The 72,089-nt window shown below is 39.4% G+C and overlaps 1 protein-coding gene, 1 long non-coding RNA gene and 1 pseudogene across 3 annotated transcripts; 2 read left to right on the forward strand and 1 right to left on the reverse strand.

The window, feature by feature from the left end:
• Positions 1-34,718: 34,718 nt before the first annotated feature.
• Positions 34,719-42,244, forward strand: LOC147543956 (uncharacterized). The gene is made up of 9 exons (XM_086634823.1): positions 34,719-37,397; positions 38,479-38,571; positions 38,946-39,050; positions 39,160-39,297; positions 39,390-39,488; positions 40,238-40,366; positions 40,934-41,113; positions 41,241-41,357; positions 41,853-42,244. Exons 1-9 carry the CDS (start codon positions 37,077-37,079, stop codon positions 42,033-42,035), a joined length of 1,365 nt encoding a protein of 454 aa, XP_086490949.1. The 5' UTR covers positions 34,719-37,076; the 3' UTR covers positions 42,036-42,244.
• Positions 34,898-36,754, forward strand: LOC147543957 (pentatricopeptide repeat-containing protein At4g21065 pseudogene; annotated as a pseudogene). The gene has a single exon (XR_015223419.1). The product of XR_015223419.1 is annotated as a pentatricopeptide repeat-containing protein At4g21065 pseudogene (transcript).
• LOC147543958 (uncharacterized) lies at positions 42,207-43,764 on the reverse strand. The gene is made up of 2 exons (XR_015223420.1): positions 43,633-43,764; positions 42,207-42,375 (listed from the first exon to the last, which is right to left on the reverse strand). It is a non-coding gene; the product is annotated as an uncharacterized LOC147543958 (long non-coding RNA).
• Between the last annotated feature and the right edge of the window lie 28,325 nt (positions 43,765-72,089).

The following is a 72,089-nucleotide window of genomic DNA, read 5'->3' on the forward strand; positions in this document are numbered from 1 at the left end:
CAAACTAGAACTCCATTCTTGGCAGGCTAAATCAGCAAGTTGTTTGTCAAATCTGTGGGAGTCCGGCACACACAGCCTACTATTGTAATCACCGGGATGATCATTCATACCAACCAAATGATGTCCCTCAATATTTCACTGCGTACCAACCAAGTGAGATCTCGGTTAATCCAAATTACTATGCCGACTCGGGAACCTCTAACCACATGACGGACGATGCTTCGACTATGATTAATCGAGGTCCATATCATGGCCATGATCAAGTCTCAATTGGTAACGATACCCTTCTTCCAGTAACAAACATTAGTGATGTAAAACTTGGGTCTTCCTCTTCACCAATTATGTTAAAGAATGTGCTTCATGTGCCTTCTATATCTAAAAATTTATTGTCTGTTTCTCAATTAACTAATGATCTTGATTGCTATGTTCTATTTGACCGGGCTCATTTCTTTGTGCAGGACCCGACGAACGGGGAAGCTGGTCCTTCAAGGTCTTAAAAAGAGGGGACTCTATCAGTGTTCGGGGAAGGCATTTCGTGATTTCAATAAAACTATTAGGTCTTTAAATTCTTGCTACTTTGGTACCAAAACAAAAAGCAATTTTTGGCATATGCGCCTAGGGCATCCTCATGCTCGTTGTTTCAATCAAATTATGTCTAATAAAATTATTTCCATTCCAGATGAATCGGTTTCAAAGAACATATATGAAAGTTGTGTGTTATCTAAGCACCACCGTCTTCTCTATTTAAGTTCAAAGTTATTCAACAGTTCTTCCTCTTTCTATCATTCATTCGAATCTATGGGGGCCCTCTCCGCTTTCATCTTTACTTGGTTATCGCTACTTTTTGCTCTTTGTCGATGAAAAAACTCGTTTCTCTTGGCTTTATTTCCTAAAAGAAAAATCTGAAGTATTTCAATGTTCTAACCTTTTTAAGTCCTTTGTTCAACGAAAAATTTAAATATTTCAAAGTGATGGTGGGGGTGAATATTCGCCTTATTCTTTTAGTACTTTTGTTTCCGAAAGTGGACTTTCACATCAGTTTTCATGTCCCCACACCCCACAACAAAACGGGATGGCTGAAAGAAAAATTCGACATACTGTCAAAACTGGTTTGGCTTTATTGCATCAAAGTCACCTTCCGAAATTATTTTGGGCTGATGCATTTCATACTGCAACATACTTGACAAATAGATTAATGTCTCCAATTTTGAAAAATCAGACGCCATTTTCTTTATTATATGACCAACAACCTAACTATGAATTTTTGAAAGTATTCGGTTGCCGCTGTTACCCACTTTTGACTCCATATTGGAAAAATAAGTTGGAATATAAAGTTATCCTTGTGTTTTCGATGGATACAGTGATATCCATAAAGGCTACAAGTGTTTTGATCCGAAAACAGTCGTACTTTTATTTCAAGAGATGTGCTTTTTGACGAAAGTTTAGTTTCATATGCTTTACCCTCGACGCATGATGTCTCTAAAGAAACCAAGGTTGATGATGCACGCAAATGCATCTTCCTAGATTTTAATCCCCCAACCCAACAATAGCCTAATAAAATATCAATGCCCTCATCCTTATAATTGCCTTCTTCTTCTCCAACGTCTTCTTCTTCCGATACTTCGTCTTCGGCTTAGGATAGTGTCATTCCCGACACTGCTGGACCTCCTGAAAACCAGACCGTGGCAGAGATGTCCTCCCTCGTCGGTTCGACCAACACATCACATGACGACCCGGTCAAAGAAAGGTATATCTAAACCTATGGTTATTACTTCTTTTCTTGCATCTAACCACAATATTTCTGCTGCTTTTTTCGATTGTTCCTCCATCGCCAATTCAACCAAGCTCTTTTGCGGAGGTCAGCAAAGTCCTAAGTGGTGTGCAGCAATGAAAGATGAGTTTAATGCTCTCTTGAGAAAAAAGACATGGTCTTTAGTTCCTATGAAGAATGGAATGAATTTGATCGGCAACAATTAGGTATATAGAGTTAAAACAAAGAGTGATCGGAGTGTAGATCGTTTTAAAGCACGTTTGGTGACGACAGGTTATTCTCAGAAATATGGGCTGGATTATGACGAAACCTTCTCTCCGATTGTCAAACCAGTCACAACCCGCCTCATTTTGAGTATTGCAATTACATCTGGGTGGCAAATTAAACAACTAGACGTCAAAAATGCGTTCTTGCATGGTTTTCTTGTTATCGAAGTTTATATGCAGCAACCAGTTGGTTTTGTAGATAAAAAATTTCCGATTCATGTTTGTCGTTTACATAAAGAAATTTATGGTCTTAAACAAGCTCCTCGTTCCTGGTTTACACGATTTACAACATACCTCCAAGAATTGGGTTTTATTTGTTCCAAATCGGATGCATCCCTATTTATCTATCAAACTCCCAATTCGATCATGATCATGTTATTATATGTGGACGATATACTTATTACTGGCTCAGATTCCACCATTTTATCTTCTATAATCTCATGGTTGAATATAGAGTTCGCAATGACAAATTTGGGCGATGTACACAATTTTCTTGGTATGGAATTAAAGAGGACAAAATCTGGCCTTTTTATTACTCAATCAAGGTATACCTTGGACTTGTTAAATAAAATTGATTAATTGTTATCCAAACCAGTATTGACACCAAGTTCATGTGGAAAGAAAATGTCCCAAAATGATGGAGAACCATTTACTGACGTTACACTCTACCGGTCTTTTGTTGGAGCATTGCAATGTTTGTCTCTCACACAGACTGATATCACCTATTCGGTAAATTAGGTTTGCCAATTTATGCAATCTCCGACCGACATACATTTTAGTGCAGTCAAACGAATCTTACGATACTTGAAAGGAATTCTTGGAAGAGGCTTATTTTATTCGTCAAACTCTGGCTTTCAGTTGAATGGTTCGGAAACTCATATTAATGGTTATTCAGATGTTGATTGGGTCGTTGATCTGGACACTAGAAGATCGATTTCAGGTAGTTGTGTTTTCTTAGGAAATCATATGATTTCATGGACTTCTAAAAAGCAGCCAACAGTTTCAAGAAGCAGCACCGAAGCCGAGTATAAGGTAACGGCATTTGCTACTGCTGAAATTGTATGGATTCAGCATTTGCTTAAAGATAATGGAGTTTTTCTAAAATTTCCGCCGATGATTTATTGTGACAATATTAGTGCCACATACATGGCTCATAATCCAATACTTCACTCCCGCACAAAACACATTGATCTAGATTATCATTTTATACGAGAGCGAGTAAATCGTGGGTCTTTACGTGTGGAATTTGTTTCAACTAAAGACCAAATTTCGGATATTTCCACCAAGGGACTGGTTAAGGCATGACATCAATTCCTATGCTCCAAGCTTTTACTTAAAGATTTGGTCGTTTAGCTGGAGGGGGGTTGTTAGAGATATCTGGTCCTACAAGTTAGGAATTAGTTAAACTAATCCAACGATTGTTATTTTTGAATTTTGAATTGTTGTTTTGTTTATGTAATCTGTACAATTGACTAGGTCTTGTAACTACCCTAAGTTTAATCAATATAAATCACTCTGAATCCGTCAAGAAAGGATACAGAGAATCAAACTTTTACAAATATACCAAAATCATAGTAAGAAACTTACTTTAAGATACAAAAATTTCAAGAAAATAAATAAACATTAAAAGTTTGTCTAACTTTTAATGATAAGTACCTCTGGTCAGAAAACTAAGTCGTTCTACCCTGGGAGACAATTAACCATAACTTTGGTACAATTCTTAAGAAAAGAAACCACGCGTCTCGTCTAACCATTTTTTTGACCTTACATTTTATTTTCTTTTCGTATCTGACTCATAAATTCAAGATGTCTTTTATGTTAGGTTTTCTTTGATTTGTTTCAAAAAAGGTTTGTTGAGTGACTATTTGGTTAGCTTTGACCAAGTCAAGATGTCCAAGAAATGGCTTGAGCGACAAGTGCCAATTTCGTCTGAATGGCAACAAATAACCTTGTAATAGAGTTAGCAGAGAGGTGGACATGAAGCTTTGTCACCTGAACTATGCTCTAACTAGAGATATTATAGAGAGGTAGACACGAGTCACCTCGACACTTTGAGCTCTCTTACAACATAGAGGCAAGTGAAAAGGTGGATTCCGATAATCTTTCCCCCTAATCCCTCCTCCGACTAGAGAAACAAAGTGAAGAGGTATTTAAAAGTAAGTTCGACACCTTAAGCTCTGCTCTGTTCGAGAGAATGACGGTTACGTGGGAGCCCTATAATGCCAAAAATCTGCTTTCGTAATTGGTGTCGTTATTGACAAAAGATATAATCACGATTACTGATTTTCTTCCTTACACAACCATGCCACATGGCTATTCACTGACAATTGGCGAACGTCACCTTAAAAATGTATAATATCACACAGGTTTTCCCCTGAAAAGGGATCGAGATCCGACCTTTATAATCATATTGATTTCTCTATAAACTGAACTAACTAAAGCATCAGAGAGGAAATCCCCTTTTCTTTCCCATGTAAAATCAGATGACCAAATAGAAAGGGAACTACTCATTGCAGGAGATATCCTTCCGTCTGAAGGAGATTTCCTTCCGAAGGAGTGTCCTTCAACCAAGATGACAATGCGCTCAATTTGTCAGATAGGACAATGATAATTTCATCCAGAAGATCATCTAGTCCGATCGAGTTACGGATCGTAATGCTTAGCTAGAAGCCAACTATGATCGTCGGATCACTTTAGTAATCTGCGACTAATTTCGACCGGATATCTTCAACGGGTTACACCAAAGAGTGACGATTTGGTCAGAGGGATAAAATTAGAGGGAACGGGGTTAAAAAGTGGATTGGATCCAATCTAATAGGCAAAAAAGAGTTCTGATAATAGTCGAAAGAGATAAAAGCAACCAAACCCGAAAGAGAGGCCTGAATCAACGAGATGGGTCGACCATGGTTATGGGGCGGCCAGGCCCAACCCACTAACGGGGCTGCCATGGCCGGCTATTTAAAGTAGTCTCAACGGCACAAAATTCCCATATGGAAATCCCGCTCTGAAAAGATTTCTGGTCTTATCTTTTTTGGAGTTCTTATGGAATCCTAATTCGAATGAGATTCTAATTTTTAGGTTCTCTATATACGGACTAATAGCAGAATAGAAAATGTGTGAAATTTTCTCAAGAGAAAATTTATCTCTACAACATCAAGTAGAGAAAACGATTTTGGAGAAAAAGCTTTTATTCTATCTATCTGGTTAAAGAAGAAGGTTATTCGTCTCAACCTCGCGATAAGGTCCTACCTGACTCTAAAGGCGGGAGATCAAGTCGATTTGGAGCTCTCATCTTCGGGATAAAGGCATCGGATTTAGTTCGAGGGAAAGCGATTCAGGTATAATCTCTATCCCGTTTTAGTTCAACTTTAATTCTTGCATCTGATCATGGTAGCTAGTATTAGACGTCTGAGGTTCCGCTTAGAACACTAGGTGACACCAAAACACGCATGCCCTTATTTCATTACATCAGTCGAGTAGATAAAATTGCTCCTTTGACGTTCTAATTTCTTTCTGCTATCAACACCATGTTGGGTTTTGGACACACCTAGTGTTCTAAGCGGAATCTCAAACATCTAACATCTTTAGAACTAGCTACCAGGATCACATGCAAAGACTAAAGATGAACTAGAAGTAGAAAAACATTACCTTAATCGCTTTCTTATCGAAGTCAATTCGATGGCTTTATCCCGGAGATGGGAGCTTCAGTTGTAGCTCCTCTACTTGAGACACCCGAGCAAGTTGACTTGATCTCCTTCCTTTAATGTCAGGCAGTACCTTATTGAAGGTTGAGAAGAAGAACTAATCTTTTTTTTTACTTGATAAATAGGTTGGTAGCTTTTTCTCTAAAATCTATCTCTCCATTTGATGTTGTAGATATTGATTTTTTCTAGAGTAAATTCCACACCTTTCTATTCTATAATGGTCCTTATATAGAAAACCCTGAGTTAGAATCATATTTAAACTAGGATTTAATTCAGACTACAAAAAAGATAAGACTCAGAAATCCTGTCTGAGTAGGATTCCTAGATGAAAGAGGTTTCTGATGATGCATAAGATGTCCAGACATTGACTAACGTCTGAAGAGTCAAGATCAGACCTGAAATCCATCGGGTCAACCCGGCTTAAGGCAACAGGTCAGCTGAACCCTTGACAATCCGTCACAAAATTAGGAAGGCAAAATCGCACCAGCAACCTACCGACTTAATCCCAAAATCTCCACAGAGATCTCAGTCGGTTACAGATCTCTAAGTGTTTAAGCAAGTTTGGACTTCACGAGTCCAAGGGAGGAAACTTCTCCCAAAAGATCTATCATTTCGGCATGATATCTACGAAAGATCCTTGAACTCAGGAACTTTCATCTATCCTGGATACGAGATAAACACGAAGGGAAAACTTCCCTCTGTTGATGTCAAAAAATGGCTTTCCGTTAGATCAGCATGAAATAGGGAGTTGATGCATGACAACCTCCGTTATGTATGAATCCTCCGTTACGTTGGGGATTGATTAGCTGAGTGTTCCTGCTTTCTGCTCTGCTTCCTGCTCTGCTTCCTGCTCTGCTTCCTGTTTGCTTCTCTTTGTTTCAGCTTCTGGCTCCTGTTCCTCGCTCCTTGCTCTTGCTCCTTGCTCCATCTCCTTGCTCCTGTTCGTCTGTTCCCAAGGGGGGGAAAACCTGCAAAGGGTTCGAAAACCGCTCCGACGCTCAAGCCAGTCAGGGTGCTCTTTCCAGTAAGAGAATGAATATTGATTGATCCTTTTGGGGGGCGAGTTATGAGAACTCTGAGTTTCTTGTGACCTTTTTAGGGTGAAGAGATCTTGTCTTGTGAAGGACGGTATGAGGGGCCGTTTATAGGCGATGTTAGGCTGACTGTGATTAGTGGCGGTGGTGAGGCGGTTGCCGTCAAACCGAAGGGAAAGTTCCCTCTTTTGAGTATCTAGGGTTTCTCTCAGAGTCTATCCCGGATCTTTGATAAGTGGAAGTTCCTAAGTTCAAGGATTCTTTGTAGATATCTTGTCGGTGTGATAGACTCTAAAGGAGAAGTTTCCTCCTTCGGATACTTGGAGTCCAGACTGGCTTAAACACTTTGAGATGTATGACCGATTGAGATCTTTGTAGAAGTTTCGGGATTAAGTCCGTTGGTCGCTTGGCGTTGTTGCCTCCCCAGTTCTGGGCGTAAGACACTGGCCGAACTTGTGTGGACCCCCCTCACTCCTTTGAAGACCCCAAGGCTGATCTGTCCATGCCAAGGGCATCTTGCAGGGCTAGTTTCTTCTGGCCGACCTCCCAGTTAGGGGAACATTCGGTGGCCCATCAGAAGGTCAGCGGTCCTGCTGCCTTAAGCCGGCCTGATTTTGTTGACTTCAGGTCTGATCTTGACTCTTCAGACGTTAATCAACGTCTGGACATTTTATGCATCATCATGAGTCCCGCCACTCCTAAGTCGAAAGTAATGAGACTGAGGAGTGGAAGTAACTTGTGTGTTTTAAACATTGAAGACCTTGAAGTCAAGGATTTTACCTGGACCAGAGCTGTTTCGTGAAGCTCGGTCTTTCTTTTGGTTTCCCAAGCTGCGTATTTCTGAGCTGATTTACACCGAGCTGATGGATACTGCTGACGGTAAAACCTCTTTTCTCTGAGGCTGTTCTTGCCATAACTGACTTGGGTTTTGTATTGAAGGACGCGTGGTTTGTTCTCCCGAGACACGTTTCGACTTCTACTCAAGCAATTAATTTCCCTTTCATGCGCGATTCTGTGACGTCATAGATCCGATATTCTAAGCACGCGCTTTCGGCGACACACCTTTAGGTAACTGCGTACGGCAGTTTCGTCATCATGCGTGGGTACGTGGCGTTTCCTCAGTGGGGGAGTTGACATGTTTCCTCGAAACCTGCTGATATCCCCTCGAATCTCATCTGTCTCGAGCTGTGCATATCCTTTAGTCATTATTCCCTTGAGCGTTGATGCACCCGAAAAGGTTGCACACCCAAGTGGAGGTATCAAGTAGTAATCCGGCAAAGCCGGGATCGATCCAAGGATAGGGAGGTAGTTTGGATATCGAAGGGTCTTATCCCTCGGTCTAAATATTAAAAGCTAACTTAGACAAAAACGAAAAAAGAACAAGCATAAATGGGGGTTTGATCGAATAAGAAACGAAGAAAGATAACAAGTTAAGCTACTAAATAATATAAGTAAACGGGCGAGAGAGCGAGTTGAGAATAAGATTGACTAAGAGAGTTGGGTGAGAGAGGTGTTGAGGGTCTAAGAATCCGTAAAAGGCGATCTTACGACTATGTACGGTCCGATCGAATGTGTCGATACAAAACCTAAGCTCGACTCCTAAGATAGATGTCTATAAGCACTACGTATATCCATTGATCATACTTAGTCAAACAAACGTCCTAATCGGTTAAACCCGAGTCATCGAAGGTGTTGTCTAGTCGCCTAACTATGTGAAGTGCATGACAAGACACATGAAATTTTGACTTAGACTACTATCGATATCGAATACTTCGCTTCATCTATTAACTATGTGAGGTGCATGACAAAACACATGAAAATACGATGGAAACGATAATCGAAATAAAAAGAGCATCGATTTATTATCAAACATTCAAACATACATACATCATCGCTTAATCGAAATACATCATCTTTTAGCCTCGACAACAAATAATTAGCTAACCATGCATGGAGTTATTTCACATTAAAGCAAATGAAAGAAGAGAATTAAATAGCTAGAGTTTGAGAATCCCCCTTTCGATTTGATCGCAAAAGCTATGGTCGATGGAAAGATAAACCATGTAGTTGCAGCCGATCTCCCTATAGCAGAAATATGGGTCCCCTTAGCAGTAAAATATTAGCTCCCCTAGCTGAAATCTTGTTTGCCCCATATCCACTTCATCTTCTTCCCCAAAATAGTGTAACTCCATGAAAGCTTAAATGAAGCTTTCTCTCTCTAAGAATTAGAATCAAAACCAAGTGAAATCAACCCAAAACTATTAGATTCAATCCTTTCTCATTCTCGAAACCTAGATCTAAAAGAAAACAGGAAGATTCAAGAAGAAATGGTGGTGGAAAGATGAAGAAAAGATGAAGAAAAGTTGAAGAAAACAAAGGAATAGAAGGGTAGAAGAAAGGGGTTGAAGGGGGTTGCTTTGGCCGGACCAAGCTTGCTTGTTTCCGGCCAAGCTGCTGGCCGGAAAGCTGCTGTCCGGCCAACAGTAGCTCTGGCCGAACAGCAGCTCGGCGAAGCTATAGCTTGGTCGGCCAAGCTCCTCTCTCACTCCTTTCTTCTTCTCCTTTCTTCCTTCCTTCTCTTCTTCCCTTCCTCTTCTTGCCTCTCTCTCTAACTCCCACCAAGAACACCCTCCAAAACCCTAGAAACTTGATTGAGAAGATGATAGAATGGCTGGCCTCTTTTGTTTCTCTATCCAAAAAGTTACTTTACCAAAATGCCCTTGGGCTTAATTAAAGAGGGTGCCTTCAAGATCATCTTCATTTCTCTTATCTTCTCTTCTTTCTTATTTCTTCTTTGTCATGGGCTTGGGCTTTGGTTGTCATTTAGAAACCAAGAGGTGCCTCCATATTATGTCTCTAATTTCTAATTTTCTGAAAAGGACCAAAATGCCCTTTGGCTTCTTTCTTCGATAACTTGTCCGTCCTAACTCGGAATTGACTTCCGTTTTCACCGTCGGACTCGTCCTTGACTCCACTTGTCATTTGATTTGCTTGAAATTCTTTTCTCTTCTTTTGGACACATGAAATGATGTTTTATTCTAAATAACATGCTAAACTCCAAAATGGGTACCTAACATGGAAAACACATAAAATATTATTTATAACACTCAAAACGAACTAACTAGGCTTAGTTAAGCTCTCCAAATGTGACATTTTCGTGTCACATCAAGCGTTCCAGAGAATTGTCCGGTCTTTGCTTTAATGACCCCTCGTCTGTTTTCGAGAAGCCCTTTGGCTATTCCTTCCAAATATAAATGACCTACTTTGGCTCTTTAACACCTTATCATCAAAAACCAGAGAAGGTCCTTCCTTCGCAAATACTTTTAAACTTCGTTCTTTACCTTATCTCTTCATTGAAGATCCGAGATGTGGCCTCTGCTTGGGGGAGGTTTTTCCATAAAGACCGTGGTAAAGAGTGGACTTCTCCATGATGGTCGTGGTAACCCCATGTCCCATTTGGGTAGATTCCACAAGGAAGTAGGGTTACCAGTGCTGCCTCCAACTGGGGTGCTCAGGGCAAGGTGATGATGACATAAGGGTTATTTTTTTCTCGGTTGTCTTCTTGCCTTGGCAGCTCTTCTGGAAAGGGGTACCTGGTAACTTCTCAGCTTTTCTCCAACCGAATTGCGTGACTACTCTTCTAGCCGTTCACGTTCTTTGGTTTTTTCCTTGCCCTCGACTTCCTTTTGAGGGTTATATATATATCTTTTTGCAATTTCTTCTATAATAGACCTGAATGTCTGTTCTAGCTTCGGTGTCCTTGTCTGCAATTTCTTCTGTAATAGATCCTACTTTGAGAATTAATGGAATTAATCTTCGCTTTTATGTTGTTTCTCGTTATATTTCCTTTTCGCGCGTCAATCTGTTGGTCTTACATTTACTTATGTCCGTCGTGACTCTTCGGTGGTCGTGCCCCTTCATAACTGCCCTTCGTGCTATAAATATGCCTTAAAGTTCAGTATGAGTGTATTGCAATTCTTGCCATGAGTCTCCTAATGATCAATGGAATTCTTCCCAGTGGCGACGCGAGGGTTTCTTTCTACATGGTTCTGAATGACAATGATTCCTCTGTTGAAAACTTGTGCATGGAGGTGGCAGGTGAAGGCTTCATTGAGATCCTTCGTCCTCGAGACCTTCTGGATGATGATAATCTTTCTGCGTTGGCCATAGCCCATCCTCTCTATCCCCTGGTTTATTCATAAATCGGCGTAACAAGTGCCTCTGAACCTGCTCTTTTTTCAACCGTCGGGTTTTTGGTTTGCCGTCGTGGAGGTGGTCGGTCACTTGCCATGATTATCAAAGCCTCAGTGGTCGTTGGCGGTCCTCCTGCTACTCCTTCCTCTTCTTCCAATGCGTAGTCGTTTGTGAATTGCGTCTCCCTGTTTTATATATATATATGTATATATATATATATATATATATACATATATATATATATATATATATATATATATAGGTATACACAAAATAGGCAGTGCATGTAATTAATCCTACACTTACTAATGCATTTTCCATAAACTTACTACGCATGCTCCGAATGATCGCTCATGCAAAAATAATTTCTTAGATTTATTCTAGTATGACCTAGGCTTACTAATTCTTCCTGCAAAATAAAACCGAAATTAGCGTAACTGCACATCTTTGAATGTTTTTTGGGGTCTGGAGTTTGCCCCTGATCATGGATGCTGCTCCCAGGGGTGTTTTTCGTTAGCTTTAACACAACTAGTTTAGCTAGGACTTCTCCTTGAACACCTGGTCGTGGCTTTCGCTATCAGGGCTGGCTTCGTTAGCTTCAGCGCAACTAGTTGAGCTAGGATTTCTCCTTGAACCCCTGGTCGTGACTTTTGCTATCAGGGCTGGTTTCGTTGGCTTGAGCACAACTAGTTTAACTAGGACTTCTCCTTGGACCCCTGGTCAAGGCTTTCGCTACCAGGGCTGGTTTCGTCGGCTTGAGCGCAACTAGTTTTCGCTGGGACTCCTCTAGCACCCCCGGTCGTTGCTCTCGCTTCCAGGGCTATTTTGTCTGCCTAAGCATGACTAGTTTCGCAAGGACTTCTCCGTAGTTGCCAACATAATGCCGGTCACTTATTGATGAGACATGAAAATGTCCCATCTGAATCTCTTAACTTGGGTTAGTTAGTCCAGTTCGAGCGGTTACTCTGATGATTTGTTTGATTTTCTTTCTCAGGTCTCATTTACGGAGCTCGATGCGGAAACATCATGATAAAGACATACTTGAGGGGCATTTTGGTCATTTTAATGACAAGGGTATTCTGGTCAATATTAGTGGTCATGTGAAAGTAGAGTCCAATACGAACCCGACGGTGTAAACGGGAGTCCAATCGGAGTTCGGATGAGAAACTTATAAGCTAGTCAAAGGCAATTGACCAACATTTATTAGACGACACGTGGCGGGGTCGTTGAACATTAGATGGACGGTAAGATATGCGAGTGGTACACCTTCGGGCAGTAAGGAAGGTGCTCTGGATTTTCATGGGAACATGATTTTCTACTCAACCATACAAGGTAATCTTCATGTTGATCTGACGGTTGTCCTTACAACGTTGCAACTTAACCCGGTAGGCTCTGCTACATAAAATCGTGCCTTTAATACCAACAGTACTCACGTGAAGGTGCCATCACCTCCCAAATTAATTTATGGATTTCCCTCCTTTAGATTTAGATAGATTTAATTCAAAATCTATTCCCCTCCCATAATTTTTGGAAACAACCTTAAATCCCAACAGAAAGAGAAAGAAATCATTCTCTTTTAAAATGGAAACAAAAGAGATTTCTCCCTTACTCGTATATATAAACAGAGAAAGAAATTGAAGAATATTTGGATAGAAGATTTTGAAGATAAAAGTAGACAGAGAAGGATATTTGATCTCTTGGTTGTTTGATACAGTGGAGAGAGTTGAAGATTAATAGAAAATCTTATATGAAGTTTTATGGAAAGAGTGAGCAATTCAGAGAATGATAAAGAGCTGGAGATTTTTGTGAAGAAAGAGAGAGAAGAAATCAATACAAATCAGAAGGAACTTGATTGGAAATTTTACAGAGAAGATAACATGGAGTTTTAATCAAAGATTCGACTGATTTTATTCTTATTACTCTTTCTATATAACTACAGAGAGAGAAAAGGACTGGGCGGGATTTATCAATTAAAGAAAATAAAGAAGATTTCTTAGAGAGAGAAAGGACTTGTTTGGTTTATTCTTCCTATTATGTCTATATAAACAGAGGAGGCAGGGGATCATAATCATCTCGACTGGGGGGTCTTCCTCTGGTAGCTCAACCAAAACCGAATATATTAAAGGGAGAGAGAGAGAGCATCCATTATCACAGCTTAAAACAGAAAAGTCAGAAACAAGTCAGAGCCATTTTTATTCATCATCATCACCTCTGATTTCCATTATTTTCTTCTGTAATTTATCTTCTTTTTGTCAGAGAAAGGAGTGATTGTTGAGAGAGGTTAACAGAGGAATATAATATAATCAGAGAACTTCATTTTATTTTTCTTCTTCTTTTTTCTGATTTTCGCACCTTTAGTGAGAGAAGAAGAAAAACAGAAAGAGTGAGAAGAGAAAGAGAAGACAGTAAAGTTAGAGAGAGAAAAAGAGTTCGGGAAGATGAGAAAATCTGTGGGAAAATAACTTTCCCACAGAGAAATCGTTTCCGAGAAGACGAGAAAATCTTTTTCCCTAAGGGTCTGTTTGTCTGTTAAACCGTAAAAACAAAAGGAAAATACTTCCCTTAGGGGTGCGTTTGGCTGCAGACAGGAAATCAGTTCCAGCGAAAGTTTAGTTTTCTTCCCTCTTTATCTTTTACTTTATTTTCATTTATTGATTTAATCTTGATCATGAATAACTAACCATCTTATCTAGGGTTTTAGATGAAGTCCATAATAACTAATCTTCAGATGTGATTTATATATGAGTCGATTAATTCTTAGACTGAATTCTCGTATACTGTTAAGTTATTATTGTTTCTAACGAAAATATCTTCCGGATTTTAGACCATTCATGTTATAAAACCCGAGTAATATAACGAATTAGTTGACTAGTCACGTACATCATCTTTAGGATTGTTACATGGACGGATTCGACAACCTTAGGTTTCTCCCCCATTTCCTGAATTCCTTGTATCAATTGTATTTATTTTCATTTCCGTAAATTTATTTTTAATATTTTATTCATTTTAAAACCAAAACCAAATCATTTTAAAATCTTATTACTTCCTAATTTTAGAATAGGTTTAACTAGTCTCTGAGGAACGAACCGGTCTTACCGGAATTTATTACAACTTGACACTCGTGCACTTGCGGGTGTAGACCTATTTAGGGTAACCCATCACTTGTTTTGACCTTGACCGGATAACTTTGGCATGCTCTTCCTCGACTGTTAAGGTAGCAGTTACCACTGGGATTGGGGTGTCTAATACGCTATCTTTGTTTGAAGATTTGAGAATACTGTAGTGGCAAAAAATCGTCTTAGGCCCACTTTGGCTAAACGCCGCCTAAGCCCAGTATTCTTTGCACTTGGGACCAACTTGCCTACTAGTTGGACACTCTCCAACGTGTTACTCGACCCACTAGAGGTCCAACTGGCTCTGAGCCCTTGCGAACTTCCATCTAGACGAACAATAACCCATCAAAAGTTACAATGCTCCAAGCACCCCTTGGTCGCCCTCAACCGAGTCTGCCGGATACCGAGTCAACCTCAACTCCGGAGACCTCGCCACGTACCCATTTGACGAAGTCCCTCTAGAACCCCACGTCGCCTTAAGTACCGTTAGGCGATCTCAGACTACGAAGTGCCTAAAGTTGAGGCGGCGTAATCGTACGATCGAGTTACTCCAGGTGACAGATCGACGGCCAAGAACGAGTCTCCCTTAGGGTTTGAGGTCACCCTCGACCCCAATTATCTCGGATCTAACAGACTCCACGAGTCCATCAGTCGCCGATAAATAGAAGGAGACTCAGACTCCAAAGACATCGAATACCAGCTAGAAAACGAGTTAACACTCTTCTCTCTCTCTCATCTTTAGTATCTTCAGTGCTCTAGACGACGATAATCGACCTTCGAATTCCAGAAGACTTGAAGGGTAATCTTCTAGGGGATCACTCTAGACGACGATATTACATCTTCAAACTCCATCACCCTCGAAGTCCTTCGGAAGTCCTTTCGAGATGACCTCTCGACCTGCTCCAGGAGATCAATCTGATCAACTATCCCGTAGAGTCGAAGCTCCGGCCACTCTACGAGTCTAGCCACCCTCCGACGATACAACACGGTGACACCCTCAGCATTCAATCGTTTAAACACTTATCTTTTATAGTTTGCTGACTTGACCGTCGGAGTGCCCTTGGCAAGACACCATCCCGGTGTCCCCAAGACTTCACGGTTTTATTTGTTTTTGTCTGTCTACAGGTCCAACCGGAACTTCGTCCATCTCGAGGTCTAAAGCCCAAGTTGTCGGTGGCCCACCAATCGACGATCTATTAATTGTGTGATTTTCTACTATCCACAGTTTGGCGCCCACCGTGGGGCCCCTTCAACTAACATCTCAGACGACCTCATCAATGGAAGAAGGAATGGTAGCCTCACCAAACGATGTCTCGACCCAGATCGCCGAACTCACTGCTCAGATGAAAGAAAATGCCCAAAAATTTAAGGCCTTGGAGGAGGAGAATGCTCTGGTTCGAGCAGAAAATCAACTACTTCAAGAAAAGGTTACTGAACTCGCCATGGTGTATCCAACAGGACCTAGGTTTCGAACTCCAGCCAACCCGATGCAATCCTTGGTGACCCCTGAAGCAGGAAACTCCTCTAGCCAACCAACCGTCCAGTCTGGCACCATTGGCGTCTCGATTTCGAATCCAGTGAATAATACTACGACTCCGACAACGACGTTATTACCACCTTTCCAAAGCTCAGCTCAAACCAATCAACAATCGCAGTCGATGATTGCCCCTCTTTTTTCATCCTCCCTTACTCTTCCTACTTTACTACCTACTAGTGTACCCTTTAGTTTGTTGACTAACGGTCTGAACTCTGGCTCTGCAGGAACCCCCTTGGAGCAGGCGATGGCTAAAAAATTGGCAGAGATGGAGGCTCTGATCACTCGCATTCCAGGAGTCCCAACCCCCCTTAGAAAGAGTCTACCACAGAGTTATGCAGACTCCCCTTTCGTCGACGCCATCGCCTTAGTGGAGATGCCGAAGAAATTTTCATTCCCAAGTATGAGAATGTATGATGGCACCTCAGATCCAGACGACCATATTGCATCCTACAAGCAAAGGATGTTCACTGCAGCCATACCCAGGGACCTTAGAGAGGCTTGCATGTGCAAAAGCTTCGGGTCGAGCCTCATTGGTCCAGCTCTCCAGTGGTACACCAACCTGCCGAACAACTCCATTGCCTCATTTGCCCAGCTGACAGACACGTTCATTGAACAGTTCGCGAGTAGTAAGAAGTTAGAGAAGCTCTCTGGAGACCTTTATCGACTTAGCCAGAGGCGAGGTGAACCACTTAGAGATTATGTAGGGAGGTTCAACAGAGAGAAAGTCTCGATCCCCTATTGCAACCAAGAGACGACAGTGGATGCGTTTCGAAAAGGATTACTTCCAGACAGTGAACTCTACAAAGAACTCGCCAAGTTCAACTGCACCACCATGGAGGATGTCCTTGCTCGAGCTTGGGTAGAGATTCGTTGGGAAGAAGACGAGTACCATAGAAGCAGACACTACCTTAGCGATGAGCGATCCCGAGAACGTCGCTTGAGACGAACAGATCGTAGATCAGATGGTAGATACTCAGAGCCTTACACTACCTCAAGGAGACCTCAACCTCGAGACAACAGAAAACCACTTGATCCACCAGGTCTAACTGCCGAACAGACCAGTTCGCATCAGAGTTCCAGACTACAACATGAACATCGAACCATCTGAGTAGTAGGGCAAGGTGGACAAACTACAAGTCGAAGATGGACTCAACATTAATAAGAGTTGGAATGTAACACATCTAAAGTTGTACCATTTCTAAACTCTAAACTGTTTTTATTACATTTCATCTTGAATAAACTTACTGACTTAAGCATCGGGGAGTCGGTGGCTACGCCACCGACCAACCCTCTAGCTCGATTTTTTGCAGGTTAGAGCATCTTACCCAGACAACAAACGTCTCGCCAGAGGGTCGATGGTTCCACCATCAACCTCCCCTCTTACCCAATCGCAGACCGACTAAACACGACCGGGGGACAAACATGGCTGGAAAACAACACCTCCATCATCCACCAACTTTAGTCGACTCTAGAGACAACAGTCTGGAAAAGTTGATTCAACTTATAGGCTAAAGGGCACGAAACATTCTACACCTACAATCTGGGGCAAAAAACATCAAATAACCCCTTGGGAGCACGACCTAGCTGGAACCAGACCTGAATCTTGCACTATCCTGGACTCCACACAAGGTTAATCGATATTCATCTCGACTCCCATACTGATACCAGGAAGTATTGAATGTCTTCACCCATTATTTCTATCATTCTTTGTTGATAGAAAATTACTAATTTGTGCGCCGGAGGGCTGGTGGTGTTGCCGTCGACCTTCGCTTTTGTGTGTGCAGCTCGGTCAAAGCTCGTGGACAAACAGGAGAAACACAACCTTCACCCATCCACCGAAGCTAGCCAACAAATAATCAACCTAAGTCCAGAAAATAATGTTCTGCACTTAGGCTGGGGGGACAAATGGTGCCTAAAATGCGAGCTCGAATTCCCTCAAAGCTAAATGGAGACTAGAGCTATCAACCTTAAAACTTCAGACGAAGAACATAAGACTTCAACGAAAAACAAAAAATTTCTAGAAGCTTACTGTCGCTTTGACGAAGCAGCAAGGTTCACGCTCGAGCTCCAACTGGCCTAACAGGGGACAAATAATACCATGAAATGCAAGCTTAAACTTCCAACATAGCCACACAGAAGACTAGAGCTATCGACCTCATACTTCAGATGAAGAACATAAGACTTCGACGAAAAAACAAAAATTCTAAGAAGATTACTGTCGCTTCAAACGAAGCAACGAGGTTCACGCTCGAACTTCAACCGGCTTTAAAGGGAGCACTACAATACTACATACCTTTTTGTACCCCCCACATGATCCACACAAGGCGCCATTAATCTCCCTTCCTCTAATTCTCTTTCTACACATTGTAGCGGGTCGAGACGTCTCCGAGACTCCACCCGGCCTAAGGAAGGTTCGAGATAGATACATCCTGGGGAATATAAATACCTCGGGTGTTACCGAAAGAGAAGGAAAGCTCGAGACCTCAAAGTCATCAAAATAACACAACGGCTTCGAGATCTCACTCTCTTCTTGAAAGAATTCACCCTCGAGCTCTACATGGCAGAATGACGCCTTAAGGCTCTCGACTCTGACTCTAACTACAAAGTCTCAAAAGTCTACAATTCTAGATGAACGCATTCGAAAATGCTAGCCCTTGGTCCAACTCAGTAGACGACAGAACAACCCCGAAGGTCAAGCTCGAGAAGAGCTTCCTCAAAATTCTCGCCACTAAGCTCGAGATAACAAACCTCAAGTCTGAATTACTTTGTAATACTTCTTACTCAACTCATTCTTGCTTGTTTGCAATATTCCTTATAAGTACTTTTTTTTATTGTGTAACTTAACTTATAAAATTCATTGAAGAGATCATCGCCCTTGCAAATATCCTGATGTTCAATACTACAGTTCTACTGATAAAAACCAAGTAAAGGAAAGTTAGAACAACAACAAGACATCGCATAAAAGCCCCATGGGCGTCTAAAGTCGCATACGCCTCAAAGGCGTTCAATACATGTCTAGAAGATGAAACAACACGGGCCATTTTCCACACTCTCTAAAGTGTTCACTCTCCTGCTACATCTCATTATGTACGAAGTCCTTTCTCATTCTCCATCGTCTTGTCTCGAACACACGATCTAGCAGAGTTCCCCATCTCAACGAGGTCTACCTCACATGTGTTATGCTCTGCCTTGAGCCCTTCATAAGCGACCTTCAACTCGTCGAGTAGCTCGCCATCGACTGAATGATTTACTCATAATAGTCAGAGGGGACCTTCTTAGCATGGAATTTTTTAGATACAATCCACACCAAACAAAGAGGTATGTCGATCACCCGGCTAAATATGTTTAATAGGTATTTGCGAAGTCTAAAGCTTGATAAGTATTTCCATTTCACTCAAATAGGTCAAGCCGACACTAAGTCCATCTAGAGTATGTTTTACCTTTTTAGGGAAACTAAAATCCCGCTAACATAAAGCGTGTGGTCGGCTCGAGTCCAACATATAGTTGAACATCTAAAGCTACCAAAACTTTCCCATTTGACTGAGTCCATCATTAAACCATCTGGACTGCTCTAGGCAACTCCAAGGCCAAAATTTCATGAACTTCAAAACACATTGATTTTTATAAATATATTACCCACAAAAATATATATATATATATATATACACACATATGTATGTTTATATATATGTACACCTTTATATGTATACAATACATAATAAAAAAAAATTAAACAGAAACAATGTCCCGACCCCTCCTCTAGACTGCTCTTAGGCGGTCTGGAGGAACTCATCTCCAAACCTGCCTAAGGCAGTTTGGAGGAATTGCCTCCAAACCGCCCATATGGCAGTTTGGAGGGAATTGCCTCCAAACTGCTAATGGGCAGTTTGGAGAAATTCTCTCTAAACCGCTCTTAAGCAGTTTGGAGGGAATTTCCCTCCAAACTGCCGATGGGTAGTTTACATAAAAAAAAAAAAAAAAAAAAAATCTATTGTCAACCTCTAAACTGCCATGAAGAAGTCTAGAGGAGTCCCCCAGGCTACCCACGGTAGTTTGGAGAGAAACCCTCCAGACTGCCGAAAGACAGTCTGGAGGAATCCCTCCAAACTACCTCATGGTAGCTTGGAGGGAACCTTCCCCCAAACTACCTTAAGTAGTTTGGAGGAAACCTCCACCACCCACTAACCGTGGGCAATTTTGGAGGTTCCCCCAAACTACCTTTCGGTAGTTTGGGCAAGATCCGTCCGACTAATTTCGCGTACTTTTTTTAATGGATCTGTGAATGTTGGCGTATTTTTAATTTCTATAAGATCAAAGACCAATTTCGACACTAAGTCCTATTTCACTCGAAGTGGTCAGACAATCAATATGTTCGACGAGGGAACATATTTCGGACACGTCATACAATTTTCAAGAATACCGGAACTTCCCCGATCGAACGCTAAACACCGACACCTCCTCGGAAATACGAAATCTACTCTCTAAGCGAGCAAATCACTAACTTAGAGAGTGGGGGACAAACTGTAGTGGCCAAAAATCGTCTTAGGCCCACTTTGGCTAAACGCCGCCTAGGCCCAGTATTCTTTGCACTTGGGACCAATTTGCCTACTAGTTGGACACTCTCCAACGTGTTACTCGACCCACTAGAGGTCCAACTGGCTCTGAGCCCTTGCGAACTTCCATCTAGACGAACAATAACCCATCAAAAGTTACAATGCTCCAAGCACCCCTTGGTCGCCCTCAATCGAGTCTGCCGGATACCGAGTCAACCTCAACTCCGGAGACCTCGCCACGTACCCATTTGACGAAGTCCCTCTAGAACCCCACGTCGCCTTAAGTACCGTTAGGCGATCTCAGACTACGAAGTGCCTAAAGTTGAGGCGGCGTAATCGTACGATCGAGTTACTCCAGGTGACAGATCGACGGCCAAGAACGAGTTTCCCTTAGGGTTTGAGGTCACCCTCGACCCCAATTATCTCGGATCTAACAGACTCCACGAGTCCATCAGTTGCCTATAAATAGAAGGAGACTCAGACTCCAAAGACATCGAATACCAGCTAGAAAACGAGTTAACACTCTTCTCTCTCTCATCTTTAGTATCTTCAGTGCTCTAGACGACGATAATCGACCTTCGAATTCCAGAAGACTTGAAGGGTAATCTTCTAGGGGATCACTCTAGACGACGATATTACATCTTCAAACTCCATCACCCTCGAAGTCCTTCGGAAGTCCTTTCGAGACGACCTCTCGACCTGCTCCAGGAGATCAATCTGATCAACTATCCCGTAGAGTCGAAGCTCCGGCCACTCTACGAGTCTAGCCACCCTCCGACGATACAACACGGTGACACCCTCAGCATTCAATTGTTTAAACACTTATCTTTTATAGTTTGCTGACTTGACCGTCGGAGTGCCCTTGGCAAGACACCATCCCGGTGTCCCCAAGACTTCGCGGTTTTATTTGTTTTTGTCTGTCTACAGGTCCAACCGAAACTTCGTCCATCTCGAGGTCTAAAGCCCAAGTTGTCGGTGGCCCACCAATCGACGATCTATTAATTGTGTGATTTTCTACCGTCCACAAATACTTCTCAAATTCTTCTCCCAATCTTGAAAGTTGTTTAGATTCAGCCTTTCCTTCTCAAGGAACGAATCTAGTTTTGAACTAAAATTATATGCCATTTACACTAAATAAAACAAAAAAAGGATTTTGCTAAATACTACATTCAATATTTACAAAAGCTATTTTTGCCATATTATTCAATGAAAACGGTCCCTCTTTGAATAATACGATTCCAAGATCCAATTTCTCCGGAGTTAAGCGTATTAGGGTACTACCCTTAACCCCGTCGTCCTGGGTGAGTAAACTCTTTACTGATCATACTCTATGACTCATCGAGGATAAAAATTTAGACGCGTATACCTCTGCCATAATCTACCCATATTGTCTCGAGGTAAAAGATCGCACCCTGCGGAGGGAGACCCACCATCGATGAACAAGGGCGCAACAGGTGTCTTAATCTGGATAGACTTTACTCAAAATTCTTTTTAGGGACTTATACATTTTTATCATGCATGCGTTATTGTGAACTCTAACATAACCATCCACGACATAAAACGTAAATAAATAAGTAAATGCGCGCGAGAAAGTAAATCAAGCACATTGAGGATCCTAGTATGGCCCCTAACCTAAAAGATCTAATCTTCTAAGGTTACTTCTTGTTTCGCCTTAGTTCGCCTGGATCTTCATCCTCGAACCTCCATTGATTTCTCCTACTTGAACCATGATCGCATCCTCCGGTTCTTCGATGGACTCTATAGACCCTAAACTCTAATTACAAGACTCAACGATACGTAGATCGTATAACATTTGAAATTAAAATTAATTACATCGTGCACACGTTTGTGCTTAAAACAAGAATAAAAAGAAAAACTTCTATGGCCATGCTAGTCACCACATTCACATTCATACATACACAATAATATGACATTCATACTATAATAAAGTATGTGTATGATTCGTTTCTAAGGTCGAATCTAGGTTTGCTATAGTCTAAATAGCTGTTTTCGAGAAACTATTAACATCTATATGTCATTTTTGCCCTAAGTCTATTTTCGTAAAATTCTAACTAATGGCGCGTATCGCTTTTATCCTTAATGATTTTGAAAATCTATTTTGGAAAAAACTGCGTTTGGGCCTTCAGATGGCCCGAATGGATTTCGGAATAAATATGTGTGGAACCGGAAGAAAAATCGGTGAAAAGACAGAAAAACTCCCACTCGGGTCAAGTCCCGAAAAAATCTCAGTCCGTGGCCCGCGACATTCTCGGAATAACCCGGGTCAAGCCTTGGTCAAAGTTCGAGCCACTCTCGGTCAAGGTTCTTGGGCTAGTCTCGGGCATGGCCAAGACATGCCATGGCATGGCCCGGTCATAGTTGGCTTAGGGGCAGTGATGGGCCAAGAAAGTTTCCTAAATAGGTCTACACCCGCAAGTGCACGAGTGTCAAGTTGTAATTTTTCCGGTAAGACCGATTCGTTCCTCAGAGACTAGTTAAACTTATTCTTAAACTAGGAAGTAATAAGATTTTAGAATAAAATGATTTGGTTTTGGTTTTAAAATAAAAATGAATAAAATATTAAAATAAAATTACGGAAATGAAAATGAACTCAAATGGGGGGTTGATCTAAGGGAGGGAGACTAAGGTTTCTGAATTCACCACATAAAATTACTTTTAAGAACAAATACTTAGACAAATTAAAGCACTCTTTTTTTTATAACTCGGAATTCAAGATAATGAACTACCCGAATTCCGGAAAATGTTTTCGTTAAAACCCCGATTAAAATTTTGAATGTGGTTTCATCCTAACCCTAGATTGATGGGTTAGTTAATCTTAATATGAGATTAAAATAAATACGAAGAATAAGAGAGAAAATGGAAAAAGAATTAAACTTTCCTTAGCTGGAAATGATTTCCTTCTGATTTTCCCGTCTATCCGCCAAACGCGCCTTAAGGGAAAACGATTTTCTCCCCTTCTCAGAAATATTTTCTCAGTGGGAAAATTATTTTCCACGCTCTTTTCTCGTCTTCTCCAACTCTTTTTCTCTCTCTAACTTCCTATTTCTTCCTCATTCTACTGTATTTTCTCTCTCTCTTCCCACTCTCTCTGTTTCTCTTTCTCACTAATAGGAACATTAAAGCAAGAACAAGATAAATAACAAAAAAATTCGGATTTCTTCTTGTCTTTTTAGTAATTTCTCTCTCTCTGTAATCTCTACAATCTCTCTCTCTGTAATCTCTCTCTCTCTCTCTCTCTGTAATCTCTCTCTCTCTCACAAACAAAAAGAAAACAAGAAAATAGAAAAAGAAAAAAACAAGAGATGATGATGATTTTGGCTGAGCTCTCTCTCTCTCTAATCTTGTTGTCCTATTGAGCTCGAGAGGATCCTCCCCAAAGATGAGATGCCCTTGCTCTCTGTTTTTCACTGCTATATATAGAGAGAATTCAAAATTCAAAATCCTCAACCAATCTCAATATCCCACTCAGTCGAATCCGAGCTCTTTCTATCTCGGTTCTCACAAATCTTTGGTCTTTAATCTCCTCTCTCGGTTTACAAATATATCTCGAAATTCGAATCCTAGAAGATAATATATCCCCTCTTATTTTCTCTTTCCTTTCCCTCAATACTGATTAGAGATTATCCCTTCTATCTTTGAAAATATCTTTTTGATTTCTTTCCATCTCCATCCTTTTCTTTCCAACTTTCTTTCTCTATTCTTCTTCTCTCTCTCTCTAACCGGGTAAAGGCAGATAAAGAGAGAAAATTCCCACAAATTTGGGTTCCAATCTTCGTGAGGATTGCTGGCAATGTAGGTGTTTGATGTGGTACTTCGCGGCTAGAAGAAGAAAAGTTGTCGCATAGCCTGAGATGGTAGCACGTCTCTGTGAAAATGATTGGCCACAAGATCTTCACGGACTATTCTATTAACTAGTACCGAGTTACATGGAGTAAATAGCTAATAAATCTACCGACGATATCCCGCTCTTTCACAACAGTGTACCGAAAATATCAACGTCGTCGTTGGATTGTCGGCCACGTGGCGCTGAAGGCTTCATGTTGACCTTTAGTTAATTGATTTTGACTTCAACTTTCACCTTGTATAATTTCCGCACACGGACTCCGATTTGACTTATGTTTTCGCCTCTGAGTTTGTCATGAACTCTTCTTTTCAGTCTAATACTAAAATTTCCAGAATACCCTAACCTCCAATATGCCCTCAGGAGTGTCTTTCTCTTGATTTTATCCGATTTTGCTCTCAACTTCGTAAAAGACACCTGAAAAAGAGAAATACACAATTCATCAGAGTAACTGCTCGAAATGGACTAACTAACCCAAGTTAAGAGATTCAGATGAGACATTTTCATGACTCATCAGGCAGCACGTTCAGAACGTGTTCTGCCCCTTAGCACAGACGCGTCCCAGCCTTAGGCTGGGACGCTACCTACTGTCCCAAACGCGTTTGGCCAAGGACGAGTCCAAGGAAGCGACCGAGAGTCCTGGACGCGCACGTCTCAGACTCCTAGTCCGAGATGGACTGGGACCTGTTCTAGCCAAACAGAACTGCTGCTAACTATTTTTTTTGTTCCACCTCCTGGATTTTAAAGATTCATAATCCTAAAATCAATTTTGAAAACTTTTTCCAAAATGTGTTTGAACATTCAGCTGCCTTTTCGAAAACTATTTTAAAAAAACCAAAAGTCTGAAGTTTTAACCTACTGAAACTCTTTCAATCTCTATTTGATTAAGCCTAAATCTTATTCAAACTAATCAAATTCAGGTCCGAAAATCTGAACATACTTATCTATCTAGCGCTATCTAATTCGTCTAGCTAAAGTTAGTTCGTGCGAGAGGCTCTGACTGAAGGGAATTAAACCCTTATACTAGTGTTTATAGCGGATAACGACATCTAATGTCTAACACTAGTATCCCCAAGATCATCATGCAAAACTAGTAATTAATTAATAGGAAGATAGTAGATTACCTTAATCGCTATTTCCCTCGAGTTAGTTGAATAGATTAAAGAAGACCAAGAGCTTCAAACGTAGCTCCTTTACTTTGGACGCCGAAAGGTGTATTTAATCTCCCTCCTTGAAAGCTCGCTAGCACTCCAATGGTGGTTTGATAATAAGAAGACCTTCTTCTTGCTTGACTAGAAGATAGCTTGGGAATTAGCTCACTTTCTCCTCTCTACTTGATGTGGTAGAGTAAGAAAGCTTAGAGAGAAATTCCACACCTTATTCTCTGTCCTAAGAGTGTTTATATAGAACCCTAATGAGAATACACCTCCTCAAAGGTTTCCTAAAACACCCTTTAGAATAAGATTTAGGGAAATATTCGAAAATAACAATTAATGATATTTTCTCAATTCCCTAAGGAGGAGGTGTCCAAATACCACGAAATTTTGCGTGCATACAACAGAGTATGTCAGAAACTCACCCTCCAAAATTCAGCCCAATTCGAGCCCCGGATGTACCCGAACCGGCCTAGGCCCAAAACCCTTATTTCGGACCTTTTTGCTATCTTTTGCCCAAATTCTATTAAGGCCTGTGAGATATGTTTATGGGACATTCCCAATGTTATATGACACTCTCACTAGTCATATCATCCGATTAAATACCCATTCTTATGTGTAACCCGATGTAGGATCCGATCGAAGTTAGCCGCGAATTACTTCGTAATTCGACGATCGTAGTTGGTTTCTAGCTAAACACTACGACCCCTAAATCAATCAGACTTGATGATCTTCTTCATCAATTGTCCTAGCCGACATATTGCTCGTATTGCCATCTTGGTCGAAGGACATCTTCTTCAACTCCTTCACTGACGCCACTGTTGGGTTTTGGAGTCACCTAGTGTTCTAAGCGGAATCTCAAACATCTAACATGTTTAACACTAGTTACCAGGATCACATGCAAGAACTAAAGATGAACTACAAGTAGAAAAATATTACCTTAATCGCTTTCCAATTGAAGTAAATTCGATGCCTTTATCCCGAAGATGAGAGCTTCAGTTGTAGCTCATTTACTTGAGACACCCTAGAAAGTTGACTAGGTCTGCCTCCTTTAATGTCAGCTAGGAACTTATTGAAGGTTGAGAAGAAAAACTATTCTTCTTTTGATTAGATAGATAGGTTAGGGGGTTTTTCTCTAAAATCTCTCTCCACTTGATGTTGTAGAGATTGATTTTCTCTAGAGAAGATGAGGCGGCTGGTGGTAATGGTTTGAAAAGGGAAGACCACTCACATAAAAAGCCATTATGAAATGTACTATTTGAAGTTCTATTAGGAATTTCAACAAAAAAAAAGTTCTATTAGGGAACCCATACTCCAACTACTGTTGTTTGTTCTTGATATTGGTTTTTTCGATTTAAGCAAAATTCTTCTATGAACTTTACCACACCCACCAAACCTAAGTAGAATAATATCCTTGAACCCCTTTGTTGCCCATATCATGATGACACCCTAGCCTATGGCTTAAGTTCGATCCAGAAAGAAAATGACTATTGTACTAGATTTGCAACAATGGTTTAAAGAAGCGGAAGATGACGATGAAGATGATGAACATATAGGTTTTCTATTGTATTTGTTAATGGCCCTCAAATTAAGTAGTGGTAATATTCAAGTCCTTATAAAGTTATCCCCTTATTTAATTAAAGTCAACTAAGTCAAATATAATTGACTCGCAGCGGGCTCGAAAATAGTTGTCCATATAAAAAAATTGGTTGTCCACGTATTGACCACCGATTTTTTGGAGAAGACAAAGATGATGTAAGAGAGAAAAAAAGTAGTGATGAAATAATCAACATTAATGTTGAGGGTGAAAATAGAAAATAAAAATTAACCCTAATGTTGTAAATTTGTCGGTCTATTTGCTTCAATGTGTATTGATATTTGCATGCAACTTAATGGAATTTAGAGATGGGGAAGAGATATAGGTAATGAGCTATACTAAACTGAAAGAGATAAACTTGAACCAAACTTTATTAGATGAATTCTTTCCTAACCTTTTCCATCTCTTACCAACTCATCTTTTACAAAACTCATACAAACAATACACCAAGTACACTTATTTATAGGGTGGGAGAAGTAATAGGAAGTTGACACATACCCTATGAGTTGTCACTTGCATGGTGTGTTGTCACCACCAAGATGACACTTTGCATATGGAGTTGTAAACACATAACCTCATGTGTTGTCACTTGCATGATGTGTTGTCACTACCAAGATGACACATTGCATATGGAGCTCCCATGCAATGACACTTCTCATATGGAACTACCACAAGATGACACCACATCAAGGTGCCATTATAGGAATTGTGGGTTGCAATAGATATGAGTTTGGCAAGAGGAAGATAATCTTAAAGGCACCCAAAACATATACTAAACCAATAATCTTATGGGCATCCACATCCCTTTGCATAGCCAATGATTATATGGGCAACCACATACCATATAACCCTCCCCCTTGGATGACCATCACTTGGAATAATTGCCTCATTAAAACCTTGTCAAAAAAACCCAGTGGGACAAAATATGATGAAGGAAAAGAGTACAAATAATAGATTTCGAGTGACGCTGGATACGCTAAATACTGCCTCGTTTAAACCTTGCCAGAAAAACCCATTGGGACAAAAACTGGACGAAGGAAAAAGAGTACAAAGCGTAGATAGCGATACATGAACTTGCACATGATAATAGACTCCCCCTGATGAATATCATATCTTGGAACGATGTAATCTTACATCATCAGGCTATTCAAGCGTCACATTCCGATGCCATCTACCAATATTCTGAACGTTGTAGTAGGTAGAGACTTAGTAAACAAGTCAGCATAATTCTCACATGATTGTATCTTCTGGATATCAATCTCATTATTCTTCTAGAGGTGATGTGAGTAAAACAATTTAGGGGATATGTGCTTAGTTCTATCGCCTTTGATGTATCCTTCTCTGATCTGAGCGATGCATGCTGAATTATCTTCGTGAATGATTGTGGGAGAATTTGTGATTGAATCAAGACCACTTGAGCTTCTAATGTGTTCAATAATGGATCTAAGCCATACACATTCTTTTGTTGCTTCATGGAGAGCAATAATCTCTGCATGGTTGGATGAGGTAGCGGGCATACTTTGTTTACTAGATCGCCATGAGAAAGTTGTACCTCCACTTGTGAATACATAGCCTGTCTGTGAAATCCCTTTGTGCGGATCAGAAATATAACAGGCATCTGTGTATCCTTTTACTTGAGAATCACCGGATAAGTTCTTTGAATAAAACAATCCCATGTCAGTTGTTCCTCTCAGATATCTTAGAATTTGCTTTACTCCAACCCAATGCCTCTAAGTTGGTGCAGAGCTATATCTGGCTAATAGATTTACTGCAAAAGCAATGTCTGGTCTAGTGCATTGAGCTAAGTATGATAATGCACCAATAACACTCATATATGGTACTTCTGGACCAAGGAGTGTTTCGTCTTCTTCTTTAGGTCGGAATGGATCTTTCAGAGCATCGAGAGACCTAACAACCATGGGAGTACTAAGCGGATAAGAATTCTCCATGTTAAAGCGCTTCAGGACTTTTTCTGTGTATAATGTTTGATGTACAAATATGCCACTTATGTTTCTCTCAATTTGTAAGCCAAGACAAAATTTTGTTTTCCCAAGATCTTTCATCTCGAATTCTTTCTTCAAATATTCTGCTGCTTTAGAGAGCTCTTCTAGAGTTCCTATAAGGTTGATATCATCAACATATACTGCGAGAATAGCGAATCCAACATTTCCTCTCTTGATAAATAAACATGGGCAAACGAGATCATTAACATAACCTTCTTTGATCAGATATTCACTAAGACGATTGTACCACATTCGTCCTGCTTGTTTCAATCCATATAAAGCCCGATTAAGCTTTAGTGAATACATGGTACGTGGGTTGCCTCCAGGCAATTTAAATCCTTCAGGGACTTTCATATAAATGTCGGTGTCTAACTTTCCATATAGATACGCAGTGACCACGTCCATTAAGTTCATTTCGAGTTCTTCCAGAACTGCTAAACTGATCAAATATCGAAAGGTTATTCCATCCATAACTGGAGAATATGTTTCTTCATAATCGATCCCTGGTTTCTGCAGGAAACCTTGTGCCACAAGTCTTGCTTTATAGCGAATGACTTCATTATTCTCATTCCGTTTTCTAACGAATACCCATTTGAAACCTAAAGGGTTTACATCATTGGGTGTCAGGACTACAGGTCCAAAAACGTTACGTTTTCACAGTGAATTCAGCTCTGTCTGGATTGCTTCTTTCCATTTTACCCAATCAGTCCTTTTCCGACATTCCTCAATAGAATGTGGTTCATAATCATGATTTTCAGTGATAATATTAGTGGCTACCGAAAGCGCAAATATATCATCGATGATTATGTTATCTCGATTCAACACTTTACCATTACAAGCATAATTTATAGATATCTCTTCATTTGGAGATAACTCATGCTCTTCAAGAGCTTCTGCCTCTTCTGGGGCTTTACCCACTTCTAGGGGTGTATTTGTCGTTTCTTCTGAAACATTACTTGCTTGTGGTTGGTTTTTCCTCTTTCAGGGCACTATATCTTTAGAACCGATTGGTCGTCCACGTTTCAGACGTGCTTTGGACGATTCATTTGCTGCAATATTTTTATCGTGTCCTTCAGGGACATCTATCCTTGCCGGAACATTTGCAGCAGGTATATGTGATTTTGTCACTCTCGCTGCGTCATTAAATGCGTCAGACATTTTATTAGCAATCTCTTGTAGATGTATTATCCTTTGTACTTCAACTTCAGATTGATTAGTACGAGGATCAAAATGAGACAAATTTGGTGTAACTCAAGAAAGTTCCTTTTTGGTAACATTTGCTTCAGGCAAATTTACTCCCCCTAATGGCGGGAAAACTGTCTCATCAAAGTGACAATCGACGAAGCGTGCAGTGAAAGTTTCACCCTTCAGGGGTTCAAGATATCGAATAATAGATGGTGTATTAAAACCAATATATATTTCTAGTCGGTGCTGAGGCCCAAACTTTGTGCGTTGTGGGGCTGTAATAGGAACATATACAGCACATCCAAAAATACGCAAATGAGATATGTTTGGCTGCTGGCGTTGAAGATATTGCAAAGGTGAGAATTGATTATTTGAAGTAGGACGTAACCTTATCAAAGTTGCAGCATGAAGGATTGCAGGTCCCCATGCAGTAACCGGTAATTTAGTCCTCATCAACATTGGGCTCGCAATCAGTTGGATATGTTTTATGAATGATTCAGCTAGACCATTCTGAGTATGAACATGAGCTACAGGATGTTCAACATTAATTCCAACTGAGAGACAATAGGAATCAAAAGTACTCGATGTAAATTCTCCTACTCCATCTAGACGAATCGACGTAATCGGATAATCAGGAAAGTGAGCTCGTAAACGAATTATCTGAGCTAATAACTTTGCAAACGCCTGATTCCGCGTCGAGAGCAGATTTACATGAGACCATCTAGTTGATGCATCTATTAATACCATAAAATATTTAAATGGTCCACACTGCGGGTGTATAGGTCCATATATATCACCTTGAATCCTTTCCAAAAATTTGGGAGATTCGGTACGTACTTTCGTCAGGGATGGGCGAGTAATAAACTTCCCCAGTGAGCAACCAGTGCAAGTAAAATCCCTATCTATCTGAAACTTCTGGTTCTGGAGAGGGTGTCCCTGAGAGTTTTGTATTATTCTACTCATCATGGTAGATCCTGGGTGTTTTAGTCGATCATGCCAAATTTTATAAGTATTTGGATCGTGCAACTTCGGGTTGACAACGACATATGATTCAACTGTTTTAATCTCTGAAAGATATAACCCAGAAGAAAGAGCTTCAAGTCTTTCCAAAACACGCTTCTGACATGATATACTCGAGGTGATATATAAATATTCTTTATCATTTTCAGACCCAGTCTCGACGTGATACCCATTCAGACGAATGTCTTTGAAACTCAATAGATTCTTTAGGGATCTAGTCGAGTACAAAGCATCCTTAATAATTATTTTCGTACCACGGGGCAATATTATAGTAGCTCTTCCGGAGCCTTCTATAAGGCTTGATGAGCCAGCGATAGTAATCGCATTTGCCTCACATAATTTTAAGGTCGAGAAATATTTTGTATTTCGAAGTATCGAATTTGTGGTCCCACTGTCTGCTAGACAGCTATCTTCATCACCTTTGGATATGTTTCTTCTGGAATCCATACCTTTCATAATATAATATAAGATTCAAACCACAACTATTTATATTTATAACATAAACAAAACTATTACAGGTACATATAATATACTATCTAATATCTAACAGATAAAAGTTATTTTACATTATAATATAGAAGTATAATAGTTAGAAGAGTTATACACTAAATATTAAGCATATCATCAGTTTGATTTTCTCCTTCAGAGAGATAAGCTCCAACACATAATAGTGGATCAAGTTCCATGTGGTTCATCTCTGGTGCAGCTTTAGATTTCAGAGATGTTTGGTATAGGTCCACCAAATGTCTTCCCGTACGACAGGTACGGGACCAATGACCTTCCATACCACAGCGGTAGCAAGCTTCTTCACGAGCTTTGGGAGGGGTATTAGTTTTACCCTTTACTTTATCAGGCTTTCTCGCTGCATAATTCTTTGAATTTTCTCCCTTTTCCCACTTCCGGTGGTAAGGGGTTTGCCTGTTTCTCTCCCATTTGTTCGTGCGAGATCCACGTTGGTGGTTTCTTCCGGAACCACGTTTCCCTTTGTAATTTTGTTTCCTACCATGATCATTTGACAATATCGCATGTGCTCCAGGCACAGGTGCAGACCCTGTGGGTCGAGATTCATGGTTATATAATAACAATTGGTTATTCTGTTCATTGACCAAAAGACAAGTCAGTAACTGGGAGAATTTTGAGAAACGTCGCTCTCGGTATTGTGACTGCAGGACAATATCCGAGGCATGGAACGTACTCAAAGTTTTATCTATCATCTGTTCATCAGTGATAATATCTCCTCCCACTTTTAGTCTGGAAACAATTTTACAAAGGCTGGAATTATAAGCAGAAATGGAAGAAAAATCTTGTAGTGGAAGATTTATAAAATCATTTCGAGCTTTTGGAAGTATGACCATCTTCAGGTGATCATATCTATCTTTTAAGATATTCCATAAAGCTAAGGGATCTTCCACATACAAATACTCTGACTTCAGGTCATCATGTATGTGACGTCTCAAAAAGCTTAAAGCATGAGCCCGTAACATTTCCTCCTCATTATTCCCTTCAACAATAGTGTTCAGGAGATTTTTGTATTTTAGAGTCAGTCTAGCTTCGACTGCCCATTCCATGTAATTCTTACCTGTTATATCTAGTGCTGCAAATTCAAGTCTAGCAAGGTTAGACATTATAAAATATGAATGAAAATATTATACCTTTCACCAGACGGAGTAGCGGCTTAGTTTGTTCGATATTTCACCGATGTTGACTTCGGCAAATGAGCAAAGTAACGACTTCTTCCAGCTGACTAGAGACTCGTGCTGATAACGTGTTGTAAATTTGTCGGTCTATTTGCTTCAATGTGTATCGATATTTGCATGCAACTTAATGGAATTAAGAGATGGGGAAGAGATATAGGTAATGAGCTATACTAAAATAAAAGAGATAAACTTGAACCAAACTTTATTAGATGAATTCTTTCCAAACCTTTTCCATCTCTTACCAACTCATCTTTTACAAAACTCATACAAACAATACACCAAGTACATCTATTTATAGGGTGGGAGAAGTAATAGGAAGTTGACACATACCCTATGAGTTGTCACTTGCATGGTGTGTTGTCACCACCAAGATGACACTTCGCATATGGAGTTGTAAACACATAACCTCATGTGTTGTCACTTGCATGATGTGTTGTCACTACCAAGATGACACATTGCATATGGAGCTCCCATGCAATGACACTTCTCATATGGAACTACCACAAGATGACACCACATCAAGGTGCCATTATAGGAATGGTGGGCTGCAATAGATATGAGTTTGGCAAGAGGAAGATAATCTTAAAGGCACCCAAAACATATACTAAACCAATAATCTTATGGGCATCCACATCCCTTTGCATAGCCAATGATTATATGGGCAACCACATACCATATAACCCTCCCCCTTGGATGACTATCACTTGGAATAATTGCCTCATTAAAACCTTGTGATTTTTGAAGGTGGACAAAAGAAAAAATTTAGGAGAAAGAGTGAAAAGATGGTGATGAAGAAAAATAATCGACGCTAAATACATAAAAGGTTTCGTACTTATCAATTATTTAAGTTTTTGTTTTTTAGTTATGATTATATTGGTCATCGGTATAACAGGAGTCGATAAAAATGTTTTTTTAGAATTTAACAAGTTTGTACGAAAAAATAAATTTCAAATTTGAGCTTACATTTTTGTACATACTTTACATCCACTTAGAAATAATTTTCACTTGTGAAGTGAAAAAGCAAAACACCTAAAACTACCCGCTAACACTTGATAAAAACCAACACTTTTTTTTTAGGTGGTTGGGCCATTGGTCCAAAAAGGGGGCCAAAATGAAAATTTCATCCAAAGTTGCCTAAAAATGAAAGGGAGGTCCAATGTGTCAGTTTGGGGGTCAAAATTACGTAAAGGTCCCTTAGAAAATAAAGTATTTACCGTTCATGCAATCGAAAATTACAAAATTGCCATCGAAAATTCTCGGGAAACAATTTTTTTTCTGAAAAATAATCTGACAACCCGTCCATCAGAATCTGTACTGTTCAGAAAATTACGGAACAGCCACCGAAAAATTCCCGGGAAACGAAATTTTTTTCAGGAAATTATTTTATTTACTGGAAATTTTTTTCTGTACTAGACATTTTTGCTGGGCGGGAATATGAAATTTCGTAAAAAAATTTGAAAATTTGGGCGGGAATTTGAAATTTCGTTTGAAAATTTCAAAACTTCGAAAAAAAAAATTTGTGACCGGGAAATTATTTTATTTACTGGAAATTTTTTTCTGTACTAGACACTTTTACTGGCGGGAATTTACAATTTTCAAAAAAATTTCAAAATTTGCCCGGGAATTTGAAATTTCGTTTGAAAATTTTGAAAATTTCGAAAAAAAGATTTCGTTTGAAAATTTCAAAAAAATTTGAAAATTGGAATTTTTTGTCTACGGGAAATTATTTTATTTACCGGGAAAAGATGGTTTGTTGGGCGGGAATTTGAAATTTCGTTTGAAAATTTCAAATTTTCAAAAAATTTTAAAACTTTGAATTTTTCGTGTACTAGTAAATTATTTTATTTACCAGACATTTTTTTTTTTCAGGAAAACGTCAGCATGTCCCGTCCAAGGGCAAGAGGGGAATAAAAAAAAAAACTGACATTTGGACCTGCAACTAATTTTTGGGCAAGAGTGGATTTTTTTTGGATTTACCCTCCAGATTTTGGACTGTTGACTCAAAAATCCTTTTTTTTTTTTTTTGAAAGATAAAAACCTACACTTTAATAAAAGAAAAATCAGTTGAATAAGGGCAAAAATCAAACACCCTCTTGCTCTGCCTTTCCAATTTGAATATTTTGTGCACCTATTCTTTTCCCCGCCTCTTCAAAAATTGAAAATAGCGGGAGGAAGTACTCTCTGCCAATTGATTTTCATCCCCACAAATGCAGTTTCTTTGCCATAAAAACAAAATCATCCATTTCTTCAACAATAGTATTCTCTTTCAATCCAATACCACATTACATTACTCTCATTACTCACTGGTCAATAATAGTAGAGAAGCAGAACAGAATTGCTTATCCCTTCTTCAAACCTGCAATTCTCTCTCTAAACTAACTCAAATTCATGCCCATCTCCTTAAATCTGGTCTCCGTAATAACCCATTTGTTCTAACCAAATTCTCTTCCGTTTCTTCAGATATTAAGGCCATTGATTATGCTTCGTCCATGATATTCTCAGAAGATGCAGATACCCATCTATATGATACATTCCTTTTCAATGCTATAATTCGAGCTTATGCTCAAACTAATCACACCAAACATAATGCCATTACTTCTTATAAGCTTATGCTTTGGTACTCAATCAAACCCAATAAATTTACTTACCCATTTTTGCTCAAAGCTTCTGCAGGTCTTTCAGGGTTGAATTTGGGTAAACAGATTCATGGGTCTGTTATAAAATTTGGATTTGATACTGACCTATATGTCCAAAATACTACAATTCATAATTATTGTTGTTGTGATGGTGGAATTGAGTTTGCTCGACAACTGTTCGATGAAATGCCGAAATCAAGTCCTGTTTCTTGGAGTGCAATGATTGGTGGGTACGTCCGGGTAGGTCGGTATACTGAAGCTGTTGGGCTGTTTAGGGATATGCAGTTACAAAGAGTTAGACCAGACGAGATTACGATGGTTTCTGTTCTTTCTGCATGTGCTGATTCCGGTGCACTCGAGCTTGGGAAATGGGTTCAATTTTTTGTAGAGAAGGAAGGTATTCCTATGACGAATGAACTTTGTAATGCACTTATAGACATGTTTTCTAAGTGTGGTGATGTTGACGAAGCTGTGAGAGTTTTTCGGAAGATGAATGACAAAACAATAGTTTCTTGGACTTCTATCATTGCGGGTCTGGCAAAGCACGGTCGAGGAGAGGAGGCAGTTAATTTCTTTGATGAGATGAGGAGAGATGGAATGAAGCCCGACGATGTTGCCTTCATTGGATTGTTGTCCGCATGTAGCCACTCTGGATTGGTTGAAGAAGGTTGTCGTTATTTTGATTCCATGGTGAATGAATTTGATATTCAGCCTAAGATGGAGCACTATGGGTGCATGGTTGATATGTTTAGCAGAGCTGGGCTAGTAAAAAGGGCATTAGAGTTTGTTCAGGAGATGCCTATTGACCCAAATCCTGTGATTTGGCGATCTTTAATTAATGGTTGTAAAGCACATGGCGAGCTTGAGCTTGGAGAGAGCATCAGCAAAAGGCTAATTGGTGATGAGCCAATGCATGGGTCGAACTATGTTTTGTTATCGAATGTTTATGCAAAGATGTTCAGATGGGAGAAGAAATCTAAGATTAGAAAAGTTATGGAGAAGAAGGGAATTAGAAAAGTTCCAGGATGCAGCATGATTGAGCTGAATAATGAGATTTATGAGTTTGTTGCAGGAGATAGAACACATGATAGGTATGAAGAGATCTATAAGATGTTGGATGAGATGGGTAGGGAGATTAAAAAAGCTGGATATGTTCCTACAACCACCGATGTATTACTTGATATTGACGAAGAAGATAAGGAAGATACATTGAATAGGCATAGTGAGAAGATAGCTATTGCTTTCGCTCTCTTGAATTCACCACCAAGAACACCAATTCGTATTGTGAAGAACTTGCGTGTTTGTGGTGATTGTCACTCCGCATTCAAGTTCATTTCCAAGGTTTATTATCGAGAAATTGTGGTGAGGGATCGAAATAGGTTTCACCTTTTCAGAGATGGCGTCTGTTCGTGCAAAGATTTTTGGTGACCTTCTAACGCACTGATCAGATACTATGTCCATTCTTGATTTTTGCCAGTCCGACGGTATTTCATCTAAGTCTGGAATCTGGATCAAACGGTTTGACCACCTGGGCGCCAATAGCAATTCACCAAATTCTGCGGCGCTAATAGTCCAATTCTGGGGCGCCAATAAAATTGGCCCATATATTTAACTACCATTCAAACCGTTAACTACCATTCTTGTTCTCCAGCAAGAGCAAAAGATAGTTACAAGAAAACGCCCCATGGAACCTCTCTCTCTACTTCTCTAATTTTGATCTCTCTCTCTCTCTCTACTTGTGGGACATTCCATGGAAGCTACCCTGAAGAAGAAGCCCTTTTCTTTAACTCTTCTGAAAGGAAAAATTAAGCTGCCAGTGAGAGGTTTAGCTAATAAACTCGGTAACTTGGGTACGAACTACGAAGAGAATGAAAAACAGTGTAGATTTGAAAATCTGATGTTCGAGATGGAAGAAGATATATGGACATTTCATTCAACTGGATTCGAAACAGATGCTGACATTGATGAAGTAGAATCAGTTCCTGTGACAATCCATAAGGGATTTATTAAAGAGATGTATTCTAGTGAAAATATTGCTGCCGATGATAAAAGATCGGATTTGGAGTTTGAGGTTAGATTTGATTCGATTTGTTTCATGACCTGTTAACATTCAGAATGTTTTTCTTATGAATTTTGATTAATATGCTTATCATTTTCATTTTCAAAGAAAAATATGAATTTTATATATAACAAATATAAAGATAATTACAAGCTTATGGAGGCTATGAGCTTCACAAGGTTTCAAATAGCCTCCAAAATTAAAATAAAATCCCTAAAGGAAAATCTAGTTGCCAAATTTTTCTCTAGGCCCAAAAGAACATAAGTTATAGAAAGTTTGATGAAAAATGTTTGAAGTACACCCCCATGTACACTTTTGTGCACCGCCTGTCCTACGTGGCTAATAGGACGAGATATTTCCGTCCATTTAAACTCTTTGAAAGGGTGGGAGAAAACGAAATTATCCCTTATCCTATTCAAGGCAGTGCACACCTACACAAGGGTGCACAATGTACTTGTATCATTATTGAAGTTTGATATTATCGAAGTTGACTCTTCCTCCTCCGAAAGTTGGCATTTTTTTCAGCTTCCCCATTGGCTTATTATATATTTCATGAGATACTAAAAACCAAGATTCTTTCGAATCTTTGGCTATTGTATTACTCCATGACCACATTAAGGGACTAACCAATCGTGGAGACGTCCACTTGGTCCTTGTCTCATTAAAGAAAAGTTCCATAATGCCTTTGTCCTCACAATGTAGAAGTAAATGGTCAACCGATTTTTCCTCCTTTTCGTATAAAACGAATTTAATGACCCCCTACATTTAAGTTGTCTCTTCAAACAAGCTGTCCAAACAAAAAAAATCACCTTTAAGTTACTTCTACTTTCGAAATTCGTTTGACTGGAATTACAGACAAAGAGATGTCAATCCTTGAAAGAGCCTCATAGCGTGATTTGGCTGATAACCCTTCTTCCATAGCCGAAATTTTAAAATGCTTGATAGTGAGACATTCTTTTTGAATTTGATCTTAGCCTTTTTAGTAAATCTGTTGCTTGGTCGAAAAAATTTTAGAAGTTACTCTTACTTGCTTGTTTGGGAATATTAATGTTCTGATCATTTTCAAATTATCTTGTTGTTTTTATATTATTAGCTTTCTCAGAAGGTTATGAATATAGACAAGTTGCAAGATATAGCTAATTCTGGTCTTCCAAGTGGAGGAGGTTTACGTGCTACAACATGGAAGGTTAGATATCAGTCCTGTGTACACTTACAATAATTTAAGGTCAAATATTTGATTTCAGATTGAAGCGTCATTTTCAGTTTGGCAAAACGTGAAAGATGATTTAGATTAGCTACATTACTAGTTATGTTTAGTGTTTACACCCTTTCCTGATATTATATTCAATGTGATAAACATGTTAGCAGATAACAACGATTTCATTATTGAGAAAGCTTTTGAAACTAGCATCTACTGCATTAAAATGTGAGTTTGGAGGTTTTCATTGGAAGAGGGTCAAATTTAATACTTGCACTTGCACTTACCACAAAGCATGAGAAAACAATAACTTAAGCATAAAGATGTTTTGTTTAATATGCTGATGCTTGAAAGCAAAGCAGCTGCTACTGGGATACTTGTCTCCTTCAAGAGATTTATGGGAAAGAGAATTGGCTGATAATCGATTAAAATATGCTACACTGAAAAAGGAGCTGCTCTTGAATCCTGTAAGATATTAATTTAACTGTATGCCTTTGTTTTAGTTTCTCTGATGCTACACGTTATGTTCATTTTATGTTTATTGTTTCACATGCACTAAATAAAAGTTCTATTTAGACAGAAGAAATTTCAGAAAGAAAGAACGAACCTTCGCTTTCTAAAGAGCCTGATATACTGCTAAGTAGGCACGAGGTATCTCCTACAGATCATCCTTTGAGCATCGGTAAGGCTAGCATTTGGCACCAATATTTTAAGGTATGAAGTGATCTCTCTCTCCTTAACCATCTATGGAGATTTTCCAGAGATATTGCCAGCTTCACCATATGTTATATACATATGTACTCTAGGACTCCGAGATAGCAGAGCAGATCGATCGAGATTTGCAGCGAACACATCCAGATATTAAGTTTTTCTCCGGAGACTCGTCACTTAGCCGTAAACATAGGGTATGATGTTCTCAATTCGTCGTGTTCTCTTTTTTACTTGATCTCATTAAGGATGTTATATCAACCATTAGATGATGAATGTTTGCAAAACGAAAGGATAAGGGAGAATACTAGTGACGAGAGACAGATGAGTTCATGGCTACCGCTTTCTTTGGATTGTCTTCAGATCGAAGTCTTAATGTAGCTGCTGATATGGAGATGGTAAAAGGAGGTCGACGGGTTGGTGGTGGCAGATGGAGGAAGAGAAAGGTGAACTTTTGGGAGGGGTGGAAGTGTTGTGGATGGTTCGGTTGGCTGATTTCCGTTAGCCTTTTTCTCATCGTAACACTTATAGACGTGGATTCTGAGCAAGGAATTAAATTCAAAATATTTCGGTCGAAGTGACCGAAATATTTCTATCTCCATGCCTGCCTAAATTTCCATCGAAACCGAATTTTAACTAAGTTTCTCTTAGCAGTGCCTTGTCAAGGAAAGAAAATTTCAAAATATTTCAGTCGAGATGACCTAAATATTTCCACTTTCATGCCTACCAATTCCACCGAGACGGAAACTTCATTCCTTGAAGTTACCACAATAGGTTATTATGCAAGATTCAATATCAAATGGCTACTTTCTTTTGCAAATTTTGATCATCCAACGGTTGATATAAATGTTCTAATAGTTATTGTCAATCTCTGTCTGTTTACGTACTCCGTTACTTGCAGGGAAAAAGAATTTTATGTTTGTCTGCATTTGTGTTTGAATTACAGCAAGCAATGAGGAACATTCTTCTCTTATTCGCAAAACTAAATCCTGCAATCGGTTACGTGCAAGGGATGAATGAGGTTTTAGCACCTCTATACTTCGTCTTTACCACTGATTCAGATGAACAAAATGCTGTAAGAAACTAAATAATGTTCTAAAATCTTACACCCCGAGGTTCAAATTACAATAAACTCTTAACGTACTTCTTTGTGATTTCATTTGAATTATTTGGGAAACTGGTATGCAGAATTTTTCTTTTGTAGATTTCAGCCATTAGAATCACCTTAAGTTGGTTGATGAGTTGATTATGTCAAACGGAATCCAAGGTACTTAGGTTCGCATTGCGTAGAAATATCTTCCAGACCTGGGTTATGACATAATACCTTGTCTTTCATATCAGCTAGGCCTTTTGGGTGGATTTGGTATCTAGGTTGTACTATGTGAAACTAAGCCAGTTGCCCTTGCTGGTACCTAAATTGAGACGGGTGTTCCATCAGCTGAGCATAGATCGCCAAGATATCACTCTCAATAGTTCAAGTATTTCTCAACTCCTCCGTATAATGAACATTTCTTGTGCAGAATTGGCTATAATCCATTTCTTTTTACGAGTTAAATTATGTCCACTTGACGAAAAAACATTTAGTACTACCTGGTCTTGGTAGTGCTTACTGACTGGTTATCCATATCGGATCTATTTGCAGTCTAATGCAGAGGCAGATAGTTTTGCTTGTTTTGTTCGAGTTTTGAGTGACTCGGTAGATCACTTCTGTCAACAATTAGATAATAGCTCAGTAGGGATCCTCTCCACTCTTTCCCGGTTGACTGAGTTATTGAAACACAATGATGAAAAGTGTTGGAGGCATCTTATGATATCAAACAAGGTAAATAACTGCACCCGGCCTTATGTCATCCTAGTTGGTACTGGTGCTCCCGTACGTAGTTAATTTGACAATGTTTATCAGCATAAGATATGAAAGTTATCGTTTCCTGACCTTGCGATTTTTGCAGGTTAATCCACAGTACTATGCATTCAGGTGGATTACGCTGCTTCTAACTCAGGAATTCAACTTTACTTCCATCATGAGAATATGGGATTCTCTGCTAAGCAATCCAGCAGGTGTTCAGGTAGCTCACATACTGGTATCAGATATTTTCAGATGCTTGTAGAATACTGATACTCTTGCCCATGTTAGAGGGTAAATGGAATATTGTTAGTATGTGGGTGTACTTGCACAAAATCATCTTAAGACCGTATAATACCAATCTAGGTCACTCATTTGTATATGATGTAACATTGTTGACCCGAAAGTTAAAATAAAAATACATGACCGAAATAAAGGACCTAACTTCTAAGCCAACTTTTTCTTTCTGATTTATGGGTTGCTACATATGACACTGAACTGGTGTTGGACACTGATATCTGTGCATGTCTCCATGTGACACAATACGTTCTTTTTGAATAAATGGTTCTTAACTAGTTGCGAATGAAATATATTGTTGGGTTTTACATATGTGACACATTGAACATATATGCATCGAAAACATTACTGTAAAGGGTCATTAACATATATTTTGGAGCGTATGTTGTGCAATGAAAATATGTTGTTGGGTTTTATATAGGAAATGCTTTTGAGAGTCTGTTGTGCAATGCTGCTGTGCGTGAGAAGTAGGTTATTGGATGGTGATTTCGCAGAGAACTTGAAGCTTCTTCAACACTACCCAGATATCAACATAGAGCACCTCCTTCAAGTGGCTCAAAAGCTAAGTCCTATTTCAACTCCCTCTTCTCTTTCACCTGTATAAAATTGTTTTCATGCACGCTTGGCTACTGTACATACATATTTGCTTGGGTATAGCTTGTGCTCGTAAGGCACAAATACTTTTATAAGCGCCTTAGACAAAGTTATGGGTATATATTTCTCAATTTGGAGATCTTCAAGAAAAATTAATCTAACATGTAATAGACATCATGAATTATAAAATTGTTTAAAACTGTGGAAGCTTACAAACAATAGAGCATACATTGTTGTGACCAGTGAAATTCATTGCATTGAAAATACAACACAAGAGGAGGGAGAGGATGACAGTTAAAAACATTTTGCCGAAGGTGAGAAAATTGGCACCCCTGTGCATCCACATCTGCCTGCAAGCTTGACCTAATGTGACGTCAGTAAACATACCACAGTACGCGCAGACTTAGAGAAGGATAGAAAACACCTTATCCTTACTGAGATGTGATCTACTGCAACAGTGTTAGTCAAGAGAGATATACTACACCCAGGGACGACCTAGGCCCAAAACAACCAAAGCGGTCGTCTTGGGCCCCAACATTATTAAAGGTCACGGGTTTCTAATTTTGCATATCACTTTTTAAGTTATAGTTATAGTTAAACAAATTCATGACATGATTTAAGTGGTTAAGAGTTTAAATCTTGTGGGAGAAGTAAAGGGTTCAAATCCTCTTCTAAACTCCATTCATTGAATTTTGCCTCCTAATTTTCATCTTCCCTTCACCTCCACCTCCACAACTCCCAACCACACTGCCATTTCCGATCACCACTCACTGCCATTTTTCTCTCTGTATTCTTCTTTTTCACTCGATCTAGAGTTTAAATCTGTTGCTCTCTTTTAAACTCGCACTTTCTCCGTCATCAACCCATAACAATGGGTCTGTAAATCAAATCTCTCACTTCAAACTAGGGTTTTGCATCTTAGCTATTGTGCAAAAAAATCTTCCAAATGCAACTTAACAAGCATATAGTCAGGCATGATCAGAAATTTCGATCATAAGGTCCATAAAGATCATTCCCTTGAAAGGGTATAACTAGTACATATCAAGCAAATCCATATATACTAATCATATATCAATTCAATCAAAGTTCATAAAAACAGAGAACAGGCAAATAACAATAGCTAGATTATGAGATTGTCAAAAACATTATCTCCTAAATCTCTTCTTAATTACTATTTAGAGAATAAAACTATTATGGGAGACTTTTTTATTTTAAACAAACTTCGATCTATGATGAGGCGTTAGAGAGAGAAAGAACCTTGATCCAAAACCACTATTATAAAATACTCCCGTGAACTATAATCACGCATTGGTCTCGGACCAGTCCGAACCCCAAAGAAAGGGCTCAGACTGGTCCGAGTCCGAACCGTTGTTTAGAACTTTGGATGGGTTGATCCGTATACAAAAATTTGAGTAGGTGCCAAATGTTTGCGGTCAAAAGAGATTGACCTTGGTCAATCTCTACCACGGGGGGCTAGCAACATTTTTAACAAAAACCGCTCCCTTTGGCTATAAGGAAAAAAGATATTACACTAAAAAGGAAATCAAAATCATTAAAATAGAAATGCGAACAAAAGGAAAGAGTGGAGTGAGAAACACAAAACTCACATCAAAATCTCAATCTTGAGGGATTTCAACATTTCCATCAGCAATCTCTTATTGCAAATCCTGGGTTCCTTTCCATCTACCGTACTTCCAACAGAAGCACAAATCCCGAGGATCTCCGTCACTGTTTCAGCTAATTTCTTTGATCTAGAACTCATAACCTTCGCTAGCTCGATAACATCGCCAAGTGAGATGTGTCTGGTGCGCTTGATGTTCTTGGCCTTCTTCGGTCACGTCCAGGTTCTTGAAAGCATTGATGACTAAAGCAAAAGAGAAAGAGTGAAGAAAGATAGAAAAAATATATTAAATGGTCGTGAATGAGCCGTGATGGAAGGACAAAGATTAGGGGGCAAAACTCAATCTACTACATTTTTGAACTAAAAATAAGTATGTCTCGTAAGTCAATCTTGATATTCTATGGAGACTTTGCTTTATGTCCCAAACCGCCAATTTTAGTTCTGTTTGGGACCTTCCAAATTTTTAGGTCGACCCTTCTTACGCCTATAGAACGTAGTGAAAACTTAATTAGTATATAGCGAAAGAGAGTGGATCACGTTGAGATTTTTAGGACAGTTTAGATATCGAGACCCATGTGAATTTTTCACAAAGAAGTGTAAGGAAGTTTGGAGAGATAAATGTGTGAAGTTTTGCACGAAGTACGTAGTTAATAGTTATAATAAGTGCAACCTCATCGGACTCTAAAATCTAAACCAACAAAAAGCTTTACATTTTAACTTTTTTATTCTATTGTTTAAGACTGACATGTTTATGGAATAAACTTATTTTAGAGACATCTATTGTACGGACTTTTTTTTTCAAATTATCTCTATTTTGTCACTTACGAAAATTTTTTCTAATTGACATTTGAAGACGGGGGTGGACCCACCAAGGGATTTGTGGGGGCACATGCCCCCACGACCCAAAGGTGGGTTTCAAGTGCTACGCCGGAGGTGTGCCGTTCTCTAGCTCTAGTAAGAAGGAAACTATATTAATGATGTGTTTGGTTGTAGGATTCCTATCAAAAGTGGGATTTGGTCGGAATCATGAATCCTTGGTCTGTTTGGCTACCAAGAATCCTAGGACTCTTGAATCCTAAGGATTCCTAATTCCAAAATTTGTATTGGACCAAAATCCCACCCTACCCCCTAGGATTTACTTGGATTTTGGATTAATAAACCTAAATTTCAAACTTAAAATCAACAAAAACTTATTTCCCTTCTACAAAATAATAAAAATCATTATTTTTTTCAAAATCACTTTTTTTCCAAAAATCCTTTTTTTTTTTCCAAAAATCATTATTTTTTCAAAAATCTTTATTTTTTTTTCAAAAATCACTATTTTTTTCAAAAATCATTATTTTTTTCAAAAATCACTATTTTTTAATTATTTTTGAAAAATAATTATTTTGTAGAAGGAATAACTATTTTTTGAATAATGTTTTTTGAAAAATAATGATTTTGAAAAAATAATAATTTTTGAAAAAAGTAATGATTTTTGAAAAAAATAATGATTTTTTAAAAAAAATAATGATTTTTGAAAAAAATAATGATTTTTGCAAAAAATAATGATTTTGAAAAAAATAATAATTTTCGAAAAAATAATGATTTAAAAAAATATATTTTTAAAATAATTATTTTGTAGAAAGAAATAACTATTTTTGAAATTTTCGTGAAAAAAAATAAGTTTCATGAAATTTCAGTTGCCGGAAAAAAATAGGTTTAATGAAATTTCAGTTACCTAGAGACAATATTTGGATGAGATTTTGTTTTGGGGATATTATTCATTAATTTGAAGGATATTATTTTAATTAAAATCTTATTTTATAAGAATCCAAGTATAATAGACAAACAAACCAAAGGATTTTAAATGAAGGAATCAAGAATCCTATAATTCTTATTGGTTACCAAACAAATCAAAAGAAACCATTTGGATTCATGAATCCGTGGAATCATGAATCCCAAGGACTCATGAATCCGTGGATTCATGAATCCTACAACCAAACGCACCATAAGTTTAATAAGTGAGAATTGTAAATTTAGTGAAAGTTAGCCCATCCGTAACTTATCTTGTTTTGCACTCTAAAAGTCTCCAGTTCGAATCCAAAAGGTGGTGTTCTTTTTTTTGCCTTTTTCTCTCATTTCTTGAATTACTTTCTTGTTGGCCCCCATTTTTGTCTATTTTAACTTTTGGCTCCAATTTATGTCATCTATTCTTGACATGATCTTTTTTTGGTCATTTTCGGTAATTCAGTTTTGACTTCCATTTTATTAGACTTCATCTAAGCTATTATTAATGTTATATTTTTGTCGGAAAATTATCTATGACTTCTATTATTTATCTAATAACAAACAAACAAACATTAAATGGTTAGTTTCATGCATTTCTACGATGATTCAATCATCAATAAAATTTACGCAAATCTCATTTATTTTTATGTGGAAGTCTAAAATTAACTTATTTTGAATTTAAATTTTAAATATATATTCGGATAATGATAGAGAGATAGTATGTGGACTAAAAAATGTCTTTGAGTTGTAGTTTACAAATACATATATGTGACAAATGAAAATTTACTTTCGACTAATTTTAGGTTAGTCAGGGTTGACTGGAGATCCAAGTTCGGTCCATAGCAGGTTTCTTTTCGTCAATGGATTTATGTTTATTCTAAACTCAACTCTTTGAGCCCACTTTTATTTCATGGAAGTTTAACATACACTTACTTTTTTTGTTCCATCACGCTCACATCTTTTTAATCAACTAACGATATTTGATAAAATTTTCATTGTTTACTTTGTTTAGTTTTTTTTTTATGTTTTTTATTTTTATTTCACATTCTTTCGGTGAATTAGTATTCTTCATATTCATATTGGAACAAATTGAAAAAATATATAATCTAGTTGTCTCAAAAAATAAAAACTCGGTGTGGTCAACTATGTATATTACGAATTTTTTCCAGTTCATTTAAATATTTATTGATGCAGGCGCATAGGCGTGTGGGCCCACGTCCACGCGTGCCCACACCCTATTAAGTCTTAATAGTAGTCTATTTAGTAGAATAGAAGTTACTTTAATTTGATGTTTCTTTATTTTAAAGTTTCTATGTTTAAGTAGTTTATTATTTTAGGAATACTAGTTTGAGTCCATCTAGGAAGGTTTATTATCTTATAAAAGGGGATCTAGTCTATGTTATTATTCACCTTGAAGAGAAAATCAATTGAAGTTAATAAGAATTTAAGTTTAGTTTATCGTTTTCTTTAATTGTTCTTAGTTTATATTATTATTCCGCTGCGTCTACATCAAGTGGTATCTAGAGCCATTTTTTTTTTAACCAATCACAATGGTTAATTCTACCGTTCCTACTCCAACAATCAAAGAGAAGACACCAACTTTTGCCTCCGAATGGGATAACATCAACAAGAAGTTATCCTCGGTAACAAATTTGGAAGAGGCTTTCGAAACTTTCAAGAAGGAAACCATGGAAAAATTCGATCAAGTCAACGAGTCAATCATGAAGCTATCCAAACAACTTGAAGGCATATGTAAGTCTCCCTCTTCTACAACTACTACTTCTTCTCCTACTTACATTCCAGCTTCATTATCACTTCCAACCACAACACCAACTTCAAATTCCATACTTGGTCAACCTAACATACACTCCACACCACCACCTTTCTCTTTCCATGATCAACTTACATCAAACAAACCCGACTCACTCTCCCATTATTCCACTACTAACCCAAGTACCACTCAACCATACCCTTTTCAAACACCGAAGCCACACTATTTCCCAAACACCACCCAACTCGAAACCCAACCCGAAAGCCACCGAACCGAAACTACCCGGCCTATCATGGATACACCAATTCGTCAACACTCCCGTGCCATCTCACCACATCTCACACCCAACCGAGGACCACCAACTCATCAACACCAACCCGATTATCACCACCCATCCAATCACCACGATACGGACACCGTGACCCATCCCACTCGTGATTTCACGGACAGCTACACCCCTAACCGAACCCGTCTACTCGATTCGGCCCCGAACAAAACTAATCCAAACCGAGACGTGGGTTACCCATTCATCGATAACCAAAACCGTGAAGATCAATTCGAGGCCGAGTTCCACCCTTACCACCATGAAGCTCGTCCACCCAACCGATCTAACTATTATGAACCAACTAGATTCAAAAATAGACCAACCTATACAGAACCGAATCATCACGGTTCAATACAACGTCACCATTATATTCGTCCCCGTCACAAGTATAATGATCCGGATGACTACAACCTAGAGGATGATCACGATTCCACACCACCTTCTTCTAAGTACCGTATTCGTATGGACGTCCCGGCTTATGACGGTTCCATCAACATTGAAAACTTTGTGGATTATATAGCTCGAATAGAAATCTTCTTTGATGTTATGCAGGTTTATGGACAAGAACAGGTTAGATGTGTTACTGGTTATCTTTCAAAAACAGCGTTAACATGGTGGAAACAAGAATCCGAACAACGAAGGTTATCTAATCTTCCTCCCATATCTTCATGGTCTGAACTCAAGCCACTTATGATGGCCCGTTTCCTCCCTCCGGATTATGAAAATCAGTTATGTCTGGAATATCTTCGTTGTCGTCAAGGACGACGTTCAGTTGAGGAATACGCCTCCGAATTTCAGCGTTTAAGTATTCGGCTTAATCTACCCGATACTGAATCCATGAAATTGGAAAAATTTAAAGATGGTCTTCGAGGGGACATTAAGGATCTCGTCAACCTCCGTCCTTTCTCTTTAGTATCGGAATGTATTAGTGTGGCTCGATCTTTTGAATCGGATTCTAGGTCAATTTTTAGGGGAAACTACAATCGTCCTAATTATATTCGACAACCTACTAATGATACTGATCTTTCGAAACAAACAGATGATGGAGCTAAGATTGTTCCCGAAAATCCTTACAAAAAACAACCTCCAGGTAAGTGTTATCGTTGCTTTGAGACAGGTCACTATTCTAATAATTGCCCATTACGCGGTAAGGCAAATTTGGTGGAAAAACAGGATTACTTGGATGAGGAGACCGACCATGTCCATATAGACCCGGATTCAGGTGACCGTGTTATGTTAGTAACTCGTCGGGTACTTTTTACTCCTCTTGAACATGATCTTTCTCAACGGAAAAACTTGTTTGTTACACGTGGAACGGTTTTGAACAAAGTGTGTACAATTGTTATTGATAATGGGTGTGTGGAAAATTTGATTTCTTCCAGACTTGTGGCTTACTTGGGTATTCCTACTATTCCTAAACCACACCCTTATAATACTGCTTGGATTCAATCCGGTACTGGCACCCGTGTTGATCGAATGTGTACTTTTTCCCTCTCTTTTGGCTCTTTCTATTTATCTGACCTTACTTGTGATGTTACCGATATGGATCTTTGCCATATTATTTTGGGACGTCCTTGGCAGTCGGATGTGGATGCTATTTACAAAGGTCGTTTGAACGTTTATGAATTTCCATGGATGAGGAAGATTATCACATTATTGCCGATTTCAAAGGGATCTGACGAGCTAGCTTCCATCATACATTCGGTTCGGGACGAACCTTCTGGGGAACGGGGTGCTGATGCAGGCGCATAGGCGTGTGGGCCCACGTCCACGCGTGCCCACACCCTATTAAGTCTTAATAGTAGTCTATTTAGTAGAATAGAAGTTACTTTAATTTGATGTTTCTTTATTTTAAAGTTTCTATGTTTAAGTAGTTTATTATTTTAGGAATACTAGTTTGAGTCCATCTAGGAAGGTTTATTATCTTATAAAAGGGGATCTAGTCTATGTTATTATTCACCTTGAAGAGAAAATCAATTGAAGTTAATAAGAATTTAAGTTTAGTTTATCGTTTTCTTTAATTGTTCTTAGTTTATATTATTATTCCGCTGCGTCTACATCATTTATCTACTATTACTAAAATGTGCTCCAGGAGCAAAAATTCCTGGGTCCGCCACTGGTAACTGGCGACAGATGTAAAAATGAAAGAAATAACTTAATCCTCAGCCATCAAAAAGCCACCGAGGACGATTGAAAGAGACTGAGAAAGAGAAGAAGACCGAGTGTCATTGAACATGATTGGTACAAGAAAATTAAACCCAAATAAAGTGAATACATCTATATGACCAGAAAGAGAGGAGAAATACGCGAAACATTGCTGAAGAAAACAAAGTTCAACTACAAAAGTCAAATCTTGAAAAGAAGGATATTTGGCCCAAAGACATAAATATCTGGTTCGTTTTCCAGAAATAATACGGTCACAAGACCGGGAACCGTATGAAGGAGATGTCCTTCGACAGAAGATGCAATTCGAGCAATTTGTCGGATAGGGTAATTGATGAAGAAGATCACCAAGTCCGGATGATTTAGGGATCGTAGTGTTTAGTTAGAAACCAACTACGATCGTCGAATCACGATGCGATTCTCGGCTAACTTCGTCTGGATCCCACATCGGGTTACAACAAATAGTGTCGACTTGATCGAAAGATATGATTAGAGGGATGAGACATATATAAATGGGTTAGGCCCATAAATATGTCCAAAAGGCCTAAAAGAAGTTTGGGCAAAGATAGTACAAAAGACCCGAGTAAAGGGATTTTGGGACGGGTACCTAATAGGGGCTTTTGGGTCTATTATAGGGTTCGACCAAGCTTGGCTGACCAGCCTATAGGGGCCGACCAAATCTGCTCTTTTAGGGCATACTTTGGCCGGCCATATTAGGGTTTCACAAGAAATAGAAACTAGTTTCTATTTTTGTGAAAACCCTAAATCTTATTCAAAAGGGACTTTTCGGGAAACCTAATTAGGGTTGGACTCTAACTTAGGGATATATATAATGTCTCTTAAGAGTTGAATCAGGTGTGGAAAATTTTCAAGAAGTTTTGTAGCTCTACAACATTAAGTAGAGAAAGAAAGAGAGATAATTCCTAATAATCTACCTAGTCAAAGAAGAAATATTCTTCAATCTAACCACCATTGGAGTTCTAGCTAACAACAAGGTGGGAGATCAAGTTGATTGCTTGGTGTCTCAAGTAGAGAAGCTACAATTGGAGCTCTTGGTCTTCTCAAACGATTGGAAAGGTTCGAGGGAAAACTAGCGATTAAGGTAATCTCTAACTTCTTAGTTCATTATTAGCTTATGCATGAGATCACGGGGATACTAGTGTTAGGCATTAGATGTCTTAGATTCTGCTACCAACACTAGAAGACACCATAACCTAACAGTGGCATGAGAGCCTCTTGCACGTAGCTAATTTTGGCTCAGCTTCAGACTAATCTATGCTTGTTTAAATAGACAGATAAGTCTAAAAGTGTTTTAGACATCAATTTGTTTGGTTTTGAATGTGATTTAAAGTTACTCAAGTTGATAATTGAAAAGCGTTTTCAAAAGATTTGATTTTGATTGATTTCGGTTTTAAAAAGTTTTCCAAAAGAGTTGATTTTAGAATTGTTTGAAAATTAAATTTAGGTTTTTAAAAGTATTCTAAAAGTTTGGAGCAGCTGGGGTAGAGCAAGTTTGGGCTGATATATTCTCGGGCATTCTCCAAGGCTTGTCCTTGCTATTCTGACATAGGTCTCGGGCTACGGGGTAAGATTTTTGGGTCTTGATCCGAGTGGAAGTTTTTCCGTCGAAAGTTCGATTTTTCTCCCGGTTCCACCCAAATTTTGTCGGAATTATTTCGGGGCACCCGAAGGCTTAAAACGGGTTTTTTTCTTAAAGTTGATTTTGGAACTCATTAAATGTCAAACCAATTTTTTCCGAAATTGACCCGGGCCTCCGAATGCCGAAACAAAATTTTTCTTAAAATTGATTTTGGAAATCATTAAAGATAAAACCGAAGCGCACCATTAGTCAAATTCTTCGAATATAGACTTAAGTTCTGTATCTGACATAGAGATGTCGACAAAAGTATCTCCCGGATAATCATGCATATATAATTGATAGCCTTGAATATTATATGAATGTATGTGATGTGAATACGAAAACTAGTATGGCCATAGAGAGTTGTTTCTTTCATTCTTGTTTTAAGCACAAGTGAGTGCAAGCTGTAATAATTTATTTTCAAGTTTTATACGATCTGCGAATCGTTAGAGTCTTGTAATTAGAGTTTAGGGTCTATGAGTCCATCAAAGAAACCCAGGGATGGGATCCTGATTCGAGTGGGAGAATTCAATGGAGGTTCGAGGATGGCGATTCAAGCGAACTAAGGCGAAAGCAAGAAAAGTCCTAAGAAGATTAGATGTTTTAGGACTAGGGGCCATACTAGGATCCATATGTGCTTGATTTATTTTCTCGCGCGCATTTACTTATTTATTTACGTTTTCTGTCGTGGATGGTTAGTTAGGCTGAATAGTTCACTACAACGCATATTTGACAAAACGTAAAAGTCTCTAAAAGTAATTTTGAGTAAAAGGCCTACCCAGACTAAGACTCCCGTTGAGCCCTCGATCATGGATTGGTGGTTCTGTCAAAACAGGGTGTCATCTTTTATCTTGGGACAATGCGGGTAGACCTAAGGCAGAGGTCTACGCGTGTAAATGGTTTTAGTTAACGAGATCAGCTAAAGAGTTTTGGATACTCGAGACAAAAGGATAGATTTGACATTCATTAATGCAATCCATCAACCACGAATCATAAGAGTATGATCAATTAAAGAGTTCACTCACCCAAGACAACAGGGTTAAGGGCAGGCCAAAGTCCGCTTAACTCCGTAGAAATGGAATCACGCTATTCAATCAAGGACGGTTTTATATTGAATAATGTGGGAAAAATGATTTTTTTCCAAAAACGATAACAAGTTTAAAACTTTGCGACTCTTTCTTTTAGTTTTAAATGCATATAAAAAAAATTAGTTTTTTAACCTTCGTGCAATCGTTGAAAAGGAGTTGAACGAAAGTAACTTTCTTGAATGAAAAGGGATCCATAAATGATTCTCAGATTCGAAATAAAGAAAACGTCCAAGAACACCAATCCCAATGTTGACTCATACCGGATAAGGTCAAAAGCCTTTTGCAAGCAATCGAAGAACATTCTCTTTGGAACATTAATGGATGCTAGTATGACGATTAAGACAAACTGAGGAAGAAGGTCCTACAGAGGTCATTAGTTGATAGGTAAGAGATCTCAAAGGCAATCTGAAGGTCATCTTAAGTAAGAATCGAAAGGTTTTCATATTTTTGATATGACTTGTCTGTGAAAAAACTTGAAACGACTCGGATTTCCCTTAATAAGAAATGACAATAGAGTTCATCTATCAATACCGATTCAGTCAAGATAGATAAGATCTTAGATGAGACAATGTGATTGTTGTGAACAACTGAGCAGAACCCATGGGAACATCGTATTGAAGAAAAAGGTCTTGAGATTAAGAGCAAGGAATCTATGAAAGAGTTCTTCAGATTCTAAAGGGCAAACGGCCAGTCAAGAGAGACAAACAATTGATCAAGGAAGGAAGATCGGTTGGCGAGTCCAAGATCAAGATTGTTCGTCATTACTGTAAACGTTTCTAAAACAATGGCTAGACCATTTAAAAGCAAACTACCCTTTGCACGTGGAGGACAAAAGGAATGGAATTGTGAATTTCGATTCAAATTTAAGCAAGTATCGTAGATTCCCTTCATTAGGTACTTAACACCAGATGTGCGGCTCAGTGGGAGCTCAAGTGGATACTAACACCAGATGTGCGGCTCAGTGGGAGGTCATAGGACACATGTGGATAATGTCTTAAAAAGACCAAACGAAAAAGTCACCGTTTTCAGAAAGGCACGGAGACTAGTAAACTGTTGGGACTCATACTTGGTTATGTAGACCTATAAGTTTACTTGCAAAAGCTAACGGGAGCTACTTCAATGTGTACCCTGACTACTTCATGAAGTACAGACGTACAAGTCATAAAGTGTAAGTCGGAATGTTTGAAAAGTTCATACAAAGTACAAACCGAAGTAAAGAATTACCTTGACAAGAAAATATAGCAATCCGATTCGATTGGTTAAAATTTGAGTCAAGAATTTGATAAACCATCACAGAGTTGAGAAATCGTTTCTCGACTTAATCCATGGAACACATCTGATGGATGACGGGTCCAATGGGAGTAATCGAACACTACTAGACATGATTAGATCAATGATGGGTTTAAGTCAGTCTTTCGAATGTTTTGGGATATATTCTAGAAATGGTCATTTTCTCACTTAACCAAATCCGTCTAAAAGCTAAGCCTACGTAAAATGTTTAGAGGGGCACAAAATTAGCAAATCTGACGCAATTTCTTTAGAAGAAATTTGAGGCTTTTCCACGACCGATCAGAGAACAAAGTTCTTGTTGCTCGGGATGGTATCCTTTTAATAATTAGTCTGACCAAACACTAATTGTTAGAAGGATAAGTGGGAAAAAGTACAAGTCGAAATAGTTCGACCATGAGAAAAGTCATGAGAAAGTAATGAGAAAAGTCATGAGAAAAGTACAGGTCGAATAAGTTCGACCAAGAGCAACTAAACTGTTGAGAACAGTTAATCGCGGTTCCTAAAGGAAGAGGAATAAAAGGTAAAGTTAAATGAACTTTATATACCTAACGCACCAAACGAATTAGATTAGTAAAGAGAACTCTGAAAAGTTGAAAGTATCTCAAATAGAAATATCTCGAAGGAGTTGAGAATATTCCACTTGTTGTTCGCAAACCCCTTAAGGTCATAATAGCTTATCTACCTAGTTCGGAAGATTGAAATCTTATTGTTAAGAGATAAAAGCCATAGACCTGCGCAGAGACGGAAACCAACTATGACTTTTGGTTTGGAGTCAAAAGATTATGGAATCCATATGTCATCAAGTTTGGAACTTGATAATTTGGTCAATGGAGTAAAATCCATTGGACGCAAAATTAGTTTTCAAAGGTGAAAACTGAGAAGGATAAAACCATTGGTGTTTCCCAAAACTAAGGAATGAGACGAAGATCATAGATTCATATGACGAACAAGACCTCTTCCTCTGTTCAAGTTTAAGTCCATACTAACATATGAAAGTCAGAAACCGCCTTCCTTAGTAAATTTATGGAAGTAAAAAGTTACCGACTTTAGAAGTTAGTAAGCACGCTTGCTTCCAAAATCTATTGGTAGATTGAAGCAGGCAAGAGTTGGAATCTTCGATTCAACAAGGTTATCAAAGATGTTTGATTCCTAAAGAATGAAGAAAATCTTGAACCTCGGAATTTCAAGAAGGTAAGTGGGAGTAACAGGTTTTCCAGGTCCAGTATGTAGAGTACATACCAAGATTGAGAAAAAAAGTAAGATGTTGGAAACAGTTAAGAATTGACTGAATAAAGGACCATACAGGATGATATGTTTTCGGGCATCAAAGATCTACAAGAGTAGATCAAAAGGATGATAAGACTAATTTAAGAAGCTTGATACGCTAAAGACTCTTAAAGTTCGAACTCGAGAGAATCTATGATCTCATGGCATAGATCTTAGTAAGACTCACAGTCTGAGAGGCTCTGATAAGCAAGCACGCATGAGAGAGATATTTATGCCTCAAACATATCGACATCCGAAATTAGATAAGATAATCTAAATAACAACTAAAGAACATCCGAAAGGCTTGGGAAGCAATTAGGATAAGTTATTAGTACAATGTGGAAAAGAAAGTTGAACATGTCACACGTTGCAAACTTCCAGACATGGAAGGAAAGTAGGCTGGAAAGTGTTTCGAGCCGGGAACTGTTGCAAACTATACAAACGAAAAAATAAAATTAAAGCTTTAGAAGTTTTAATAACTAGTAATTATCAGAAGAAATTGAAGGAAGCGACCTTCGATTAATCGATAATAAGCAAAGTTTAACCGGATTAGATTCGTTGCAAGCTGAACTGTCACCTTAGACAAAGTATGAGAATCATACAAAGGTCTAAGGCATAAGGTATATTCTGGGAATAACCTTGACTGGTAAATTGAGTGAGTAAAGGAGTTTACAAGAGAGACTCAAATTTACAAACTCTTGTTATCGGAAACGTTGTTTCCAAATTTGACAAAATAAATACCTTGTTTGTTTCCGTAAACGCCGAAAGGTTGTCTTCTTCCAACAGGTCCTGTGGACGAAGAACATTAACGTAACCTTCACCAGCCACTTCTATGCATAAGTTTTCGATAGAAGAGTCACCGTCGTTGAGAGACATGTAGAAGGCAACCCTTATGGCACCACCAGGAAGAGTTCCACTAACCATTAGGATATCCATAACAAAAATCGTAGAGCATTCGTACTGCACTCTCTGGCGTATTTATAAGCCACAAGGGCGGTTATGAATATGACACGATCATCAACGAGTTGCGGTGAACAGAAACGGTCAAGTCGAGAAGCGAGCGGAAAATAGAAGATCAACAGACTTACGTGCGGAAAAATAAAGAAACGGCAGAAAGACAAAAAGTGATTTTATTAATTCTCAAAGCAAGACCTATTATAGAAGAAATTGCAACCAATGTACATCAAGAAGAGTGTGACCATTCAGATCTATCACAAAAGAAATTGCTAAAATAAAAGAAAAAGAAGTTGACGGTAAAAAAAAATTTACAGGAGAAAAGGGATAACTATCTTCATTATTGGAAAGTTACCCTTAATTATCTCCATCATCAGAAAAACATCGCCAAAGAGAACACCAAGCATAAATTCGAACAAGGGCCTCATCTGGAAATTCCAGTAGTTGAAAACAGAGATTAGAAAGTTTAGTAAAATATGACAAGAATACAAGGGTAAAATATTGATGAGAAATTAGGATCTAGAAGAGTCTATTTATAGTCACAAAGGGATCTCCCAACAAACGAAAATCATTAAGACAGAAGAATAAACGCATCTCGGGAACACGCAGAGTCATAATGGATAAGAGAAACTCGCGGCTCGAAACGATCAATTCGAAGAAGGCGTGAGCAGAGCTCGAGGAGACGCGCTGGTTTCTCCACACGCAAAATGCCACGTGTCCACGCATGGCGTGAGCAGAGCTACCGTGCGCAATTGTCCAAAGGATTATCGCCGAAAATGCGCGATCAGAGGATCAAATCTATGACGTCACAAAATCACGCATGAAAAGAAAATTGATTCGCTCTAGCAGAACTTGAGATGTGTCACTCGTCTTAGAAAAAACAAATACCTTTTGAGACAAGCTCAAGCCAAAAATAGCCAAGTAAAGAAGACCTTATCAGTACTGATTGGAAACAAGATTTCACAAAGCACCTCGAACAGCTCGGTACAAATCAGCTCGGGAATGTGCAACTCCACAAAGACCAAGCTTCTCAAAACAGCTCTGGTCCAGGTAAACCCTCTGTCTTCAGGGTCTTCAATGTTTAAAAACACAGGTTACTTCTACTCTCCAGTCTCATTACTTTCGACTAAGGAGTGGCGGGACTCATGATGATGCATAAAATGTCCAGACGTTGACTAACGTCTGAAGAGCCAAGATCTGACCTGAAGTCCATCGGGTCAACCCGGCTTAAGGTAACAGGTCAGCTGAACCCTCAACGATCTGTCACGTACTCCCTTAACCGGGAGATCGGCTAAAGGAAACCATCCCTGTAACGCTCTTAGCATAAACAGATCAACCCTGGGGTTTTTAAAGGAATGAGGGGGCTCCATGTAGGTTTGATCGATGGCTTACGCCCAGAACTAGGAAGGCAAAGCGCACCAGCAACCTACCGACTTAATCCCAGAATCTCCACAGAGATCTCAGTCGGTAACAGATCTCTAAGTGTTTAAGCAAGCTTGCACTTCACGTGTCCAAGGGAGGAAACTTCTCTCTAGAGATCTATCACATCGGTAGGATATCCACGAAAGATCCTTAAACTTAGGAACTTTCATCTATCCTGGATACGAGATAAACACAAAGGGAAAACTTCCCTCCACAGCAATCACCGCCGCCTCTTAAGCCTATAAAAGGCCCCCAAATCGTCCTTCAAAGGACACGATCTCAGAACCCTAAAAGATCACAAGAAACTCTGAGTTCTCACAACTCGCCCCCAAAAGGCTCAATCAATATTCATTCTTTTACTGCAAAGAGCACCCTGACTGTCTTGAGCGTCGGAGCGGTTTTCAAATCCTTTGCAGGTTTTCTCCCTTTGGGAATAGACGAACAAGAGTAGTAGGCAGGAGCAACGAACAAGGAGTAGGAGCAGGAGCAAAGAGCTAGTAAGAGGAGCAAGGAATGAGGAGTAGGAGCAAAGAAGCAAATAACAAGAACTGGAGGCAAAAGCACTCGGTAGAATCTAACTTGACATCATAGAACATTCACCATAATGGAGGCTGTCATGCACCCACTCCCTATTTCATGTTGATATAACGGAAGGTCATTTTTTGACATCAGCAGTAGTATCCATTATTAAGTTCTAAACTAGATCAACGTCTAAAAACAAAACTATGATCCCTTTTAGCATCCTTAGTAATATTGCTTCTGCTCCCTCATGAATCTTTTCTTCTTTCTGTCAAGTGTGTAATTCCTTTGAGCTCCTACTGAGCCTCACATCTAGTTCTATACACCTGATGAAGGGTGTCTACAATACTTGCTAGATTAACTTCGATAACAAAGATAATGGAATCAGAATTCGCAATTCCATTCCTTTTGTCCTTGAGGTACTAAGGGTAGTTTCCCTTTTAATGGCCCGACCATTCTTTTTAGAAAATTTTACAGTAATGAGAAACAATCTTGATCTTGGACTTGACAACTGCTTTTCCTTCCTTTGTCAATTGTTTGTATCTTTTGACTGACCCTTTGCCATTTAGAATCTCAAGAACATTTCTTAGATTCCTTGCTCTCAATCTCAAGAACATTTTCTTAGATTCGATGTTCCCAAGTGTTATGCTCAGTTGTTCATAACGATCTGAGTGACTCATCTAAGGTCTTACCTATCTTAGTCCAATTGGTATTGAACTGGGTGATATATGAACTCTGTTGTCATCTCTTAATAAGAGAAATCCGAGTCGTTTTAAGTTTTCGAACAGACAAGTCAAATCGGAAGTATGAAAACCTTCTAGTTCTACCTTACTTAAGATGACCTTCAGATTGCCTTAGAGGTCTCATACCTCTCCATTAATGACTTTTGTTGGAACTTCTTCCTCAGTTTGTCCTAATGGTCATGCTAGCATCCATATCTCTTCTAAAGAGAATGTATGTTCTACGATTGCTTGCAAAAGGCTTTTGACCTTATCTAGTAAAGAGTCAACACTAGGATTGGGTATTCTAGGAGGTTTTCTTTAGTTCAAATCTGAGAATCATTTTCGGATTCCTAATCTATTCAATTAAGTTACTTTCTTTCAACTCCTTCTCAAGGATTGAACGAAGGTTAGAATACTAATTTGCTAATATGCCACTGAAACTACAATGAAGAAAGAGCAAAGTTTAAAACTTGTTATTTTGCAAAAACCTATGTTGCCACATTATCCAATGAAAACCGTCTTTAGTTGAATAATGTGATTCGAAGACCCCATTTCTTAGAAGTTAAGCGGACTACGGCCCTGCCCCTAACTCCGTCATCCTATGTGAGTGAACTCTTTCACTTATCATATTTTTATGATTCTTGGTTGATGGATTCCATTAATGAATGTCGAATCCATCCTTTTTCCTCGAGTATCCAAAACTCTTCTGCCATAGGTCTACCCGCATTGTCCCAAGATAAAGATGGCATCCTGCGGAGGCAGACCCACCATCAATATTCAAGTGATCAATGGTTGTATTAATCTGGGTAGGCATTTTACTCAAAATTACTTTTAGGGACTTTTTCATTTTGTCTAGTATGCGTTGTAATGAACTTAATAAATAAGTAAATGCGCGCGAGAAAATAAATCAAGCACATATGGGCCCTAATATGACCCCTAGTCCTAAAAGATCTAATCTCTTAGGATTATTCTTGTTTTTTCCTTCGTTCGCCTGGATTGCCATCCTTGAACCTACATTGAATTCTCTAACTCGAATCAGGATTCCATCCTTGAGCTTCTTCAGTGGACTCATAGACCCTATACTTTAATTACAAGACTCGACCGTTGCGCAGATCGTATAAAACTTGAAATTAAAATTATTACAACGTTCACTCACTTGCGCTTAAAACAAAAATGAAAGAAAATAACTTTCTATGGTCATAATAGTTTCCGCATTCACATCACATGCATTCATATAATATTCAAAAGCAATAATTATACATGCATGATTTATCCGGGATATATTTTTGTCGACATCTCTATGTCGCATACGGACCTTAAGTCTATATTCAAAGAATTTGACTAATGGTGCGTTTTGGTTTTATCTTTAACGATTGCCAAAATCAATTTTAAGAAAAACTCAGTTTGGACCTCTATAGGCCCCGGGTCAATTTTCGAAAAATTTGGTTTAACTTTTAATGATTTCTAAAATCAATTTTAAAAAAAATCCGTTTTGAGCCTTCAGGTTGCCCAAAATAATTTCAGTAAAATTTGGGTGGAAATGGGAGAAAAATCAGATTTTAGACGGAAAAACTCCCACTAGGGTCAAGACCTGAAAAATCTTAGTCCGTATCCCGAGACCTATCTTGGAATGGCCGGGGACAAGCCTTGGCAAAGGCCCAAGACCATCTCGGCCCAAGCCCATGGACTTGTCTAGGCCAAGGCCAAAAACATTCATTGGAATGGGCTAAGCATGGCTCGGCCATGGGCTAGCATGCTCTGGCCCCGAGCCAAGTGCGCCTTGGCCTAACTTGAATAACTTTTAAATCCCATTCAAAACTAAAAAAATTGATGTCTAAAACTACTTTTAGACTTATCTATCTATCAAGCAAAGATTACTCTGAAAACTTAGCCATAGTAATCAAATAAAAGAGAGAGAGAGAGAGAGAGACTGTGAGGTAAGAATAAAGAAGTAGGGGGATAGAGGGCACCCCTGCCTTAGGTCTCTTGAGGCCATAAAGTCACCCACCGTATTACCATTTAGTTGGATATTTAAATTGGCACTAGTAACACAAGACATTTTAAGATTAAAAATACGGCTCTCTAGCCTCGTAGACCTAATAACTAAGTCAAGGAAGTTCCAATTAACCCGATCATAGGCTTTGGCCATATTCATCTTCAAGGAGAAGGCCCTTTTTTAGCTTTAGAATTAGGGTTAATTCCGTTTTGGCCCCCGATTTGTGACCAACTTGCCGTTTTGGCCCCAATAAGTGTCCGGCAGTTCGTTTTGGCCCCTAATTGTGTCCAGCAGTTCGTTTTGGCCCCAAATATTTGTTAAACATACCCATTTTACCCTTGTGACATTTTTGTAAATATTTTTGTTGTTTCATTTTATTATTTTCCAGAATTTCTTCCTTTTTTTTAAAATCTTTATTCTGTCAATTTCTCTCTCCGACTTTCTCTCTCTACAGGCATTCTCTCTCTATCATTCTCCCCTCTCTACCCGCCACCACCACCATCTTCTCTCCATCATATCATCTCTATCGACCGATTCTTCTTTCAAGAACAAATCAACGTCATAAGAGAGGTTAGATTTCTTAATCTTTCAAATCCAATTCTTGATTGAAGAAATTAGGTGGTTCAAAGAATTTGGGAATTTTGATGGTCTGATGAGATTAAATTTTAGGGTTTTCTGGTTTGAGATAATTGATTAATTGGGTAAATATCAAAGCAAGTAACAGTTAGAGATCAAATACTCCAAGAAGAACACATCAGAAACTCATGAAAGAAAGAAAACCCAAATCAGAAACTCATGAAACCACCATGAAATAGTTCTATACATCTGATTTTTTTTTTGAGATTACCAAAGGTTTCAAGAAATATATTCATCAATTAGGTAGAGAATTAACATGCCCAAAATTGAAGTGTTTGAAGATAAGAAAACAATCCAAATCCACAATAATCAAGACATGCCTTGGCAGAATACTCCGAGAGATGCCCATACTCATTGGATCTTAGCTGGTCGATTCTCATCAAGAGCTGTAGCTCGAAGAAATTCCTTTTGAGCATGAAGTCTAGCAAGAGATCTTGACCTTCCTAAACTTCCTTCTTGATTTGAAGATTTAACAAGAACTCATATGATCAGCTGAGTTAATAACATCAGATCTAGCGTTATATGTTTTGGTTGAGGTTTGAATTGGTGATATAAAGAGTTCTTCTTCTTCTTCATCATCAACTGGTTCAGATTTTTGAAGCATAAGTTTATGATCAGAACCTTTGTTCATCGAATTAACATCTTCATTACCGATGAGTTTTTGAAGTAATTGATATTTCTCGACTTTCGACATAAATTCCTCATTGAAGTAGTTCAAATATAAATCCCACTATTGATGAACCACCATTTTCATTTGATTTTTTCTCAAGTTTATAGTAGTTGAAGTCGTGGTGTTGTGTACTTTCATGGCGGATGAATGGAGAAGACAGATAACTATGAAATCGCCAAGGATAATCTCCTTCCATTTCTCAAAATCACAAACCCTAACTGAAATTGGAAGAAAGATGGAACCTAGAGAGAGAGAGAGAGAAAGGAAGATTGAGGAGGAGTTATAGTTTTGTTTTTTACTATTTTGTGTTGGTGGCAACGACCTTTTCCGATTTCGAATTTTGGTCAGGAGTGGTGATGGTGGTGGTGGATAAAGATGGTGGTGGTGGATAAAGATGGTGGTGATGATAGTGATGGTGGTAGAGATGGAAGACCTAAGGAGAGAAATGGAAAAGAGAGAGAAAGGGAAGAGATAGAAATTGCCGTATGGAGAGAGAAAGAGAGAGGAATTGAGGAAATAAAGATTTAAAAAGAAAAAGGAAGAAATTCAAGAAAATAATAAAAAGAAACAACAAAAATATTTACAAAAATGCCATAAGGGTAAAATGGGTATGTTTAACAAATATTTGGGGCCAAAACGAACTGCCGGACACAATTGGGGGCCAAAACGAACTGCCGGACACTTATTGGGGCCAAAACGGCGAGTTGGTCACAAATCGGGGGCCAAAACGAAATTAACCCTTAGAATTATGCATAGTGTGCAGTAATTCCTTGGGTATAATGATGTTATCTATAATTTTCCTATTGGGAAAAAAGGCATTTTGGGTCCAAGCTATACTATCCTCTAAATAAGGTCTAAGACGGTTGGCGATGATTTTTGTGATGAATTTATAAACCGAATTACAGAGGGAAATCGGTCAAAACTATGAGGCAATACTCTGATTCTTAGTTTTCGGAATTAAAGCTATGGTAGTCAGATTTAAAGTTGGATCAATAGAACCTATAGTGAAAACTGATTGGATGTATGTTGTCAATTCTGCCCCTATGATGTCCCAGTTATGTTGGTAGAAATAACAAGGAAGGTTGTCCGGTCTCGGGGTCTTCATTGATCCCATTTTTATGACAACTTCTTTAATTTCATCAGACGAACGAATCCTCATGATGTAACCCAATTGTTCCGCCAAAAATACCTTATAAGCATTTAAGACTTCGGTTGGACGTAGACTAACTTCCTCTGCCGAAAATAAATTCTGAAAATGAGCTATAAATTGCGTAGCAATTTCATCCGTATTTCTCGTAGTTTGGCCATTAGATTGAGTAATTTGATGAATATTCTAGTTCTGTCATCTTGTCGACATAACCAATATGAAATGTCACAGTATTTCTATCACCGTTTTGAACCCACTTTGATATAGCCCTTTGTTCCGCCCTACTACATTGCAGGATATCAAAAAACATGATTTCTTCTTGTATATTGCTCTCAATAGTAAACACCTCTGCTGTAGACTCAATCGTTTGAATATCCAGTAATCTCTTTTTATGGATAGAGAGTCTATTTTTTATGATCCCAAATGCCTGTTTGCTCCATCTTTTAATTGATTCCTTTACTACCACTTTCTCTGAAAATAAACCGACAATATTTTGTTGAAAGTGACTGAAATATGTGTTGATATCTAACTCGGTTTACGACCTGCCAACCCGCTTAAAAGACAATGGTAATTGCGTTCTGAAACCGAAGGTCTCAGCTCAAAATTTTGGACCCGTTAGCGGAGCTGATTACTGAGACAGGGCTGGAATGCGAAACAGGGCTCCGAGGCAGAGCTGGACTCCAAGACAGAGCTGGAATTTAGAGCAAAGCTATGTCGATTACTAGTGTAGCGTATCCATGTGTAATTCGGATTTAGAAAGAGATAGTCGGTGAGGCAGTTTCTCGGTGAGATTAGGGTTTTAGTGGCTATATAAGGTCAAACCCTATGAGATATATGATGATGCATAAAATGTCCAGACGTTGACTAACGTCTGAAGAGTCAAAGATCAGACTAGAAGTCTCTTGGAACAGCTTGGCTTAAGGCAATAGGACAGCTAAAATCCTTGATGGTCCGCCACACATTCCCCCAACTGGGAGGTCGGTCAGAAGAAACCAGCTCTGCACAAAACGCCCTCGACACGGACAGATCAGCCCTGGGATCTCTAAAGGAATAAGGGGGGTCTCCACAGGTTCGGCCCATATCTTACGCCCAGAACTGGGGAGATATCAGCGCTGCGTAACCTAATGACTTAATCCCGGACTTTCCAGAAAGATCTCAGTCGGCCAGACATCTTGAAGTGTTTAAGCCCAATTAGACTCCACGTATCTAAAGGAGGAAACTTCTCCTTTAGAGTCTGTCACTCCGGCAAGATATATACAAAGTATCATTGAACTTAGGAACTTTCACTTATAAAGGATCTTGGATAGACTCGAAGAGAAACCCTAGATATGCAAAAGAGGTAACTTCTATTACGGTTTGACGGCCACCGCCTCACCACCGCCACTAATCACAGTCGACCTAACTTCGCCTATAAAAGGCCCCCCACATCGTTCTTTAGAGGACACGGTCACTTCAGAACAGACACACTCTCTCCCCCAAAAATACGATCTCTTCATACCAGAAGGATCACCCCCAAAAACAAAGTTAGCACAGCTCGCCCCCAAAAGGATCAATCAAGATTCATTCTTTTACTGCAAAGAGCACCGTGACTGTCTTGAGCGTCAGAGCGGTTTTCAACCCTTTGCAGGTTTTCCCCCCTCGGGAACAGACGAACAGGAGCAAGAAGCGAGGAGCTGGAGCAAAGGAGCTGGAGCAAAGGAGCTGAGCAATGGAAGAGAGAAGAGCAGAGAAGCAGAGCTGAACAGAGGAATCTCTCATCTTCAAACAGAATATACCATCATAACGGAGGCTGTCATGCATCAACTCTCTTTTTCATGCTGATTTAACCAGGAGTCAATTTTCGACATCAGCATTTGGCGCTAGAAGGAGGGGTCGAACCTCCCGCAAATCATCAGATTCGATAACCCGAACCTCATTCAAATATCTCTTTCAGAATTAATCCTTTTCTTGAAACAAACATGCTAGCATCCAACCGAACGCCTAATGGAGATCAGGAAAGGTCTCTCAACATCATGATGCTTACGGCCGCCCTCGAACGACTCAAGGCCGAAAGGAGACAGCAAGAGGAGAAAATAGTGAGGCTTCAAAGAGACTTGAGCATCGCAGAATCAACGCTCAAATCCATACTGGCGGTGAAGTCCGGAGGAATGGACGGACCGATGGGCCCACGAATCCCGGGAATAGGAACATATTCAGGGGCAGAAGATCCACGGGAATTCATCCAAACTTACGCCGCGATCATGAGCCGTCATACGACCGACACAGACGACTGGTGTTCATACTTTGCCACTGCGTTGCGTGGACCGGCTAAAGAATGGTATCAGTCCCTAGCATCGGAGTCCATAAAAAACTTTGTGGAGCTCACCCAAAAATTCCTCGATACTTTTAGAAAACCCTTCAACAAGAAGACAACTGACTTAGGCCATGGAGGCCAGGCCAGCAGTCGCGCCATTCAAAGCGCGACAATCGCTACGGAAGCAAGCAAACGCTTGTCAGCACTGGCAAAGGAGCTTAGAAGTATATCTCAAACTTTAGCAAAAGAATTCGTGGAAGCTGAAACAAAGTCCGAATCCGAGGACGAGGAAAGTGTCAATGTCATAGCCGGCGGACCAACTCGTGGGGAGGACGGGAGCAACAAACGACGACGGAAAAATCTGGAGATCATTATGATACGAGATGAGGTTACACCTCCAGTAATATTCACTGATGATGACCTAAGAGGAGTAATCGCGCCCCACGCAGATCCCCTAGTAATAACAACACTGGGTGCTAATCGGAGAATAGGGCGTATTCTAATTGACACGGGAAGTTCCACATAGATCATAAGCTGAACATGCCTCCAGAAATTCCTGGTGAGAGCACATCATACCGAAACTTATGATCATTACTTAACAGGTTTCGGCGAAGATCGAGTACGAGTTGGGAGAAAGGTTACTTTGCCCATACTCATCGGAGATCGAGCGACCAGCCGAGCACTAATGATAAAATTCGTAATCATCGACGAGCTACACGCGTACAAGATTATTCTAGGAAAGAACTTCTTGAAAGAGCCACGAGCTGTGGTCTCGTTGAACCAATTGACCTTGACGTTCCCGATTCCGGGAACAGACCTGGTGGGAACAATAAAAAGCGGCCGCCAGAGAATGCTACGCGGTTTCAGCTCGGCATTGTCGACGATCAACAGCGGTTCCCTCCCAGGCTATCACTGGAGGAGTCACTGACCTTAGCTGCACAGAGAACGTGCAGAAGTAAAATCATCAACGTTAGTATTACCCCAACTTCACCCAGATTATCCCAGTATAGCTAGTTACCACCTTAGCCATTAGGCGAGAAAAATAGCTCTACTAAGCTACATATTTTACCTACATATAAACATACCTATATATTTAAATATTTTAGCCCTGAGGCAAAGAAAAGTAGTACCGCTAGGCTACCTATTTTACCTACATATATACATACCTATATATTTAAATACTTTAGCCCTTAGGCAAAGAAGAGTAGTACCGCTAGGCTACCTATTTTACCTACATATATACATATATACTTATATATTTAAATATTTTAGCCATGAGGCAAAAGAAGTAGCGCTACTAGTTACATATTTTATCTAATAAAATAAAAATATTTTTAGCATAAAACGTTATAAAAGGAGAAGTCCTAGCTAAAACTCATCTCGCTCTGAATCGAGTAGGTAGCCCTGATAGCGAGAGCCACGACCAGAGGACCTGAAGGCAGCCTTGGTAGGTGAAAGCAGCGACCAAGGGCCCTAATCTAAAAACAACCCTGCTAGCGAAAGCCACAACTAGGGACAGGATAGCCTTTGTAGCTACGGCAACGACTGAGGGCCTTGAGGACCAGTCCTAGTTAAACTGAACTTTGCTCGAGTAAAACTGACCGTTCACCAAGGTCCCAAGGAGAAGTTCTAGCTAAACTTAACTCTTTACTCGAGTGAAACGTGGTCCCTGAGGATCCCCAAGGAGAAGTCCTAGTTAAAACTACCGCCCCGATGAAGGTGACCGGGGGTATAAGGAGAAGTCTTTGCGAAACTATTCATGCTTAAAATGAGGAAGACAGCCCTGGTAGCTAAGGCGACGACAAGGGACACGGGAGGAGTTCTGGCAAAAACTAGTCGTGCTCAACCCAACGAAACCAGCTCTGGTAGCGAAAGCCACGACCAGAGGTCTAAGGAGAAGTCCTAGTAAAACTAGTCGAGCTCAAGTCGACGAAACCAGCTCTGGTAGCGAAAGCCACGACCAGAGGTCTAAAGAGAAGTCCTAGTAAAACTAGTCGAGATAAAACCGACGAAACCAGCTCCGGTAGCGAAAGCCACGACCAGAGGTCTAAGGAGAAGTTCTAGTTAAACTAGTCGAGCTCAAGCCGACGAAACCAACTCTGGTAGTGAAAGCCACGACCCGCGGTCTAAGGAGAAGTCCTAGCGAAATTAGTGAAGCTCAAGCTGGCGATATCATCTCTGATAGTGAAAGCCACGATCAGAGGTCTAAGGAGAAGTCCTAGTGAAACTAGTCGGGCTCAAGCTGGCGATATTAGCTCTGATAGCGGAAGCCGTGGTCAGAGGAGGAGTCCTGGTGAAACTAGTTATACAAAGACAACTCTAGTATAAACGACCAGGGGCAGAGCTAAAAACTCATTACACCATTCAGAAACTTTTAAGCAGGGCTGACTTGGGTTCTATTTTGCAGAGGGAAATAGTAAGCTTAGGGCATGCTAGACTAGGTCTGAAATTATTTCTCTTGCAGGTGCGATCATTCGGAGCATGCGTAATAAGCCTAGGAAATTGAATCAATAAGTTAGGATAGACTAACTGTATCCTACCTTGGGAGTTTCTTATATGTGCAGCAACAGGATATGGAAGCAAATAAAAACCATTAAGATTAAAGCAGAAAAAAGCCATTGTAGCAGGGTCACCATTCGAGTAGTAAAAGAAAAATATTCAGAAGACAAAAAAACAAGGACAATTACGACTCATCACTAGAAAGAACAGGACCGGAACGACCATCAGGACCGGAGCAACCATCGGGGCCAGAACGACCATCGGGACCATGAACCACAGAGTTGGTGACTTCCTGGTCCCACTCGTCCTCGCTGAAAGGAAAATCTTCTTCCAACCCTCGATCGGCGACGACGACATCGACGGACAAAGCAACTCGCTCTTTGTCAAGATGACGCAGAGGAGTAGTATCTTTGGGAACGTAGAAACGACGAGTTGCATCCCAAGCGACTTGAAACGCAGATTTACGTTGCCGTCACATGATCGCCGAGAACTCATCCCCCTTTAAAAGTTGCCACCGCCCTCTGACGGCTCATGTCGGTCATCTCGAAGATGTTCTTATAAGAAGCTTGAAGAGCGGCCTTATCTTTATCCCTCTGCTGAATCAGAGTAGCCTCTTTTTCCTGAAGGGCTTGAAGCCTCTCTTCCAGACTAGCAACACGAGCATCAGATTGAGAAGACCGAAGTTCAGCACTGGTCCTGGATTGTTCCGCCTCCAGCTTCCAGTAATCCCGTTCAGCGGAGGCAATCTTCACGTCGTTGGCCAAGATCTCAGCTTCGGCCTTGTAAGACAAGGCATCCTTCTCAGCCTTCGCAAGCTGGGATTCTAGGCGTTCGATCGAGGATAACTGAGATGCAACGTTGTGACTAACTTGATAATTCTGAAAAAGAAAAAAAGGATACGCAAAATTGGAAAAGAGAGCATAAGGAAGAAAAAAAAAGGCAGAAAAGTAGTGCTGGAAGTACCTCGTTCTGAAAATACGAATAAAGACTATAGATCAAGGAGGACACACGATGAACATCCTTGGGCAGAGAAGACACCTTTGCCGATAAATCTAGGCCAGACAAAGATTTCCCTTTGTTGTCCGAGGAATGAACAATCGCCTTGGTCCTGGAAGCAACAGCACCACGACTGATCAAAAGAGGAACCGGAGGAGAAGAACTGTTAACGACCAGAGGTGAAGCCGGACCAACGGGTTCCCGAATAACGACACCAGTCATACTCTGTTTGCCCGAAGACTTGTACACCAGAAGAGGACGACATGTCATCAGTCCTACTCCGTTTCCCCAAGAAAGCTAAAAAAGAGAAAGGAAAGCAAGATAATCAGACATATAAAGAATACCAAGGAGAAAAGACAAGAGACATTTTCAACCAGAAACTTACTGGGCACAGAAGGGAGTTTCTTTTGCTGATAAAGAGCCAGCAGATCAGCATAGCTCTCAAGAATAAGACCCTCTTTGTCTCTGACTAAAGCATTTAAAGCCACTAGACACTTAGCGTCTCCTTCATCAGGAACAAGAGTTGGACGAGTATAGGTAGGATCAGGCGAACGGAAATCGTATTTTCCAATCGCAAGGGAGGGACGAACGAAAAAGAACTTATCCTTATAAACCTTCGTAATATTCGGAGCAGAGAAAAATTGACCAACACGAGAAGAAAAATAATGCCAGCATTTGTCACTGGATTTGAGGGAAAAAGTCTTGTCAAAAGCAAACAAACTCGCCTTCTCACCAAGATGAAGACAGAGGAAGTAAAACGCCATGATGGTCGTAATAGCGTTGGAACTCATCTGGAAGAGTCGCAATCCATAGTAGTTCAACAAATCAACAAGAAAAGAAGAAAAAGGAACCACCAACCCTAGATTGAAGAAAACCTCATATACGCCGACACGACGATCATCTGAAAGATAGATCTTATCTTCAAGTGTAGGCAAAAGGAGTTCGACGGAAGCAGGAATCGTATGATCATTTCGAAGAGTGTCAAGATTACCTTGAGTCACTGACTCGAGAAGCGGTGTTGACCAGCAAAGTCAGCAGCGGGAGAAAAAGTTGTCATTTTCTTGAAAGGAAAAGAAGAAGGTCACAACTTAAGAGAAAAAGAACTGACTGGATGAAGAAAGAAAAGGAAAGGATATGGATCAAACCCGGAGGTTCAAATAAGCACGACTCGAGGGTGCAAGCTAACGTACACCGAACTAGTAAGATAGAAACGCGTGGCAATAATCGACTGATGAGAAGAAACCCTACATGAGCCCTTGACTACTGGTCGAGGCCATCAATGATTCACATTATTTAGTTGCGAAGAAACGCGTGACAATAGTTGAAGTACGCCACGACCCAAAAGATCAACGCTGAAAACGCGTGATCAGAGAATCAAATCTATGACGTCATAAAATCACGCATGGAAAAGAATTAATTACTTGCGCAGAAGACGAATCGTGTCTTGGAACAACAAACCACGCGTCAGAACAAGAACACAGCTGGGCCAGCTCTGGCAAAGATATTACTTAGTTGAAGAAGATCTCCAATTCATGAATATCAATCAGCTCTGGAATATCGATAAAAGGACAGAGCTCTACAAAACAGCCTTGGTCCAGGCAAGGCCCAAAGAGCTTCGCGATACAGCTCTGGGACAGGTAATGCTTTCGACTTCTGGCCTTCAAAGTAAAACACACGAGTTACTTCTATTCCTTAGTCTCTTCACTTTCAACTAAGGAGTGGCGGGACTCATGATGATGCATAAAATGTCGAGACGTTGACTAACGTATGAAGAGTCAAGGATCAGACCAGAAATCTCTTGGAACAGCTCTGCTTAAGGCAGCAGGACAGCTAAAATCCCTGATAGTCCGCCACACATTCCCTTAACTGGGAGGTCGGCTAGAAGAAACCAGCTCTGCACAAAACGCCCTCGGCACGGACAGATCAACCCTGGGATCTCTAACGGAATAAGGGGGATCTCCACAGGTTCGGCCCATATCTTACGCCCAGAGCTGGGGAGATATCAGCGCTGCACAACCTAATGACTTAATCCCGGACTTTCCAGAAAGATCTTAGTCGGCCACACATCTTGAACTGGAATACACAAGTCTTGGTAGTAGAACTTTTTATCTCCGTCGGCTATGGTAATATCCTTCCACTCTTCTCTTTAACTTATTGTACCTCTTATGTTTTGGTGAGTATATGCTTAGAACATTGAGGACAATGTTAGTTTTAAGTTTGGGGATGGGGATACGACTTTTTGGTCGCATGACATCATGACCATAGATTTCAAAAGACAAGAGAGTTCAACAAATTCGACCAAATTTGAAAATTTTTGGGTAGATTTGGTATGATTCTGGTGATTATCTTAAGTATGTTGATGCATGTGTGTCTTTCTCGATAAATCTTATGCATGCTCTTAGTCTTTTCATGAATGTTGAGTCCTTTGGTGTTGGTGTTTTATCATGTGAGTATCATCTTAAGGAAGAAGGAACACTTCTAAGTGACCTAAAATAGTCATTAGTGGAGACTTAAACCCATGTGAGATATCTGAGCCTTTTTTTTTGCCTTTGAGTGTACTCTTTCGCGCTAACTCCGAGTAGAATGAAGAGCTACTCAACTTCGCAACTTTCAATAGAGCTTAGACGATCTCATGAGCTCAACTTCCTTAGCCACTAGGAGTGACATCAGGATAGCGAATAAACCTCACTCTTGTAGTCCATGAAACCCGATAACGGTGTCAACTTTAGGGAAACGGATACTCCACCATCCATTCATCATACTACTCTCGAGAATGAAGGCATGAAAAGTAAAGAAGAAAGGATGTGAAAGCAAAATGTGAAAGTAAAGGTGATTTGTTGAGAATACTAGTTATATTTTTGTTTTGGTGTTTAGGTATGTGTGTCAAAAAGAAAAGAAAGGGAAAGAAAGTGAAAAAGTGAAAAAAGGAAAAAACGAAAAAAAAAACAAAAAGAGAAAAGTGAAAAGAAGAGAAAAGAAAGAAAAAAATAAAAAAATAAAAAAAAATAAAGTGTTTATATGTGTTATTTTGTGTTTGTGTAAGTGTTGTGGAAAATAAAGTATTCAAGGCAAAAAGTCAAGTTTAAAGGTTGTTTGAGTATTCTTTTATCATTGAAGGCGTCGACATTCTCGGGATTTCATCATCTTCCATTCCATCACTTGTATCCGTTTACCTTTAGGAGACATTATTAGAGGGTAGAGTGGGTGAGAAGGGTGAGTGAGCTTCCCCATTCCGTTAGTGGTTGTGTCCATTCTTAAGAGATCATTTCGTTTTAGA

This window comes from Eschscholzia californica, unplaced genomic scaffold, assembly GCF_041429995.1.
Source record: "Eschscholzia californica isolate CP2 unplaced genomic scaffold, dmEscCali1.0.p SCAF_4, whole genome shotgun sequence".
In the NCBI taxonomy this organism is placed as follows: domain Eukaryota; kingdom Viridiplantae; phylum Streptophyta; class Magnoliopsida; order Ranunculales; family Papaveraceae; genus Eschscholzia; species Eschscholzia californica.

What these genes read in the sequence shown, in the direction of transcription:
- LOC147543956 (XM_086634823.1), top strand. Translation starts at nt 37,077, where the DNA reads ATGGAAGCTACCCTGAAGAAGAAGCCCTTTTCTTTAACTCTTCTGAAA. An exon ending in TTTGGCACCAATATTTTAAG is followed by an intron (nt 39,298 to 39,389) that starts GTATGAAGTGAT and finishes TATGTACTCTAG; the next exon opens with GACTCCGAGATAGCAGAGCA. An exon ending in ATCTTATGATATCAAACAAG is followed by an intron (nt 41,114 to 41,240) that starts GTAAATAACTGC and finishes CGATTTTTGCAG; the next exon opens with GTTAATCCACAGTACTATGC.